Source organism: Schistocerca gregaria, unplaced genomic scaffold, assembly GCF_023897955.1.
Source record: "Schistocerca gregaria isolate iqSchGreg1 unplaced genomic scaffold, iqSchGreg1.2 ptg000407l, whole genome shotgun sequence".
In the NCBI taxonomy this organism is placed as follows: domain Eukaryota; kingdom Metazoa; phylum Arthropoda; class Insecta; order Orthoptera; family Acrididae; genus Schistocerca; species Schistocerca gregaria.
Window position 1 is genome coordinate 2,534,695 of NW_026061844.1, and position 72,089 is coordinate 2,606,783.

Here is a 72,089-nt window from a genome sequence, read left to right on the forward strand (position 1 = left end):
GCCAGGAATTTTATCTATCCCAACAAAGTACAGTTGGGAGTTGGGTTTCCAACCAGATATCTGGGATATCAGGCAACTATGGTCAAGACAGAATCCAAGTCTCCACATTATCAATGTGGCCTCAGATAGCACTAGCATCCCTCCCCCAAAGCATTCGTCTGTGGAGTTGGGTACGGGAAAACACAGAATGGATACTCAGTCAGCAGAGTAGGATTCCATTCACTGATGCATCCAGGAGTAACCTGACATCTGATGATTGTCAAAGAAAGGTGTGAAAGCAGCAGGAAAGTATGAGACTTCAGAAAGAAAGTTACCCGTTACTATGGCAGACTGAGTAACTTTTACTGTATGCTGCAATACAATTCAAAGTGATGCAGATACTACAGTCACTAAAACCTGTAAACAACAATTGTAACATCGCACAAACTATTCAGTTTCTTGAAAATATAAATGTGCGCCTCAGTCATGGAACCATTTGAGGACTGCTGTGTGAATTTCCTCTTTGATGGAAAATCTCTTTCCTGTCAGATATCCACCGAGCTTGCTGGAAAGACTGAATGGTCTTCATCAAATTGTTGGCACTGTTTCACTACGACTGGATGCTACATTGCATTGCACCATACACTGCAAGAATTTCATGGCGAATTTGTGTGCAATTTATATGTTTGGCTAACAAGAAACTTACTGTTCCTTGTACCTCAACTTTGGAGTGCCATTTCACTCCCACAATGTGATGAACCTGTTGTCCGTACTGCAGCAGAATTGTCTCTCAGGAAATCGGTAACATGCCCACTCTTCTGAAAGGGTGCCGTGCCTGTTGTGTAACTTAATTTCAGAAGTCCCTGTACCTCAAGCATGTCTCTTGAATGAATCAATAACCATCCAAGACCATTTCTTCAGCAATTCCTTTGGATCAGTGCTCATTGTGTAGAAGCAGAAGAAGATACACACATGAATGTGAGTCACGAGGCAACGGTTCAAATCTGTGTTCTGTAACTAGTGCCACATTCTTTAATAATTCTCCTGATACTGTGTTACTATCACATTTTTACTGTTAAATGTTTGTTTGCTGATGGGGTGGTAGGGTCAACCAATAACTCTCTGGAAATTTATACAGTGAGATAATCACAAGCCTATTTGGGGCCCACCCAAACAGAACCCTGCTTGCCCCAGTACAGCATATTCCATAGCAGTTACTCAGTAATGATTGTTTCACTCCCCTCAACCCTTATTGACAAACGGTGCATTTTCAAAATTATTTTTCTCCTACAATGTTCACAGTTCAGCCAATAAGATCAAAATCCCATGCACTATGACGTACAGTGTTCCATTACTGTGTCATTGGATGGTAGGCAAAAGCATGTCCAGAGCTTAGAGTAGTAATCGACTGTTTGTGTTAACAAGTCCCCAGCTCATGAAATCCATGTTTGACAAATGTGCACCCAGTCAATGAGACTGATCTCATCAAGATGGTCAACATTTGTCATGACCCAAAAATCAAAAGTAGCATAAAGAATTATGAGGGCATAGCAAGCATTTACCATGCACCCTGCCCCCCCACCAAGTGTTTTCTGGAAGTTGAGGAAGGCAATTGTAACCTGAGAGCTTTTATCGTCTGCTTTTCTGGGGTTCCCATTGCACAGCATTAGTTCATGCTGACTATGTACTGAACTTTGTTGCTGTCTTAATCCTCAACAAAATTTTATATGAGGAGCTTACATGCAAAAGCAAGCATGTCAGGAATTTAAAATAAATGAGACACAGAATGGAACAAAACAAACAGGATAGGCAGAACCTAGATAATCATACAATTTAAGTGAAATCAAACATTTGCCGAGATACAAGCCTAGGAAAATACATGTGTGTCCACATACACATTTTGTGTGAAGGATAACTAATCCATTACATCCAGTCGAGTGATTTCCATTCCAGTCACACTGTTTCTCTAATGCAGAGCAACTGTTTGTGCTTCTGTGTTCCCTCATAATATGTTGCATAGCACTAATAATTACTATTATTAAAAGGACACAGTTACTTATGCACTGACTCCACTTTTGATAGAATAGGAAAACTTCTAAGAAAAAGGCCAACAATTGTAACAAAAGAGGAATACAATGAGATCTACAATCAGTGACTCAGCTAAGAAACCTTGCTCGCCAATGTACATCTTGTAGGTCCTTAGATAGGGATTTCACATTAAATGTGTGAAATAAAATGCACTTCCATACACAAGTACAAAGCTATGGGAAACACTCATACTCATGTTGAGACAAATTCCCAACTAGATGTAAAAGAGCAGATGAACCACTACAAAACCCTTTCCTTGGACAAAAGCAAAAGTACTTTTCAGCCATCCAGTCTAAGATAATAGGAAAAAAAGATGTTGATGGTTTACAGTAAACTATTTTTTAAGAAGCCTGCCGAAATCACTAGTACCTAAGTTGGAACACAACCATCACCGATGATATTTCCATGTTGCCTGTGACTGTTAAGAAAATTATTCTGGTTTGCATGTAACACTTACGTCAAAGAATACTTCTAAAGATAGTTAATGCCACAGTTACGTCATTTCATTCTGGCATGGTGATCTGAAACATTTCAAATCATTGTGAAGTACAGTTTTTTCTATGGTATCACATACTACACTATAAAAATATGTGAAATGATATGGTATAACAAGCATTATACAGTAAGAGGTAAGTTATTTTGAAAGAAAGAAGAAGATTTTTGGTTTTGAAAATCGCTCATGGTTCATGTAATGAATATTTTCATTCTTGATTTGATTTACAGATATGAACTGCCTTTTGGCCTAAAAGTAAAAGGCATTCACACTGCAGTATGCTATTTTCCTTCTTATGTATGCCCAAAATAAGTTTCATGTTGACTGTGATAAATTGCATTTAGTAGATATGTTCATTTTTGGATGTCACCTTCTCATCATTTGCTTGGGCCTTTGCCCCGCTTCAACACGGGGTTGACCCTGTTACTATAGAGTTGGCAATGTTAGTGTCACAGAGAGTTGTTGCCAGATGCCCTTTGTGTCACCATCATGTACCCCCCAGAACAGAAGTAATGTACCCTAGCTCTCTGCGTCTAGTGTAAGCCATGAAATAGTGCGAATGTTTTTCAGATGTCTGTAAGTTGTGTAACTGAGGTGGTACATGGGGACCAGCCCCGTATTTACCATGTGGGATATGGAAAACTGCCTAAAAACCACATTCAGGCATGCCGTCCCTCGTTGTTAACCTGCTGGGCTGATTCAGTCCGGGGCCGGCGCACCTACCCAAGTCCAGGAAGCAGCACATCAGTGCTCGTGGGTAACCTGTTGTTTCCTTCTCAGAAATTCATCTATGGAATAGCACTTGTCAACTTTCATTATCAGCCAGCACCTTGTTAATTAAAGGGAGGTGGTCAAATATTTTTATGGCTGCATGATATGCTTCTTTCTGTGCTACAACAAGATTAAGTCCCACTGTTTTCCTCCTAGTATTGTATTTATGAATGCTAGTATTATTTTCAAATTGTGCTGATCCTTCAAAACAAACTTTGTAAGAGTGTATGTGTTGCGAGGCTACCTAATTTCTTTATCTATGTGAAGTTTGAGGATAGGCACTGTGTATTTGTGAGTGTGTGTAGTGGGAGGGAGCAGAGGCCCCCTTTCTAAATATGACATCAATGAAAGAAGGAAGTCAAATTTTCTAGTGCTGTCATTGACACTTATGGCAATCACATTTATAGCAAATGTTGCTGCACTCAGTTTTATAATTCTTGTTCTCATCACTATGTACCCCCAAGTAATTTTAACAATCAGCCTTCACATATTTCTTTTCTGTAATGCTTCATTATTAGTGATGATTTGTCTTTCCTTATTCAGTTTTGTACAAGATGCCTTTTCTTTGTAAATGGGGTGTTAGACCATTTATTGAGAACCAATGAATGACAGTTTCGAATATTTCATTTATTGCTCCGTGCTTTTGAGGTGAATTAAGAGATCTATTTTGCCTTTACTGATAAAGTTGCAGACAATTACCCTTCAGCAAATTCATGTTGAGACCTAGAGAAGACAATTCTGGTCTACAAAGAGTGTCACAATTAAGAAATGTTAACTGTGTTCTTTAATGCTTCAACAGATTGTTACCCATAATATAGGCGTGCATTTGCCTTGCAACCATTCCAGAAAATGGGAATGGTGTGTCCTTTTTAGTCACAATGCCTTGTTGCTCCAGTGACATACAATAAACTGCCACAAGAGGAGGGGCTCTCAGACTAGATACATTAATTATTTATTCCACAGACCCACAAAAGAGGGTATCCTCCTGGGTGTGGAACATGTCCATCAGTATTGGAATAGTACCTCAGAATCAAACTAAACAGGAGGTCCTGCCTGAGACCCAGGTATAGCTGTTTTCATTAAATGAAACTATATTGTTCCATTTCATTCAAAACTGAGGTGCTATTCCATGACAGTTTGACAACCTCTGTGGTGCTCTTTGTGTTTTGGGGGAATAAGTGGACTGAGGAGGGAGGCATGCTGGGGCAAACAGTGCAGAGCCACTGTGCCAGGGTGGTGTAGTGGTTCGTGCATCTGCCCAGTGAGCAGAGGATCTGGGTTCAAATTTTCATTCATCTCTTCAGTCTACATGTATACTGCATAGTTGGTTGAGACTTGTAAAGGTCCATGGAACCATAAAGTATCTTTTCGTTTTGATGGTCATTCATATCAATGTTATTTTCAGTTTCAAGTGACAACTGAAAGAACAAACTAATAGTCTTATCTCCCTTAATAATACCCTTTTCGGCGACGGAGAGAATACAGGCAAATGATTTAATAGTGATGCATCAGTCATCTAATCCGAGTTAGTTAGTAGGATACATGTTCTATGGATCATAATGATGAGGAATGTGTCATTTTACATTCATTTGCAAATTAATTTATGCATATGGTTACATTATGAACATTTCTAATGTTGAGAATATCATGATTTTGCCATGTATCAAAAAATATGAGGCGTACATAAAGTCCAGGAACACTTTCAATTATTTATTGCACAAGAATCAAACAGTGTGCAGCTATCATACATGTGTCATTTCAAAGAGACACTGAAAGTTTTTTTTTAATGTATACCACCACAGTGTAGTTTCGTAACTTGCGGATAGTCACAAACGTGGTGTGGAGTGAGCTTTCTGTGTGTTGGCGTCCAACAAAAAACTAGTGTGGTAAGGAGCCACCAACAAGGAAGGCCATTTACCACTGGCACAACAAATTTGTTAGGATGGGTTGCTTGTGCCCGGGAAAGAGAAGCAGACGTCCCATCTACATCTACATGACTACTCTGCAATTCACATTTAAGTGCTTGGCAGAGGGTTCATCGAACCACAATCATACTATCTCTCTACTATTCCACTCCCGAACAGCGAGCGGGAAAAACGAACACCTAAACCTTTCTGTTCGAGCTCTGATTTCTCTTATTTTGTTTTGATGATCATTCCTACCTATGTAGGTTGGGCTCAACAAAATATTTTCGCATTCAGAAGAGAAAGTTGGTGACTGAAATTTGGTAAAAAGGTCTCGCCGCGCCGAAAAACGTCTATGCTGTAATGACTTCCATCCCAACTCGTGTATCATATCTGCCACACTCTCTCCCCTACAACGCGATAATGCAAAACGAGCTGCCCTTTTTTGCACCCTCTCGATGTCCTCCGTCAATCCCACCTGGCAAGGATCCCACACCGCGCAGCAATATTCTAACAGAGGACGAACGAGTGTAGTGTAAGCTGCCTCTTTAGTGGACTTGTTGCATCTACTAAGTGTCCTGCCAATGAAACGCAACCTTTGGCTCGCCTTCCTGACAATATTATCTATGTGGTCCTTCCAACTGAAGTTGTTCGTAATTTTAACACCCAGGTACTTAGTTGAATTGTAGTATTTATCGAGTAATCGAATTCCAACGGATTTATTTTGGAACTCATGTGGATCGTCTCACACTTTTCGTTATTTAGCGTCAACTGCCACCTGACACACCATACAGCAATCTTTTCTAAATCGCTTTGCAACTGATACTGGTCTTCGGATGACCTTACTAGATGGTAAATTACAGCATCATCTGCGAACAGTCTAAGAGAACTGCTCAGATTGTCACCCAGGTCATTTATATAGATCAGGAACAGCAGAGGTCCCAGGACGCTTCCCTGGGGAACACCTGATATCACTTCAGTTTTACTCGATGATTTGCCGTCTATTACTATGAACTGCGACCTTCCTGACAGGAAATCACGAATCCAGTCGCACAACTGAGACGACACCCCATAGCTCCGCAGCTTGATTAGAAGTCGCTTATGAGGAACGGTGTCAAAAGCTTTCCGGAATCAACTTGAGATCCCCTGTCTGTAGCGGCCATTACTTCGTGCGAATACAGAGCTAGCTGTGTTGCACAAGAGCAATGTTTTCTGAAGCCATGCTGATTACGTGTCAATAGATCGTTCCCTTCGAGGTGATTCATAATGTTTGAACACAGTATATGCTCCAAAACCCTACTGCAACCGACGTCAATGATATAGGTCTGTAGTTAAATGGATTACTCCTACTAACCTTCTTGAACACTGGTGCGACCTGCGCAATTTTCCAATCTGTAGGTACAGATCTATCGGTGAGCGAGCGGTTTTATATGAGTGCTAAGTAGGGAGCTATAGTATCAGTGTAATCTGAAAGGAACCTAATCAGTATACAATCTGGACCTGAAGACTTGACCGTATCAAGCGATTTGAGTTGCTTCGCAACCCCTAAGGTATCTACTTCTAAGAAACTCATTCTAGCAGATGTTCGTGTTTCAAATTTGGAATATTCCATTTGTCTTCCCTGGCGAAGGAATTTCGGAAAACTGCGTTCAATAACTCCGCTTTAGCGGCACAGTCGTCGATAACAGTACCATTGGCACTGCGCAGCGAAGGTATGACTGCGTCTTGCCGCTTGTGTACTTTACATACGACCAGAATTTCTTCGGATTTTCTACCAAAGTGTGAGTGATGTGAATGAGGAGTGCATACGAGAGACATCTATAAGGAGTCCGAGAAAATCTGTGCGTCATGCATCCCATGATCTCAAAATAGCTCCAATGACATAGTGGAAAGTCCTGCTACAGAAGGTGTCAATGAAATCATTCAAACTGGAGCTAGTGCAGGAACTCAATGATGATGACAAAGACAAGCATTTTGAGTTTTGTTCAGAGTTGCAAAAACTGAATGAGGATGGTAATGGCTTTGATTACATGATATTTACCAGGGAAGCCATTTTTCACACTAATGGGAAAGTGAACAGGCATAATTGTCATATCTGGGGGTACAAAGCATCCACACGAATGCATTGAATTTGAGCATGAGTCCCCAGAAGTGAATGTTTTTTTTTTGTGCCTTGTCATACCAAAAACAGCACAGGCAATTCTTCTTCACTGAGAGCACTGTTACTGGATATTCCTACTTTGATATCTTGCAGCAATGGCTGATACCTCAAATGCAACTGGACCCTTCATTCATCTTTCAGCAGGATGGAGCTCCAACCCATTTTCATCGTGAAGTTTGTGGGTGTGTGAACACAGAGCTGCTGCATCGATGGATCGGCCTTGCTACAGAAGAGGACAGGTGTTTCACTAAATGGTTCCCCAATCACCACATCTCACTCCGTGTGACTTTTTTTCTGTGGGGACACATTACAGATCTGGTGTGTGTACTGCCTCTACCACATGATGTAGCAGTGCCCTGTTTGTTTGGAAGATTTTTACAGGTTTGCTTCAAATTGCAATATGTATGATATCTGTGCAATAATTACTTGAAAGTGTTCCTGGACTTTATGTACACCCTATATAAAGGTATGATAGGAGTGGCAGGCTTGTTAACATGGTGCTGAAATGTACAATGGTAGCTAACGAAAAGCTCTGTTTGATGTGTTGCAGACACTACTGGCTATAACAACTCCCACATTTAGGTATTTAAATATTATTCTAATGTTCTCGTAAGATAAGGCATAGTATTCACTATACTATTGTTAAAAACAGCATTGTTTATTAAACATGTTATCTTCTATATGAACCTTAAAAATTATTTAGATTTGTTTCAGCTATTGCCACATGATTTACAGTCACTTCAACTTAAAAAAATATACGAAAAAGGAGACAAACATTTTTTTCAAGGCACTTTCTTGATCCTAAATTACCACAGCATTACATTTAAATGTTTAGCAGCCAATACCATTTTTCACAGCACCTGACATTTCTTGTAACTGTACCCAAGATGTAGTCTGGAATGTCTGAAACACCATTATCATTAGTTACCTTTATAATTCAGTCAATATATGTATTATATTTTCTTTAGCAACAGTCCTTCTCACACAGGCAAGCAAAGCCACAAACATTTCATCCTGGTTACTGTAAATGCACTCCAAGAACTAGCACCTCTACTTTGTGCAGTACTCTGTTTCACCCATAGCAGTTCAATATACCAGACTGTACACAAAATGTTCACCACATCTTGTACTTTTTCTGTAAAATGTTTGTGTTTCTGACCCTGCACAATTTGTCAGATACTCCCGGCAGTACACACTGTTGAGTATTAATCAAATCCCAGGGTAGCTTGCTTGGAATCATTTCAGTTAAGACACTAATCCCATGTTCCCTGTGATCTTAACTGTCTTGGGGTGATTTCCATGCTTCAATGTAGCAAGCTGTACAATGATAACTGTAACTGAATGCAGAAAATTAAGAATTGGAAATATAACAATAATAGACACAGTGTAATCCAATGAGCAATTCTACGTTCACTTACTCATTTATATTTCAGCTTTCTATTCAATTGGAGGCTTTTTCCCCCATCATTTGTAATGAATAACCATGTCTCTGAGCTGGCAATTATAATACCAACACTTCTAGGGATACGAGTTGTGACATTTCACACCTTCCAAAAGCACATGAAAATATTCTGAATTCAAATTTTGAAGATGGAACATTTTGGTGCTACATAGGCACTGTAATATAATACACAGATGGAACACGATTCAACAGCAGAAACATATTACAAAATTAGATACTGTTATAAAGAGAAGATCCCTGATTTTGTTGTAGCAACTCAATATCATTCCTGTGTTTAGTCACTTCTCTGCCAATTCAGTTACAGTTACCTTGACAGAGAGAACACTTAAAATAGCAGAATGTCTGTGCTAGTAGTAAGTGGCATGCATTCTAATCTCTTACAAAGGTTGAATTGCAATCACACAATTCAATTTCTGAGGTTTAGAAGCAGTTTATGTTGGGATCACTATAAAACCACTTACATGCTACTTTGGCCCTCGAGATGTGCCAATGACTCGGATGGCTTGCTGTCAGATGCATTTTGATCTTTTTGGGTGTACAAGGGCTGTGGTCCAGATGATCACACACATTGTCTGCGAATTTTAGATGCTAAAGTGAAGAAAAGTTTTCAGACGCAGCTATTGATTTGCGTTAAAACAGGGATTTAACTTTGAGTATTGCACCATAAACCTGTTTTGATAGTAAAACATGCAAAAACTAAGCTCATTCTTCACCCAGAGAGGTGCTGGTGAGTCTCCACAACACTGGTGGCCTTTACCTAAGAGGGTTCCATTTAAATAGGTCTCATTTCTTTTGCTGCCTTTGTACACTGTGTGTACCTAGAAGTGAGTTTCTATACTTGTTCAAGTTCATGCTGTATTGCATCCTAATAAGATGGAAGGAGGAGGTCGGAATTGAAAAAAGTGCTGTAATTGTAGCTCTGCATCACAAAGGCTATAGGAACAAAATTTGGCCTAACCAAGCTTACAGTAGTGTATACATTGCTCTGGTGCCAGCTCAAGTGTTTGACAATCTGGAAGACCCTGAGTAACACCGTAAAGCAAAGATTAGTTCCTATGTGTACAGAGTAAATGTGAGGACTCCTCCTGCACCTAAAATTAATAATAAAGTAAACAATATGTGAGAAGCTCCAACCTTTGTCTCAACAGAGCAATGCCATTTGTGTGACCATGACTTAAATGGATGGATAGAGAGAAGTTGAACTGATTGCAATGGGCACAGCAATGTAAAAACTGGAGAGCGCAGCAATGGTCCAAGGATTAATCGAGTTTTAAATTTGTAAGCCGTCACTGAATGTTTACTCATTGACATTGTGGAGAACATATGAAGTCAGTACTGATCAACAATTCAGTTCAATCTGCCAAGAGGCATACTAGTTGTGGGTTGATCTGCAGCAAGACAATGATCTCAAACAGACTTCTAAATTGTGCCAATAGTAAGTCAATAGAGGAAAGAAATTTGGGAAACTGAAGAGTATGGTCTGGTGAAGTCAGCCACCTCACTTAAATCCCATCGAATACTTACGGGATGAACTTGAGGGAGGGAGATTAGTGTTTAATGTCCCACTGAAAACAAGGTTATTAGAGACGGAGCACAAGCTTGGATTAGGGAAGTCGACTCTGCCCTTTCACAAGAACCATCACGGCATTTGCCTGAAGCGATTTAGTGATATAACAGAAAACCTAAATCAAGATGGCTGGACATGGGTTTGAACCGTTGTCCTCCTGAATGTGAGTCCAGTGTGCTAACCACTGCTCCACCTCACCCACTGGGATGAACACGGCAGGGCGATCAGAGAACTGAGGTCATCTAATGTTGAAAATCTGTGGATTACAGATGCATGGGACTGTAATCTCTGCAAAAATATTATCTCCATAATGCCAACAGTCTGCGCAGCTGTTCTTAGCACGAAGGGTACTTAATGACAGAGAGAGAGAAAATATTTGTATTGTTAGCCTATTTAGTTTGAAGAGTGTAGTTGTCTATTAAAATAAAGTGCACAGCTTTTTTCATAGGTGATCGAATAATTTTGACCTGCAGTATATACTTAGTAACAACAATAAACAGAAAATAAGCAAATATTGAGATCCTTGTCAAGGAAGGTGATTTATTTACTAAACTAGAAAGGTTACAATGAAATGCATACCATTTACTCTGCTGAAAGAAGAAACTGCAACACCCTCAAGGAAATGGTCATTTTTGTCACACGATGTGACATCGCTGTAATTTAGGTCAAATGAAACACGTGTCACAGTGAAGGGTGTCCTGTCACATCACTACAATGCATACCACTCTCTGATGGCAATGCAGGTGTATATTCTGACACATAAAGGTGCCAAATGCCATCCTGTGATACATTGCCCCATAGCATCTTGGGCTGTTTGTTGGCACAATCTTTCATGAACTCACGATATATAGTGAAGTTTTGCTAAAGTTAAAAAGTGATTTTTACTGCTGAGTGTATATTTTTTGTTTTTTTCAAAGTACGACAACAATTACTGCAAAATGGCCGATACACAGCTCAGTGGAGACAACATGGCGTGTAGAGACATTGTCAATAATAGATCAACTCTATGCATTGTTTGAATAACATTACATACAAGCTAAACATTGTAGAGATGAGTTTAAAAAAAAATCTTATTACTTTTTGCTATTGATACGGTCATGTCTCATAGAATGGATAACATAAACAGTTTGCCTACTGCAAGTTCCGTATCCTATGAAGCAGCATAGAATTAAATTACACTTGCTCAAACAAGTGAAACAGTAAATGAAATACAGAACCTAAATAATCTAGCCGTAGGAACCGACAGTAACATAGAGTTGCAAGATATGGAAAGTGAGTCACAAGCAGTAAATTCTCACGATTTACCGGGGGCAGATAATGTTCAAACAGTAAATTTCTCACAATTTATCAGTGCAGTCATGCAACAATTTCAGCAGATGAATACAAGTTTACAGAACAATGAGAAACTGTTTACGGAAAAATTTCAGGAAATAAAGAAAAAACTTGACAGTAATGATGCTAAATTAACCAAAATTGGTACTGACTTGAACAAAAGGATCACTCAAATGGCCACCTAGTTTTCAAAACTAACAGTTTTAGCAAAACATAATGAAATCAATGTCAAACCTTTAAGTAGCACATGATGACAAAAGTAGGAAAGTGACATCACGAGGTGTGTCGCACAAGTAGAGGCAGATTTAGAAACCATGGCCAAGACAATCGAATTAGAGACAGACAGATGTTTTGCTAAAATGAATGAAAATAAACAAACTAATTAATTTCACATCACTTTGGCAAATTGTGCTTGGATGGGGATGAATAGGTGATTATCTGGACAACACAACACCCAGTCCCTGAGTGGAGAAAATCTCTTATCCAGCTGGGGATCAAATGCGGGCCCTTAAGATCGACAGTATGTCACACTCACCACTCAGCTAACGTGGGTGGACAATGATTTAATAGAAACAAGCAGACTGCAAACTGACTTATTCAACAACCGTGGACACTGGAGCCAATAATCAGTGTGTATTTATATGTCCAAAAGTAATAAATAAAGTATTGTATGTAAAAAAGTTAAATTGCATCATAGTGTTCTCAGTAACTATTCCTTCTCTTTGCTCCCCTTTCATTTTGCAGCCCGTCTATCCCCCCCCCCCCCCACACACACACACTCACATCTCCACCATCTTCCCCCTCCCCATATATGCCTATCATGTACAATGCAGTTAGCTTTCAGCTCATATTGACTCCAAATGACGTTTTTATTTTCCCAGTAAATTGTGTCTTGCTGATTACCGCATCTTCCATTGTTAAGCTCTCAGGTTTTCAAATCTCATCCAGCGCAGGCACCAAGGATCAGTCTTTCCTTCTCATCCTGTCTGGTAAGTCTCCTCTGACCTATGGCTTTGGGCAACTTTTCCGTAACTCTCAATCTTCTGCTAGAAGGAAGAGCCATTGGCTCTGAAAGCTTCCACATTTCTATATCCTTTACATATAGTTTCTGCTGCCACCAGTGTGGTGAGTAGATCATCTTATTTATCCAATTATACTGCAGCCATCTTCATGATAGTGCTGGCAACAAGGCTGTGGATGAGGTCGTGTTTGGTATGAGAGTCAGCTACCATCTGACATCGGTTTACGAGTACTCAACAAAAAGCTTGTGAGAATTCAATTCCATACAGCTGGAACCAAAAGAAAATTGGTAGTTCATACCAGCACAAGACCATAAATGAAAAAGTTGTTATTAATAATCTGTGTCCCTGATACTCTGTCTACAAGTATGTTAAGTAAGTTTCAATATACCATTTCACACTTAGTCTGCTATTAACACTATTTTACTCAACTCCAGTTGCTTGTGACAAATGGACTGATGCATCAAACAGGCTACAGTATATTTTATTACATGATACATTATTATCTTTTTCGCAGTTTTGGGAAAATGGTGCACACTGACACTTAAGTAAAATGCTAATCCGTCTGCATGCATAGAACTTTATTGCAGGTTTCCTAATACAAACTACTCTATCAATAATGTATTGGACTGAGTGTAATGGAGCAGCTTGTCTTTTATTGTTAGCCAAAATTAGCAGCAATGGCTTTGTGTACATGGTAGCTCCAAATTGTGACAAGCTTTGAGAGCACTTGCCTGCTAAAGGCAAAGGGTCTCAGTTTTAATCTGCCAGGAAGTTTCACATCAGCACACACTCCACTGCAGAGTGAAAATTTCATTCTGTAAACATCCCCCACGCTGTGACAAGCCATGTCTTTGCTATATCCTTTCTTCCAGGAGTGCTAGTTCTGCAGCATTGCAGGACAGCTTCTGTGAAGTTTGGATGGTAGGAGATGAGGTACTGGAGGAAGTAAAGCTGTGAGGATGGGTCATGAGTCATGCTTAGGTGGCTCAGTTGGTAGAGCACTTTCCCACAGAAGGCAAAGGTACTGAGATAGAGTCTCAGTACAGCACACAGTTTTAAATCTGTGTACACTTTGCTGCAGAGAGAAAATTTCATTCTGGAAGCTTTGAGAGGTTGTGTGTTTGGGTGGGAAGGAGTGTTTTACGACTGTGGAACATGTATTGTGATTAGTTGGTTTATGAGCACAGAATAGAACTACTGAAACTAATAAGTTATTGGAGGTAATTTGTCACACTTTTTGTGGATTTTAGAAGCAGAGTGTTCACGACTTTGCAATACAAATATTCCGAATGAATCTCTGAGATTGTATTTACAAGATGACTTGAAGTTCCCTCGATCCCATTCAGTAGCAGCAGACCTCTTCTGTGGCTGTGTGTTGGTTGGCCAAATATTTGACAAGTCTCCTTACACATCAGTGTAGCAACTGTGAGGAGAGAAACCTCAAATTGCCAAATTTTTCTATATGTGCTTAATTTTACTAGCTGTGCTGTGGATCTTCCAAGCTCTGACTGGGAAAAATGCTCCTCAGAGAGCACAACTCCCCTTCCCTGGGCTATGTTTTACTCTGGCAACCATTGCTTCCATTTCTGCTATACCCCTTGGAAAAAGTCATGCCTCACTATTCGTATCTCTCTCCCGTGTCAGTGAGGCAGATTCCTTTTAGCTCTCTGTCACTCTGAAAAACATCAAGATGAACCACTGTCCAAAGGTCTTAAATCCCTAAACAAAATTTTTGTAAGAGTTATGTGTTTGGTGGCATTTAAAAGGCCTAGCTGGGAGTTCACCTGTAAGACAGCAATCTCTGGCACACACCCCAAAGCCAGATTTTCTGCATTTGGCAGTCAATTGCATCTTTCACAAACATTACTCCTCACTCCAACACGTAAAATATTTGTGTGAGTGAACAATGCAGAATGTCTTGACTCTTGTCCATCCGCACGGTGGTGCCATTAGGGATCACAAAGACACTTACTGGGCCAGGCTGCCACAGTGAAAGTTTCCCCTCACCGCCGCTTTCCAGACGAGCTCAGCCAGATCCCCTTATTCCCAGCTAATGTACAAATCTGTTTTAAATTACTCTCTAAACTGACTATCACTCAGACATTTAATATCAATACCGTGCTTCATTCGTAATTAATTGCACGGCTCAAGGTGGACCTCTACTATGAACTCACAAGAACTTGTGTATGTTGTATGACAGTGTTGAAAACTTGTCCTGTAACGATTATAATAGCTTCATAGTTAGGTCTACATCATTTTATGGCCACAGAAAGAAAGTTCCTGTTTCAATTGACATTTTAGCTTGGAATGTGAAATATTTTAAAATGTTGTGTAAATGCCCCATTCCATCACACGAGTCAGTTTAGGTGGTTGTTGGTCACAGTTTGGAAGAGTCCATTCAGGATAGCAGACAGCTGGTCACACGTCGTACCATGCACGAATAGAGTGTAAGGAGATTTGCTAGCTGATTTTCAAGGGAATGAAATATATGGTGGGAACCTGGTATCAGGATGACATACAAATGTACTAGCAAATGGTTTAAGTTAAGTGATTAATAGCATACTGTTATTGGAAGCAAACACAAAATTTTGACCACGATATTCTTACTCCTCACATCAAGCTATGATGAAGTGGGCAAAGTTCTGTTGAAAGATGTAGCCAATTTTCACAAAGCCTGTAAATGTTGGTAAGTGAAGTATTCATTTGTTAGCGAGCAATTTAGTCAAATACGTTAGGACTGTAATAAAAAACTATGGTTGTGGGATTAGACATGTCTGTTATCGAGCTTGGCAGCAAAATTCTGAGCCCTGTAAGAAACCACGTGTGATTTTAACCGATGCACATCTCGATGAAACATTGTGAGTGAAGCTCTCTGTACTGTGCTGTGTGGGCAAGGTTCAATAAGGGTGCACGCAGCCCTTGTAAGGCCAACTGAGGAGCTACTCAACTGAGAAGTAGCATTGCCATTGCCTAAAAACTGACAACGGCCGGGACAGAGGTGTGGTGACCCCATTCCCCTCCAGTGAATTTGGTTAGCTGAGGATGACACAGTTGTCAGTCAGTACCATCACTGTTGAGACGTCCGATGCCTCTTCGCATAGATTTTTTTTTTTTTTTTTTTTTTTTTTTAAGGTTCAAGTCATGGCTGAAATGTACTGATTGTTATTTACATTTTTTTTTTTTTATGGAAGAGTACAATACATGATTATTAAGCTGTTGTTATAAAAGTGTGCTTGTAGCCCATCATATGTACAAAGACTCTCTAAAAGACTGACAGTATGCATAGGTTCCTAATATATCTAAACTTCAGCCAATGCTCAGTATTAGTGTATTATTCAGCTTTTCCGTAAATTCACAATGGGGCACTGACTGGCTTGTAAATAAAGTTCAAAATTTCATAACGACAAAAATAAATATAAATCAACCCAGAGCACAATCTTTTTTAAATCTCGTCTTCACAAGAAACAAATAAAGCTGAGTTACACACTGGTTCCAGATGTGGCTTAAATTCCATGAGTTTACACCTCTTAAATACAAGAAGTCTCACATTTTTGTAACTTTAAAGTGGAAATTCAGGCAGTGTGTAGCACAGTCAGTCGTCATTTCTCTTGAACGACTAACTACACTGCTAGGTTAGGCATGTGGAGGCTGGCTGTCCAGCCACGCCCACTCGTCTGTGTGTCACTCCTCCGACGGCATCTGAGCGAGCTCACCGGAGGAGGGGTTCACAAGTGTTGGACACATTAGGGAAATATTGTTCACAGCAAGAAAGATAGCCAATATGCACTCAGTAGGTCTGTCAGGGAGCCTCATCCGAGATGGGGCATCTTTGCCTGTGGCTATTGAGCTTGCAGGGTGCAGTCATCTCCGAGGAGTGGCATCAGTTCTGACAGTGCCTTTTGCGAGGGTTCCGAAGTCATCCTCAGTTCATTCAGATGACTGGTGGAGGCTGCTGGCCTCTCATATGGAGTGCAAGAACAGCTCACGATTTGCAGCACAGTTTCCAGAGTTGACTGGGGTCCTAAGGTCTGGAGCCGAGTGGACAATCTCGGCCAGAGGCTTTGTTGAGTCTGACAGTCTTGGCTGGACCACCATTATTGGGTGGATAATTGTAGGACTCTCCTAGACAGGTCAGGGTACACTACACAAAGGAAGCAGCTACTCAGTTAGGTAAGTACTTGCGGGGTGCACATGGTGGTTTTTAGGCTACATGGTAGTCTGAGATACTCTGATGAACACAAAGCAGTTGACATACAGATAACAAAATCAGACAGCATTCAGAGTGAAGACACTTTGACAAATTTTATCAGTTAACTGTTGTAGTTTTTGCAACAAAATTCCCAAACTTATTTATTTATGGCTTATTTACCCTGACTAGATTAGATGCTTCAGGCGCTAACTTACATATGACCAGGAACAATATTACACAGAAACTAAATAATAATAACACTAACATTAATAATGATGCTAAAATAATGTATTATAATAATACGTTAAGACACAACAATCTCAATGCAAATAATTTGGATTATTAATGAAAAGTACACCCCCCCCCCCCCACCCCAAGAAACATGGACCTTGCCATTGGTGGGGAGGCTTGCGTGCCTCAGCGATACACATAGCCGTACTGTAGGAGCAACCACAACGGAGGGGTATCTGTTGAGAGGCCCGACAAACGTGTGGTTCCTGAAGAGGGGCAGCAGCCTTTTCAGTAGTTGCAGGAGCAACAGTCTGGATGATTGACTGATCTGGCCTTGAAACACTAATCAAAATGGCCCTGCTGTGCTAGTACTGCGAACGGTTGAAAGCAAGGGGAAACTACAGCCATAATTTTTCCTGAGGGCATGCAGCTTTACTGTATGGTTAAATGATGGTGTCTTCTTGGGTAAAATAGTCCCCCATTATAATCTCCAGGAGGGGCCTACTCGAGGATGTCGTTATCAGGAGAAAGAAAACTGGCATTCTATGGATCGCAGCGTGTAATGTCGGATCCCTTAATCGGGCAGGTATGTAAGAAAATTTAAAAAGAGAAATGGATAGGTTAAAGTTAGATATAGTGAGAAGTAGTAAAGTTCGGTGGCAAGAGGAACAAGACTTTTGGTGAGTTGAATACAGGGTTATCAACACAAAATCAAATAGGGGTAATGCAGGAGTAGGTTTAATAATAAATAGGAATGCGGGTAAGCTACTACAAACAGCATAGTGAACGCTACTACAGTAGTACAAGTTTATATGCCAACTAGCTCTGCACATGATGAAGAAATTGATAAAATGTATGATGAGGTAAAAGAAATTATTCAGGTGGTGAAGGGAGACGAAAATTTAATAGTCATGGGTGAATGGAATTCGGTAGGGAGGAAAGGAAACATTGTAAGACATTTCCAGGGGCAGATGTGGACTCTGTCCACAATCTATTGGTTAGGACCTGTAGATTATAACTGCAAAAAGGTGGGAATTTAAGGAGATGGGATCTGGATAAACTGAAAGAACCAGAGGTTGTACAGAGTTTCAGGGAGAGCATAAGGGAACAATTGACACCAATGGCGGAAGGAAGTACAGTAGAAGGAGAATGGGTAGCATTGAGGGATGAAATAGTAAAGGCAGCAGAAGATCAAATATGTAAAAAGAAGAGGGCTAGTAGAAACTGTTGGGTAACAGAAGAAATACTGAATTTAATTGATGAAAGGAAAAAATATAAAAATGCAGGCAAAAAGTAATATAAACGTCTCAAAAATGTGATTGACAGGAAATGCAAGATGGCTAGAGGACAAATGTAAGGCTGTAAGGGCTGATCTCACTAGGGGTAAGATAGATACTGCCTACAGGAAAATTTGAGAGACCTTTGAAGAAAAGAGAACCACTTGTATGAACATCAAGAGCTCAGATGGAAACCCAGTTCTAAGCAAAGAAGGGAAAGCAGAAAGGTGGAAGGAGTATATAGAGGGTCTATACAAGGCCGATGTACTTGAGAACAATATTATGGAAATGGAAGAGAATGTAGATGAAAATGAAATGGGAGATATGATACTGTGTGAAGAGTTTGACAGAGCACTGAAAGACCTGAGTCGAACCAAGGCCCCAGGAGTAGACAACATACCATTAGAACTACTGACGGCCTTGGGAGAGCCAGTCCTGCCAAAACTCTACCATCTGGTGAGCAAAATGTATGAGACAGGCGAAATACCCTCAGACCTCAAGAAGAGTATAATAATTCCAATCCCAAAGAGAGCAAGCGTTGACAGATGAGAAAATTACCAAACTATCAGTTTAATAAGTCACTGCTGCAAAATACTAATGTGAATTCTTTACAGACAAATGGAAAAACTAGTTGAAGCCGACCTTGGGGAATGTCAGTTTGGATTCCGTAGAAATATTGGAACACGTGAGGCAATACTGACAGTCTGTGGAGATTTCAATTTGAATTTTCAGTTGTCCACTATCTGTAACTCATATGCAAATAATTTATTAAATTTGTTTGGTCTTTATATTACAACCACTGAAATAACAAGGCTTCATTATAAAGGTACTGGTACATGTATTGACAATATATTTGTATCAAATGAGTTAGTGCATCTGAAGTCAGACATAATTAAGACCTGGGTATCTGGCCACTGACTCAGTGCACATGGCAGGAAAGAGTGTATGTGTGGTCAATTATGATAATCTAAATATGTTTAAGTCTAATATTGATAAAAGTTATTGGTTGCAAGTTTATCGAGAACATGCAATAGGTAGAAAGGTGGAAGAACTCATATGTACTCTTTCTGTATATGCTAAGATGTCGTTTCCCATTAAGGTACCAAATAATAAGAAGGCACTAAGAGTAAATAAGGTCAAGGGTGAAAAGGTGTTGGAGATCAAGAGGGAGTGTGATCAATATTATGCCTGTACAGAAGTACAGGTTCTCAAGTATTTAAAGACATGCTCACAGTGAAAAAGGAAAGATTAAGACAGGCCTTAAAGGAAGCTAGGTGTATGAAAAAATGAAGATATAATACTAACATCAGAAAATAATATCATTAACAGTCAATGCAACAGGAAAATGACTTCACAGGCTGAAGGCAGCAATCTGAATGCTGCACAGTTAAATACATCCTTCACTGAGAAGGTGATTGGCACTTACAATATAGTCACTGACCATAAATACTGCCTGAGAAATACCACAAAACCTGAAAGTACATTTAGCTTTAAATTGGTCAAGGCACAGGATGTTACCTATATACTGAGGAAAATGAAGAACAGTTTTAGTAATGACGTTTGTGGTTTAAGTTCAGCCATGTTAAATGTGATTCAGTTCAGCTGCCAGAATTGATAACACATGTAGTAAATACATGTATTTTGGAGGCTCAGTTCCCCAGGGCAGTAAAGTCACTCGAAAACACAAAAAAGGCAGCCTCCAAACATGTGATAATTTTAGGCCTGTTTCAATTGTGCCAGTCTTGTCTAAAGTGATAGAAGCTATATTAAACAGTAAAATACTTTGAAGGAAACTATATCTTCAGTGATAGACAATTTGGCTTCAGATCAGGGTTAGGATCTGTTAAATCTGCCTTATCACTTTTAACACAGTGTGTGAAGCAACTAGAAAGCAAGCTCATGGTTCAGAATAAACTCTGTGATTTATGAAAAGCTTTTGACACTGTGTCTCATGAAATCTTATTGAACAAAGTGCAATTCTATGGCTTTACACGAAGTGCTCGGGAATTGATAAGATTTTATCTAAGTAATAGAGTGCAGAAGGTGGTTTTTAATGGTACAGAATCAGATTACTTACTTGTGGGCATGTTCTGTACTTGGCCCAATTCTATTTATTATTTATATATATGACTTATCATGTAACATAGTTGGGCCATCAGCTAGGAGTTACTTATTTGCAGATGATCTTGCAGGCTGTGTAACAGCACAGAAGGTCAAATATTAAGCAGACCAGTGCACTGTCAAAGTTGAAAACTGGTGTAAAGCTAATTCCCTTTGTGTCAAAAAAATAAATAAAATAAAAAATAAAATCAAGACCTGTATGTATTGTGGAATAATAACACTGAACTTGAGCAGAGCTCAAATGATGTTGATTTCCTAGGAATCTCAATTGATTCAAAAAGGTGGGAAGCAGCATTAGCAAAGGAATATTTTCTCCAAGGAAGCTGTGTCTTTGTCTAAATGTGCCAGTACTTAAAGCAAAAGAAACCACAGTCACATTTACTGTGGGGACATCAAAGCAAGGCAGCTAATGTCTTCAAACTACAAAATAAGACAATAAGACTGATATGTAGCTTGGCACCCAGAGCTCACTGTAGACCAAGCTTTAAAAAATTACAGATTATGACCCTGCTGTCAATATTTATACCAAGGAAAACTATCCGAAGTATCAACAGTATGACATGCGGCATAATTATAACACAAGAAACAAGCAAGACCTAGTTTCTTTCTGATGTAACTATAAGAAAACACAAAAGTGCTCTTTATACAAGCCCATAAAATTTTTTTATGCCATGCCCCAACATATCAGAGATCTTCCAATAAAAAAAAAAAGTAAAAGAATTTCTTCTTGAACTCAACATTTATGGAACGGATGAATTTTCAAGGGAAGCAAAGAATATGGTATGACTACACTTTGTGATCAGTTTTTACATGCTTCTATATATGAGTAAGTCTGTAATTGGCTAAATTTACTATGCAATATCAATTTGTACCAGAAGTTTCTCTGTTTTGTAATGCCTCTGAGGTCTCTACAACAATAAAAATCAATCAATTGTAGACTTCCTTGAGAGTTTCATTTGCTTTCTCTTAGAGGAGTTCTCTTGTTTTCTCACTGACTATAATATTGCTGTCATCAGTGAAAAGAATTTTTTCACCATGAGTAACACTACTGGGAAAGTCATTGATGTACATCAGGAATACTATTGGTCCTAATATGATACCTTGCGGAAACCCCATATTAATGTATTTTTCGCCGGCCGTGGTGGCCGAGCAGTTCAGTCCAGAACCGCACGACTGCTACGGTCGCAGGTTGAAATCCTGCCTCGGGCATGGATGTGTGTAATATGCTTACATTTGTTCGGGTAAGTGTTTTACTAAATGTTAAGCTCTATTTGAAGTATGTGTTATCACTATTCTTTGTACCTTGTCTGCTAGGTATGATCAAAACCAGTCCTTAGGAACCACTCTTATTCCTAATGCTTCTAATTTATTTAATTGAATCTGTGGTTGACTGCATCAAAGGGCTTAGAAAGATCATAAAGGAACCCTCTGACAGACTCTTCTTTATTAAGAGCATCAAGTACAACTTTTGTGCGTTCTACGACAGCTGACTCCGTATTTTTGCCACATCAGAAACAAAACTGTGATTCACTTAAAAGATTGTATTTATTCAGGTAATTCATTAATCTGTTTTTCATAATTGCTTCTATTATTTTTGAGAATGGTGACAGCTGGTAATTTTCTGCATTACCTTTCTTAAACAAAGGCACAACTCTTGCCTGTTTTAACTGCTGTGGAAATGTCCCTGGTGTACAGGATTCATTTATTATGTGTGTTAAGGGACCTTGTATAACCTCTGTGCATTGTTTTAGTACACACATTGGTACTTCATATAGGCCTGCTGACTTTTTAGTTTTTCAACAGTTTTACTGGCTTCATTATCTGTGATTTGAAGTAACATCATTGTATTTAGTGCAACATTTTTTACAGGGGTTATATTTGTTTTGGGGAATTCTTGTCGTAACTTCCCTGCCATACTTGAAAAATGCTCATTTACATAGTTTGATAAGTGTTGTGGCTTATTTATAACCTTATCAGTATGTTGTTCTGTCTGTCTTTCTTTGCCTCTCCCTGTTCCCGTTTTTATAACATCCCAGACTGCTTTGCTTTTATTCCCTGCATTATATAATACTGTGTCATTAAACGACTTTTTAGCAGCTATCAGCACCTTCCTATGGATCATTGTGACTCTTTTTCCATGGAAGTGAGGTATTTAATTGTTTGGGAGGACTTCTTAGTACCTGCTGTTATCCATCTACTTTTGTGTGACGTTGATACAGACATGCATACTTTTGGAAATGCCTTTTCAAAGTTCAATTTAAATAATGTGGATTCTTATTCACATTGGTTTCCCTATACACTTCATCCCAGCGTTTTTTTTTTTTTTTTTTTTTTTTTTTTTGCTAGTTCCTTTGAAAAATCCTTTATTTTCATTTCCAATGGATGTCATTTGTAGGCTTGTAGTTTATGGGATGATTTCATGTCTCATATTACTGTTGTTGTTTGACAGAGATGGTCTGATAATCCGAGATCTTTTACAGCTACATCACATTTTTCCCTGTCCATATTTGTGGCAACATGGTCAATTACTGATGAAGTCATTGTAGCAACCCTTGTTGCACTATTGACCAATAGGGAGAGGCCAAAACTTTGAAGCATATTTATGAAGGTGCTGCTGGATTCATTTATGATATTCATATTGATTTTAATGTCCCTATACAGAATTGTGCTGAGCTTTGTGCTTGAGACTTTATATAGAAATTTTGTTAATTTATTGAAAAACAGTGTCCACACTATCTCTGGGAGATCCATACAAACACAAAATTATTAATATCTTGGTGATATCAAGCCCTGTTAATTCAAACTGCTGGAGACACTCTTTAGGCAGGGGAACCTGTTGTCTGGATTTATCCTAAAAAAGACCTACTTCTCATACTGATGACAACAGGTATTTAACCATGTGTGGCCCGAGATCCACCCCCTATACTTTCACAAATCAGCTGTACCAATCTTCCTTTGCCAGTCCTGTTTAGGTATAGGCCACACCCAGTGAAACCCCATCTGTCGATAGTCCCGACGGGCACGTGAGCAAAGTTGGCTTCCCTCAGAGCAATCCCTAACCCCAAATTGATTCGCCTCACATCTCCATCAAGGTGTGGCCAATCGTGACACCGGAACAGCTCAACAAAGTGTACGTTGGTGCCACAAGTCAGGGAAGCTATCTTGCCCAGGTCACCACCTATGTCATGTGCCCTATCCCTGTGCAAACTGTTTCCTGCCCCACCCACTATCACTACATGGTCTTCTTTTGTAAAGACCTTAAGTCCTCTATCACATGACTTAGCCCTGCATTTGGCTGGAACATACTGGTGGCCTGGTATGTTGCCCCTAAACATTCCTGTAACTCGGGGCCTACAACTCACCCATGCCTAATACCTAGCAGCAGCACTTTCTTCTTCCTAACATTTTGTATATTTCTAAGCTTCTTGGCCTCAGTTGAAGTGTGCTGCACATTTCTTGCTCCGTGTTCTACCAGAGGCTCTGGCAGTGGTAGACACACAGTTTTATCTTCAACCCCAAAAACATCAGATCATGTTCTCTTTCTTCCTACCCTCCTACAAGCTGCCAGTCCACAACCTCCCTATCTCTCTTGATCCTTATCAGTTCCTTCCTTGCTTCCTTCAACTGTGCCCCAAGGGCACAGATTTTCCTTTCCTGTACCCCAACCAAAATGTTCCTACTGCATACTCTGCAGTTCCAGGAGAGAGCCTCTTCTGTTCTCCCAAGATTCTCCCCCCCACCTCTCCCTCTCCCAGTGAAAATATTTCCTACAAGGTTAGCAACAAATCCCTCTACTCACAATGCTATAACAGGTTCCACATTTCCCACTCATGATCAGTTTCAAAAGAATTATTAAGTTTTAAATTTGTCCAGAACACGAGATTGGCTATATGTATGCAAAAATGACATGGAAGTCTTTCATGCCATTGTTGTTGTTTTTGTACTGATTTAGAGATACAATGACAGGAGAGTGAATTAGTAATTACTTTGCTTTTAGAGAATTTACTGTAGTGTTTGGTCAGGTTTTAAATTTATGCCTAGATGACCTCTAACTAGTGAACAATATGAAATGTGTTAGTTAAATACAATTTGGAAAACTTTTAATTATACTTTTATTGTAACAATAGGCACTGATGAAACTAGTACCTGCCTTTCTTAAACGAATTTTCCGCTATCAAGAAAATTTGAATAGACTTTTTTGTGTTTTGGAACGCAAAATTTCGCATTATGTCACAATTATCGTGAATTCAGATTACACAAAGTTTTTTTTCAAGAATAATCTCTATGGGGACGCAAATATTCAGTTTTGTGACAAGAATGGACACTACAGCAAATATACAAAACAAAGGAAATTTAAATTTGACACTATTTCCTCTCAAATAAGTTCTTTTAGTGGACGAAGAAAACACCTGTGATCTCACTCGCTGGACATCTTGTCTTCCTGTCTGTTTACTTAAAAGGCCTGTCACTGGGCGTGAAGGGTAAGCTTTTGGTTTAAAAAAGGTAGCTGGAGATTCCACACAGCACACCAGGTATGAGATTAATTATGTAATATGCACTATACTGAAATGCCTTGTGAGACGTCTATAAATTCAAATATGCTCAATGTTACTTTCCTGTTTCAATACACAATGCCTGCATTCTGATTTAGTGTTTACTTATTTGCTTACAGGACCTGTCATTGGGTGTGAGGGATAAGCTTTTGGCATACCATGGCAGCAAGAGCATCCAAACAGCACACCATATATGCAACTGATTGTGTGTAAGCACAATACTGAAATGCCTTGTGAGTCATCCCTATATTCATATGCCCAATGTTGCTTTCCTCTTCCGATACACAATGCCTTACAGGACTGTCAGTAAATGAGTGTGTTGGAGGCCAGCTCTGTCCATCACTGTGGCTGTCGGATAGAGAGACCAACAGCTATGCAGGGGCTCCAGGTGCAATTCCTGGCCAATTTGAGAATTTATCCTCTCAGAGGTTGGGTGTTGTGTTGTGCTTATCACCATTTTACCATTTCTTTAGATGCAAAAATAAGCAGTATCAACTGATGTAGACTTGCAGTATGCAGCCGATTTCTCCTGCATAAGAAATCCCGGCCAGAAATGCCATACTGTCATTTCATTTCACGCTAGGTATGAAACTGATTCTCTGATATGCACATTATTGAATTGTGAGTCATCTCTTAATTTGTATATGCTCAGTCGGTTTAATATTAATTTGCAGGGCTCTAGAGTAAGCAGTGTGTAGTTGTGTGCACTATGGTGAGTTGTCGTGTCACCTAGCATGGCAATACAACATGCGACTGCAACAGTGCCAACAGCACTGGGTAGTGTTGTCTACTTCACTGCATGAGAAATAGAGCTGTCACGATGGCCAGTCTGGCCTCAGTACTACATGTTTGCATGTTGGCCAGGGGATACTTGGAGCAAGTCCAGTAATACTCACATATGAAGATTCGTTTTTCTTTAACATCACAGAATCATGTTTCTATATCTGCTCCATCCCCATTCCCCAGTGGAAGGGGGTCACAATTATTTTGTGCACATGAGGCTGCTAGTAATTGGATCCTTTCTACTTTTCAAAATTGCATTAACTTTCCCGTGCTCATCCATCCCTGTCCTCAATCCTTTCCGTTGCTTACATTGGCCTGGCTATCTTTTTTTTGTTGATACCCCTTACAGTATTATTCCTCTTGCTTTACAATTCCCTTTTTGGAAATTTTGGTCCCTCTTTGGGGATTGAACTACTCTAAATTTTGTCTCCATGGTGTGAGCAAGCTGTGGAACAACACCATACATGAAGTCTTTGGCATGTGGGCTTACCACCTCTTCCATTTTTTACCGGAAGCCATTGTCCTTTTTGTGCTGTACAGTTACACAGTAGTCATTTCGTGTGCTTGGGGTGTTATGTACTCTTTTGATGGAGTCCTCTGAAAACAGGGATGACAGTTCTGATACACGAGCTGCTACCTCCCTGTGTATGCCTAGGAGTAGTGGCTTGTCATTCTGAAGCATTGGAACTCCCAGCAACAGCCCCTATGACATTGGCCCTTGGTGTGGCTGAGTAGTGCACAAGGGGAGAGCCCCTGATTGGTTTTGGTGCTATTAGGGTCTACACTTTGTATCAAACGTATCAGACTTAAAAAACTGGCCGTCTTTGGCTGACCTTTAGTCAGGATCGACTTTTCATGATACCCCTTTTCAACTTACAACTATCCCCTCATGGGAGGAGGGTCAGACTCGCTTGCTTGGGGTCAAATCCTTTCCCCATTACCTGGTCTGCATCAAGACTGACAAGGACACCTTCCCACCATGAACCCATTATTTTGGTAGAAACTATCAAAGACAAGTTTGGCAAACCATTACTCCTCACTAGCCTTTGAATATGCTTCAGGGTGTCTTTTTCATAGAGACCTCATCTTCCAAACTGGTGAAGCGTGGGCCAGTCTGGAGTGGCAAGGCATTCATTTTGTTCATCATATTCAGAAAGGCACTAAGGACAACCACACTGATAATGACCACTTTATTCTGGTCTTTGAAGGGGATACCCCCAAGACAAGGTCAAGGTTATGGCTCATCACTGTGCACTGTGATGTATGTCCTGCCACTGCTAAAATGTTTTTGGTGTTTATGATTTGTACACATGTATTAATCCTGTATGCAATGAATGAGGATGCCCAGGTGTGCCTTTGTTCTACTGACCACGTGTATTAATTGTCACAACTGTCGCTGGATTGTAAGAAGGAAAGAATATATTGGGGTATACGATCAGCTTTGCCTTGTGTCTACAAAAATCTACTATTGACTCTGTTACATCCTTTCCCCCACCTTATCCCAGTGATGCCTCACTCTTCTCTCCCTCTCCCCTGAACTTACATCTTCCTCCCCTCCAACTGTTGCTCCTTTCATCCACCAGAGAAGTGCCTCTTCTCTGGTGTCTGCTGCCATTAGGGCCTCCTCTCAGTCCAAGAGTCTGCTGGTACACATTGGCCATGGAACCGTCAGCTCTAGCATCCCCAAGGTTGCCTGGTCTCTCTTTATAGAACTAGCAGAAGCCTCTCTCCCCCCTTACCTCTCTGGCATCTAGCGTGTGTCCTCCTCTACTTATGAAAGAGAAGAAGGAAGTCCTGGGATGAGGACACTCCATTGCTGAGGAGGATGGCATTCCATAGGGTTCAGTGTTAAGTATCCTTTTCCTCATCACTATTAAAGGACTTGTGACCTCCGTGAAACTGTTGGTCACCCCTGCTCTGCATGTGGATGACTTCTGTGTCTGAGTTATTTAACACTTGGTGGCTTTTGTGAAGTGACAGTTCCAGGGTGCCATGTGGTATGCTTCTGCATGGACCTTCTCACACAGTTTTCAGTTTTCCCCTCTTAAATTGTGGGTGGTGCATTTCTGTCACCATATTGTGTACGATACCTACTGGAGCTCTATCTCGAGACCCAATTTCTGATTGTGGTCCACCACTTCCATTTCTTGGGTCGTCTTATGACATTTACTTGTGTGTGTGTGGGGGGGGGGGGGGGGGAGGGGGGGCATGGTAGCCAAATTTAGGGCTCAGTTGCTCCTTCCATACTGATCCTCTTGGAGCAGGTCCACCATTGTGGTATCTGTCTGATCATCAGTACCTTTTGCACTAGCCGTATTGTTTCCTGGTTGAAGCTGGGGTTGTCCCCCACTCACTGCCCTTTTGGTTCAACAGTCTAAGCTTCTTGTTTCCTATGCCATCACCATCTTCTCTTTCCCCACACATTCCTTATATTTTATACTTTAGCAGCAGGAAATTGCTCACCATTCAGGTGAGTTTAACAGTTGGGCTCCAGCTTGCAGTCCTTTGCCATGATTTTTATCTTCCCTCTTTGTCCTGTTCCCCATTCTCTCCAAAAACCTCCTCCCCCTTGGTTAGTTCCTTGATCCCAGATTCAGAGGGGTCTGTGTTTCATTGTTTGTTCTGCCAGCTTTTATGGGAGTTTCAGGCTGCTGTTGTGTTTTAATGGAATGGCTCTAGGCTCTAAATCTGCGAATTACAAGGAATGTGCCTTCTGCTGGCAAGTAACACCATCTCTTACCTGCCCCATGTAGCATGTGTACTGCATAGCTAATGGCCATTTACCAGGTTCTTTAGTATGTTTAACAGTCCTCTCCCACCCACGTTATGTGCAGACTTGATAACTGCCCTTGAGGCTATCAGACAGTGGTTTTCCCTCCCTCTTCTTGGTCTATGACATCTAAGACCACCTTACCAATCTTGACCATGCTGGTTGTTCAGTTGACTTTCTTTGGGTTCCCACTCATGTGGGTATCCCAGGTAATGAACTGCTGATCCTGTGGCTGGAGGGTGTGCCCCTTTTGTGTGACCTCTCTGGTGCTGGGTTTGCAGCCTCATGTCCAATTCCTTTTAGCTCAGCCTTGAGCTGACTCTTGGAGGCCAACCCCCTGCCTAATAAACTTATTGCGATAAGGGGACTCTTGCCACATGGCCCACTGGGGATCTACCATCCTCTGCGAACTTCGTATTGGTCATACAAGGTTGAATCTAAGCCTCTTACTCCATAATGATCTGTAACCCCCACATTTTATGAGACTCCCCTACCATTTGGCCTTTTGCACTAAACACACTCTTCCATTCTCCATTATCACAGATGGTAGCATACAACCTTACATAGTTACATCTGTCCTTGGTTTTCATCATAAAAGTGGTTTGTTCCATGGATTTAAGTACCTGAATTGTCTTCCACAATTGGAGGCCGTCAGTTTGGAAGGCCTGCATCATTGCTTTCATGCTGGTCAGGTTTTCCTCTCCATTTTGTGCTGTTTCATCACCCCCCCCCCCCCTCCGCCGCCACGGTGTTTTCCCCATTGTGTCGCAGTCATGGTATGAAGTGCGAACTGGGGTGGGTTAGCAGTGATTCCAGCACCATGTCACACATAGCACCATTGGGGTGTCTTATGATCTCCCCCTTCCTCCCTCCAGTTCATTACTCTTCCTGCCACCCCAGTGTTCCATCTTCATTTGCCTGTTTTGCTTCGCCATCAAATAGATTGTGCTGTTGGTTTGCTGCTCCCACAGTCTCTGCCACTTTGGATCTTGGGACAAATGATGTCACTGTTTCGTTCCTCTCCTCATTCAGACAATCAATCAACATCTGCAGCCAGCAGGCAAGCAGTGAGACTTGGTATCTGCTCTCTTAGCATCTGTGTCAGGGTGTTACTAGCATTAATGACAAGTTTGAAATTATTACTTGTTTCCAAATAAAGACAGCCACTTTTGTGCCCTGGTAAATTAGAACTACAAAATTATATGCTTAAATTTAGGAAATAATGGCCCGCTAAAAACAGAAAATTCTGGAATATGAGTTATTTGGTTACAGATAACTTTTCAAAAAGGGGGATTTTTTTTTAAAAGTAAAATTATACAGCAAATTGGAACCTGAAAGGCTTTCAGTTGGGTTATATTGCTAATTCATAATTACTCATTCCTAATTCCAACTGCATGTGTTTGTACTGATACTGAAATTATTATTTATTCACCAAATTTATTTTTTGGTAAATGAGTTACATTATCAGGAAAATTGATTGTGAACAATCAGATGTTAGTGTATTCTTTGCTAGAATATGAAAATATTTAATCTGTTTAACAGTTGCACTAGTGTTACCCATCTAGCTAGATCAAAAATAAATATATATTACAAGTTGACGATTGCAACTCACTCTGTTGTCACGTTGGGACAGTTGTCAAATGTGTGGCCATCACCAGCAGTGTGCTGAGCCTCAGTCACAGTCATCACTGCCCAGCACGGCTTGGGAGGGGGCTGACCCAGTGATGCCAGCATTCTAGGCTGCTGGCACAAGCCGCAGCAGTTTCTGGTGGTCCCACGTGTCAGCAGAACTGCCGCACCAGAGGCCAGTGAAGAAGGAAGGAATATCGACATCTGACATTCTGTCAACAGTGAGGCCGTCAGAGACAGAGCATAAACTCTGACTGTTTCAAGGATGGGGGAGAAAATTGGCCTTGGCCTTGGCCTTTCAAAGGAACCATCCCAGGATTTGCCTTGATTGATCTAGGGAAATAATGGAAAACCTAAAACTGGATGGCAGGACACGGAATAAAGCCATCATGTTCCTGAATGTGAGATCAACACACTAGCTAATGTGGTGTAAACCTTCATCCAGAAGTGTTAACAGTTTCTTCTGTATCAGGAACTGCCATGAGTATGCAGCTTGAGGAATTTGTTTTCTTTGCTCAAAACAGTCTCCTCTGTACTGCAAGTTTTCTCTTGTGACTCCTTTGTGGGCTATTGAAAGAGACGCCACTACTGGCATGAACAGCACCTACACTAGCCTTCAGTGAAGTTACCATTTTGTTGGCCAGCTAAACTTCAGTAACTGAAATACCAGAAACAATTTCTGCCAGTACCTCTGTGTCACAGGAACAAACTGGCTTCAGAATTTTCCTCTCCAACATTCATAAGTAGTACATCTGGTAATTCAGAAATTTCAAACGGTTTTTCTTCTATACTCTCTACTTCATAAACATTATGTATATGCTTGCACGTATTTAACTTAATGCTGTAATCAATACATGCATAGTAATATCTATGAATTCTTACTTTACAGTCAGTGCACACTAATTTGGAGTTACAGTGGATAATATTTTCTTCCACAAGGTAAACTTCAAGTGATTTTGTGGCTGGTACTTTCCAACCTCTGCCTACCTTTCTAGTTGAGTCCTTATTCATCAAAATACTGGATTCGTGCTGATGGTGGATGTTCTCATTTTACTTGTTACTTTTTCTTTCACAATGACAATGAGCCCGTCAAACAGATTTGCTGTTACAAGCAACGTGAATGCAAGTACACCTTTATCCAAATGTTTCACCTGCTTTGCATTACCATGTAGAGTAAGTGGTGGTAATATGCACCCCCCCCCCCCCCCCTTAATATCTTAATAATATTTAGCTGAACTCTAGTGATGTATTAACATACCATTATTGGTTAATACTTAGATGCAACCTACTAAGTATTGGCAACAGTTTCAAATAGATTAAAAGTATGGTATTATTGCATTTTTAAGCTGTCTACACTAGTTTACAAGGTGTATGTGACTGTAATGTGGACCCCAGGGTCCATATTATAAGCAGACCGTAAAATGTTTTTATTTCTGTTTTCAGATGCCTAGGACTAATCTGGCACCTAAATGAACCCGTAAAAGGCAGGTGTGGGATAAAAACAAAATGCGAGAGGCAGTGTATGCTGTTGTAGTAAAAATCATGGGAGTTAAAAAAGCAAACATTGCGCTGTCCCAAAAACAACTCTGTGCCAGTATGTGTATGAGGCTAATACCTGACAGACGTTGAAACTAAAAAGTTTGGAAGAAAACCAGCTGCCCTAGAAAGAGAACTAGTGGTTTACATACACTATATGGAGGCCAAATTCTATGCTTTTACTAGTATGGATGTTAGAAAAATGGCCTACCAACTTGCAGTTGGGAATGGAATTGCAACAAACTTCAGAAATGAAATTGCTGGAAGGCCTTGTCTTGACCATTTTCTTTGATGTCATCAAGATAAGCTTTCAATTAGAAAGCCAACTGGAACATCATATGCTCGAGCAAAACGCTTTTCGCATGAGAGAGTTAACTCATTCTACGACTTGCTATAAGCTGAATTCTGGAAACATAAATATCCAGAAGATCGTGTATGGAACGTTGAGAAAACAGGCCTTAGTGTAGTTCAGACTGATACTGCAAGCAGAGGTAAACGCCAAATTTGTTCTGTGACAGCTGCTGAGTGTGGGTCTCTAGTAATGGTCATCTGTTTGCTGAGTGCAGGAGGTTCTTATTTTGCCCTGATGTTCGTATTCCCAAGAACGGATGAGGGGAAAGACCATTGTTTCAACTGATTTGCTGTACAAAAAAGAGTTAGAAGCCATTATTAAAGAAAAAAGAGGAAAAGAACTTTGCCAAAGAACCCCTAGTGAGATAAGCTTCTACATCCTTCATTTGTCCTCTAGCCATGCCTGCTTAGCCATTTTGCGCTTCCTGTCGATTTCATTTTTGAGACGTCTGTGTACCTTGTTGGCTGCTTCATTTATTGCATTTTTATATTTTCTCCTTTCATCAATTAAATTCAATATCTCTTCTGTTATCCAAGGATTTCTAATAGCCCTCATCTTTTTACCTATTTGATCCTCTGCTGCCTTCACTACTTCATCCTTCTACTGTATTTCCTTCCCTTGCCAAAGAAACACACTATATCATAGGATCCAACAAGTTTGCTTTCATGGAGCATCCACTGCCAAATATTCTCGCTGTAGTGAGTCTTAAGTGCATCCATAAATGTACGATCTAGCAGTTGCAGGACTAGAACAATTAGCCTCAGTAACTTCGTCATTCTTGGGAGGCAGTTCATAGTTACAATTCGCTGAAACCTGCCAGCTTGATCACCCAATCTGTTGGAGTCGTCTTTTTTACCTGGTGTGCTAGGTGAAGGCAACTCAAATCGTTCAGCTCCAGATACGATAACCTCTTTATCTGACGGCATCTCAAGTCCGATGTCAGTTTTGTCTTCCTGCATCGGTGAATACGGACTGGTCCGTGGGCCATACTCCAGTAGCTTTCAAACCTTTAATAGCAAATAGCATTGTTGCACTTTTGATGAAAAAAGCGTTGAAATTTGAAAGACCACCGCAGCCTGCACATCCCTCGGTCCATACGCGGAGTCGTTGGAGGGGAGAGGCGACAGGTATATATACCACACCGCCCGGCGGCATAGGACGTCTGTCAACAGGAGTAATCTGATGATGATGGCACGCTACGCCGTGACTGGAACACGATAGTGGGAAAAGGAAGAGAAGGAAACGTAGTAGGTGAATATGGATTGGGGTTAAGAAATGAAAGAGGAAGCTGCCTGGTAGAATTTTGCACACAGCACAACTTCATTGTAGCTAACACTTGGTTTCAGAATCATGAAAGGAGGTTGTATACATGGAAGAACCCTGGAGATACCTTTTAGTATCAGATAGATTATATAATGGTAAGGCAGAGATTAAGGAACCAGGTTTTAAATTGTAAGACATTTCCAGGGGCAAATGTGGACTCTGACCGCAATCTATTGGTTATGACCTGTAGAAACTGCAAAAAGGTGGGAATTTAAGGAGATGGGACCTGGATAAACTGAAAGAACCAGTGGTTGTACAGAGCTTCAAGGAGACCATAAGGGAACAAATGACAGGAATGGGGGAAAGAAATACAGTAGAAGAAGAATGGGTAGCTTTCAGAGATGAAATAGTGAAGGCAGCAGAGGATCAAGTAGGTAAAAAGACGAGGGCTAGTAGAAATCCTTGGGTAACAGAAGAGATATTGAATCTAACTGAGGAAAGGAGAAAATATGAAAATACAGTAAGTGAAGCAGGCAAAAAGGAATACAAACGTCTCAAAAATGAAATCGACAGGAAGTGCAAAATGGCTAAGCAGGGATGGATAGAGGACAAATGTAAGGATGTAGAGTCTTGTCTCACCAGGGGTAAGATAGATACTGCCTACAGCTGCATGCCCGAGAGACCTTCAAGCACATTCATATTATATTAATATCCAGAAAAACTTGAATTTCAACACAGTCTAACATGTGTTGGACTGTGACGATACGGTAACAACTTTGATACAGCTTCCAGTTTGCGGAACTGGCGGCTGTTTAGGGGAGGCCCTTTGGGCCGGACTTGTTCTGGGTGAAATCCTGGCGCTAAGGGCACGTGTCGGTTATGCCATCGGCACCCGGACTGTTCATTCGAACGTAGAGCTTTGAGAATGCCGAGTTTATATCGTCATAGCATGGAAAACGCACGCTGGGGAGTCTTTCCAAACGTGCAGCGCAATATCAAGCAAGACAGATATTCTGAAAGTGTGTTCGAACATTGACCAAAGAGATGGAAGAACGCCTTGTACGCCATATGCACGCCATCTTTCTTCAGTACAGACTCGCCATACACCATACTGGCTTTCAGTTGGTGTTGGTTTCAATGTATAGTCTGTCTGTAAACTCAAGAGCGAGCAGCGCTTTTGGTGGGGGAAGCGGCCTTTTCCGGTAGAACCCTGCCACTGGCCTACAGGGGCACCCAAAATCAGTTGCCTATTACCTGTCTAGCGGCGTAGATCGGCGTGCAGTGGTGTACAATACGTCGTTTCTGTTCGTGAGATCCTTGTTGCCAGCATCAGTCACTGACATACTTCGGTATCTGGAAGTGCTGGATAACAGCGTTGCATTTCAAGAAAATTGCAGAAGACGAAGAGGAGCTATTTGCGGAGTACATTTCCCCACCATGTTCTAGTTCTGGGTGGAGATTTTAATTTGCCAGATACACCAGGTGACCAAGAAGTCAGTATAAATTTGAAAACTGAATAAATCACGGAATAATGTAGATAGGGAGGTACAAATTGACACACATGCTTGGAATGACATGGGATTTGATTAGAAAAAGAAAAAAATACAAAAGCTCAAAAAATGTCCGACAGGTGGCGATTCATCAGATCAGAATAGCATGACAAAGCAAAAATTATGTTCTTTACAGGAAATGCTCAATATGTCCACCATCATTCCTCAACAGTAATTGTAATCGAGGAATAATGTTGTGAAAAGCACTGTAAAGCATGTCCGGAGTATGTGGTGAGGCATTGGCGTTGGATGTTGTCTTTCAGCATCCCTAGAGATGTCGCTCGATCACGATACACTTGCGACTTCAGGTAACCCCAAAGCCAATAATAGCACGGACTGAGGTCTGGGGACCTAGGAGGCCAAGCGTGACGAAAGTGGCGGCTGATCACACGATCATCACCAAACGGCGCTCATAAGAGATCTGTCAGACATTTTGTGAATTTGTTTTTTCTAATAAATCCCCATGTCATTCCAAGCATGTGTCTCAATTTTTACCTGTCTATCTACATTATTCCATGGTTTATCACATTTTCCAATTTATACTTACTTTTTGATCACCCGTTAGACTGGGAGACTCAAACGTTTATAACGGGTGGCAGGGACAAAGAATCCAGTGAAATTTTCTTAAAGTCCTTTATCTGAAAAACTACCTTGAGCAGTTAAACAGAGAACCGACTCGTGGCGATAACATATTGGACCTTCTGGCGACAAACAGACCCGAAACAGTTAACGCAGAACACGGAATCAGCGATCATAAAGCGGTTACTGCATCACTGATTTCAGCCGTAAGTAGAAATATTAAAGAAGGTAGGAAGATTTTTCTGTTTAGCAAAAGTGACAAAAAGCAGATTACAGAGTACCTGACGGCTCAACACAAAAGTTTTGTCTCAAGTACAGATAGTGTTGAGGATCAGTGGACAAAGTTCAAAACCATCGTACAATATGCGTTAGATGAGTATGTGCCAAGCAAGATCGTAAGAAATGGAAAAGAGCCACCGTGGTACAACAACCGAGTTTGAAAACTGCTGCGGAAGCAAAGGGAACTTCTCAGCAAACATGAACATAGCCAAAGCCTTGCAGACAAACAAAAATTACGCGAAGCGAAATGTAATGTGAGGAGGGCTATGCGAGAGGCTTTCAATGAATTCGAAAGTAAAGTTCTATGTACTGATTGGCAGAAAACCGTAAGAAATTTTGGTCTTATGTCAAAGCAGTAGGTGGAGCAAAACGAAATGTTCAGACACTCTGTGACCAAAATGGTACTGAAACAGACTGAAGGCCGAACTACTAAATGGCTAATTCACAGAGGAAGACTGCACCGTAGTTCCTTCTCTACACTGTCGCACATATGACAAAATAGTAGATGTCGCAAGAGACGGCAGAGGGATAGAGAAACAATTAAAATCGCTCAAAAGAGGAAAGGCCGCTGGACCTTATGGGATACCAGTTCGATTTTACACAGAGTACGCGAAGGAACTTGCCCCCCTTCTTGCAGCGGTGTAGCGTTCCGAACGATTGGAAAAGGGCACAGGTCATCCACGTTTTCAAGAAGGGACTTCAAACAAATGTGCAGAACTATAGACCTATATCTCTAACGTCAATCAGTTGTAGAATTTTGGAACACGTATTATGTTCGAGTATAATGACTTTTCTGGAGACTAGAAATCTACTCTGTAGGAATCAGCACGGGTTTCGGAAAAGACGGTCGGGTGATACCCAGCTCTCGCTATTCGTCCATGAGACTCAGAAGGGCATAGACACGGGTTCACAGGTAGATGCCGTGTTTCTTGACTTCCGCAAGGCTTTCGATACAGTTCCCCACAATCGTTTAATGAACAAAGTAAGAGCATACGGACTATCAGACCAATTGTGTGATTGGATTGAAGAGTTCCTACATGACAGAACGCAGAATGTCATTCTCAATGGAGAGAAGTCTTCCGAAGTAAGAGTGATTTCAGGTGTGCCGCAGGGGAGTGTCATAGGACTGTTGCTATTCACAATATACATAAATGACCTTGTGGATATCATCGGAAGATCACTGAGGCTTTTTGCGGATGACGCTGTAGTCTATCCAGAGGTTGTAACAATGGAAAATTGTACCGAAATGCAGGAGGATCTGCAACGAATTAACGCATGGTGCAGGGAATGGCAATTGAATCTCAATGTGGACAAGTGTAATGTGCTGCGAATACATAGAAAGATAGATCCCTTATCATTTAGCTACAATATAGCAGGTCAGCAACTGGGAGAACGCATTAGGAGTGATTTAAAATGGAATGATCATATGAAGTTGATCGTCGGTAAAGCAGATGCCAGACTGAGATTCATTGGAAGAATCCTAAAGAAATGCAATCCGACAACAAAGGAAGTAGGTTGCAGTATCCTTGTTCGCCCACTGCTTCAATACTGCTCAGCAGTGTGGGATCCGCACCAGATAGGGTTGATAGAAGAGATAGAGAAGACCCAACGGAGAGCCGCGCGCTTCGTTACAGGACGATTTAGTAATCGCGAAAGCGTTACAGAGATGACAGATAAACTCGAAGACTCTGCAGGAGAGACGTTCCGTAGCTCTGTATGGGCTTCTGTTGAAGTTTCTAGAACATACCTTCACCGAGGAGTCAAGCAGTATATTGCTCCCTCCTACGTATGTCTCGCGAAGAGACATGAGGATAAAATCAGAGAGATTAGAGGCCACACAGAGGCATACCGACAATCCTTCTTTCCACGAACAATACGAGACTGGAATAGAAGGGACAACTGATAGAGATACTCAAGGTACCCTCCGCCACACACCGTCAGGTGGCTTGCGGAGTACGGATGTAGATGTAGATGTAACGAGCGTTCGATCGTCTGTTATGTTACAGCGTGTGTTAAGGAGGTGACACGAAAAGAACTGTTACCCGTTCCAAGAAAAGGGCTCCAATTTATGCAAACATCTGCCACGCCTAAGGAACGAACGCAAAAATGAACCGCGTGGTTTACAGGGATCGCCACGAAGGAAAACTAGTAATTTTGGGAGGAAACCCGTCGTCATAGACAATTTCATAAAATCGATCCTTCCACAAACGATGGAGGACTTTTACATCAATCTAAAAATAGTGCCGACATTACGGAAACTACAAATTGCCGTGAAACAAAAAAAATCCAATTTTACTCGTAACAGGCTAGCCAAAAGGAATATTTAACTTTTTTTAAAATTCCATACTCTTTATTCTTAAAACAAAATGTAAGAAAGATTCTCTAATCTGTTTTTACACAAAACAAATAATCGTTGATGCTACCAAAACACATGTATCCTTTTTGACAGCTGACAATAGAGCAAATAGCCAATGCGTATAACATTGTCCACATACTTTTCACGTACGTTTACGAAGGCAGTGACAAAAAATGTAGTGCAAATCGGACTAGTACAACACAAGAAATTGTAAATTTCTTGTTACTTTTTAAACACTCATTGTGTTGCAAGATCTGTTAAGTTTCAACGCAATCCTTCAAAGAAAACTTCTATCCTTTACTAGAAACACAAAGTGACAATAATTCTTAAATTCTACAGATTCATTGCGCTTTATGGGGTAGAAGTAGAGGAACGTACATTCACATGAACAGGCATTCGGTTCCATGTTTGTAGTAAAATCCCGACTTACGTTCATATGTTAATATTATTTACTCTATAGCGTTATGTTTCGGAAGAAGCTATCGTCTTTTGTATTCTTTACGGTACTAAAACACTCGTCTAAAAATTAACGCTGCCGGGCCGTGTATGCAGACGGCGTCGCCGCCGACTTAAAGCGCGCGCCGCGGCAGGGCGGTACTGCGTCGTGAGACAGCCTATGGAGGCGCCCCGTGACGTGGCTGGGTAGCCAGAGTGGGGACAGACTGTAAACGGGTACAGTGAGGATCCATAAGAAACGCATTGTCGTTGATACAATCTGTAATATTTCAGTGTCAGTTAATAACGTATCTACCATTAAAACTTTCAGTAGGTCAGATTCAATGTATGGCCATTCGACAGTCACAGTCGGTAGAGCGAAATGATGAGGTAGCTGGTAATGTGATTCTTGTTTGCGCCTCAGTGGATCCGAATATTTTTATTACTAGTCTTCGCTTTTTCTGTTAGGATCTGATACTTTCTTTTCAGTGCAATAAAAGTATATTCTCTAATATTCGATGTTACATATGTACGTTCCATCTGAGGATGGAGTTTGTTCGAATGGTTTAATCTACAAGACAGATTGCACTACATGCAGTAAGATACAACAAGAAAGTGTAAAATAAGTTTTTTTTATTTCACATGTTGTGAAGATTCTGCTGCTGAATAGGAACAAATATAAAGTAAGACTTTGAATCGCGCTATTTGTTACGGAGCTTCTCTTTCTGCCTTATAACATGTCCGTGGACACTATACGCAGAACAACGTGACTCTCACGTGGACAAGAGAGGAAAGGCGCGTTTTAATAGCGCTAGCTTAAGAATTTTACGCCCATGCATTTTGTAAAGTGGGTGATAGAGAGAAACGTGTGACGAGGGCCTCCCGACCGCTCGCCTGGTGCAGGTCTTTCGACTTGACGCCACTTCGGTGACATGCGCGTAGTTGGAGATGAAATGATGACGATTAGGACAACACGACACCCAGTCCCTGAGCAGAGAAAATCTCCAACCCAGCCAGGAATCGAACCCGTCTGTCACGCTGACCACTCAGCTACCGGACAACCGGGTGATGTGTGACCCAGATGCTGCCGCTGCGGTCGCGTGTACCACGTTGACAGGCACATGCTGTATGCACAAGTCAGAGCGTTCGGCAGCACTTTCAACTTGGCACGCTCAAGACTGACGTTCACAACACCGTCCGTGTAGTGACGGCATTACACTTTCCTAAAACAGTGCACGGAGATCGGCGCAAATACTGTTGAGTGGTACTTAAGATAGGGAAATAAATTAGTGAAATCAAAGTGAAGTAGAAATTTAAAATTAATGAGAAACTTCGTTTAGCTTAGAAGAGTTACACTCTGGCAAACAATGGGCAGAGCAGAAGAGGCAATGACCGCGAAGTCAGCACATTCAGGAGAAGCTATCGTCCTCCCCCACGTAAGCAGAAGCTGTCGATTCAGCCGTCAGGGCATCGCCCGTCCGGCTCACGTGTTTCTCAATTGTCACACGTGATCAAAGGCCCTCGCCTACATTCCGAGAGCCAATGACCGACGTTAAGAAGATTCTTCGCGAAGCTTTTCGACGTGACAGAAGAGGCAACGACAGTGATGTTGTTCACCTCCAGTGAAGTGAATAAGTACGCGAGACGCAGTGGGCCCGACAGGAGTAGCTTTCAGTTCAGTTCCGGTACAGTCGGTGCTCAAGACCGTCATGCAGGAAGATACTACATCGTACACAGAAGCACCGAGTCCGCCGCTGTAATGGAATAGCAAGCAGCAGCCTCGGCGCCAGAAGACAGAAGGTATTTGAGGCCAGATTTTTATGTACCCGAGTGACTCGTGAGGACGGGAAGGAGACAGCGCACATCAGCAGTCACATCCGAGTCGTCACCGTCCGATTCACGACTTCTTCCTCAATAATTAAACGGACTACCTCGCGATGCCCGTCTCCAGTCAACTGGGCGAAACGGCGACACGAGATACACACCGCCGTGCGTAATCAGACGCCGCCGCTCACGCAAGCAGAAGGCTTCGCAAACGACACAGTTGCCAGTATCCCAGCCAGAAACCCTTGTACAAAACTTTCAATAAAAGTTATCTTATGTAAAACTGCTGTTTCATTCTACCTCATACCTGAGCCAAGGATGAACCCACCCTGCAAAAATGTTGTTAAGAGAGAAAAAGTAATTTATTTAGTGTTTTTCACCCTGACATAATGCTTTAGAATCAAATGCCCTTTGCAGTAGTGCTCATCCTGACAGATGACCATCGCAAACAGAGAAAACCCAGTTACAGTACGGAGTAGAGAGGAGCGGAGAGTATTCGTTGTGAAGGGGTGCCGTCGAGAAAAGATACGATGTGTCAGGGGACGAAAAGCAGTTCGCTATAAAATTAACGAAGAATGCCAACAAGTTAGGAATTACTACAATAATAGTGATTGCGATATTTCTCTCGGCAGTTTAAACCGAGTAGGTGAGCGAGTAAGGTAACCAGGAAAATAACAATAGCTACAGTTGTATGCTATAGCATACAATGTAAAGAATTTCAGGCAAATAGTTTCAGATCAAGTAATGCTACAGTTAACGGTAACAGTCGAAGACACTAGCAGGAAGATAATTACGGAGTTACAGTTACAAGAACAATAGGTAAAGGCACAGAAACAGAGATAGTTGGAGAGTAGATGCAATTTCAAGATAGCATTCAGAGAAGGAGAGATGTTGCAAAAGATTAGTATTAAATTAAGGTGAGAGGTGCTAGGTTTTCGCTTTGGCTCGCATAGTTTCTCTTAATGCTGTTCAGTTCTGACACGTTTCTAAATGCATTCTTTTCAGGGGGGGGGGGGGGGGCGGCGGTCTTAATTATGCTGCCGCCCAGAGTACATACATTCTGAAGGCCGAAATGGGGTGTGGCGCTGTTTTAAATCCTTAGATGGTCCTTTGTACACTCCTGGAAATGGAAAAAAAACACATTGACACCGGTGTGTCAGACCCACCATACTTGCTCCGGACACAGCGAGAGGGCTGCACAAGCAATGATGACACGCACGGCACAGTGGACACACCAGGAACCGCGGTGTTGGCCATCGAATGGCGCTCGCTGCGCAGCATTTGTGCACCGCCGCCTTCAGTGTCAGTCAGTTTGCCGTGGGATACGGAGCTCCATCGCAGTCTTTAACACTGGTAGCATGCCGCGATAGCGTGGACGTGAACCGTATGTGCAGTTGACGGACTTTGAGCGAGGGCGTGTAGTGGGCATGTGGGAGGCTGGGTGGACGTACCGCCAAATTGCTCAACACGTGGGGCGTGAGTTCTCCACAGTACATCGATGTTGTCGCCAGTGGTCGGCGGAAGGAGCACGTGCCCGTCGACCTGGGACCGGACCGCAGCGACGCACGGATGCACTCCAAGACCGTAGGATCCTACGTAGTGCCGTAGGGGACCGCACCGCCACTTCCCAGCAAATTAGGGACACTGTTGCTCCTGGGGTATCGGCGAGGACCATTCGCAACCGTCTCCATGAAGCTGGGCTACGGTCCCGCACACCGTTAGGCCGTCTTCCGCTCACGCCCCAACATCGTGCAGCCCGCCTCCAGTGGTGTCGCGACAGGCGTGAATGGAGGGACGAATGGAGACGTGTCGTCTTCAGCGATGAGAGTCGCTTCTGCCTTGGTGCCAATGATGGTCGTATGCGTGTTTGGCGCCGTGCAGGTGAGCGCCATAATCAGGTCTGCATACGACCGAGGCACACAGGGCCAACACCCAGCATCATGGTGTGGGGAGCGATCTCCTACACTCGCCGTACACCTCTGGTGATCGTCGAGGGGACACTGACTAGTGCATGGTACATCCAAACCGTCATCGAACCCATCGTTCTACCATTCCTAGACCGGCAAGGGAACTTGCTGTTCCAACAGGACAATGCACGTCCGCATGTATCCCGTGCCACCCAACGTGCTCTAGAAGGTGTAAATCAAGTACCCTGGCCAGCAAGATCTCTGGATCTGTCCCCCATTGAGCATGTTTGGGACTGGATGAAGCGTCGTCTCACGCAGTCTGCACGTCCAGCTGGTCCAACTGAGGCGCCAGGTGGAAATGGCATGGCAAGCCGTTCCACAGGACTACATCCAGCATCTCTACGATCGTCTCCATGGGAGAATAGCAGCCTGCATTGCTGCGAAAGGTGGATATACACTGTACTAGTGCCGACATTGTGCATGCTCTGGTGCCTGTGGTTCTGTCAGTGTGATCATGTGATGTATCTGAGCCCAGGAATGTGTCAATAAAGTTTCCCCTTCCTGGGACAATGAATTCACGGTGTTCTTATTTCAATTTATAGGAGTGTAAGATCTTGTCTTATAGTAAGCCCTGCCCTTGCTAACTATTTTTTCTCGTGGCTGAAGATCTGCGTCCTTTTTCGGTGTGAGACAAATTTGACAATTATTGGATGAGATTTCGAAGCACCTTATAATCCACGTACCACCCAGTGTCTACCTTACCTATGTCAATGCCTAATATTTCTCGTGCAACCTGTATAAGGAGGTCATCTGTGTCTTCCGGCTCATCTTCGCCGCCGGCTATTTTGCCTTTTCATGTAGACTGAAGCGAGGAGAAAGGAAACGGAAGGAACTATTAAGGTAAGCTGCACTGAGACCTTGCGCGGAATCAGCGGCAATGAGAAAAAATGTATGCAACCCTGGAACTCGAACCCGGGATCCGCTGCTACCTGATTCATTGCTCGTAGAGGCGAATCAGTTATATGAAAGCGTGCTGTCCGTTTATTCAAACATGTCACAAAGAACAGACATCGCATATTCCTAATATTTCGCCTTTACTGCCCTCTCTGAAATTCGTCACACACAAATTATTCTCGGGACCGAGAGCTGTCTGAAACTCCAAGTATAAAGCTCTGAAATGTTTAGCGATTCGTGGAACGTGTAACGAAAAGACATGTTAAACGCCACTGATGGGGAAGCGTTTACCGAGGGTGACAAAAATGTTGTTTCTACTCAAGTCGGATTTCAGTGTGGCTGTGAAGTTATCTGGTAACGCACAACAGGTTTAGGTGAAAAGAAGGTAACTGTTGGATGTTATTAACGGCCTCCCGATTCCGTCGAGACAGAGTTATTCAAAGAAAGTCTACGCCCAGTAGTGCGGAAGTACCCAAATCGTGCAGTATTAGTTCCGAGCATAGACAAGGACACCGATGGATTCATTACAAGGTTTCCACATAAGTAGCCTTGCAGAGTACTGTTGAACATGTTTTTTCGAAAACTGTCTTGAGCACCTAGTTCGAGAGAGCACATACAATGGAAATACACACATAAAAAAAAAATTGCGTGACCCCGGTTACCAGAACTCGGGAAGATAAACTTTGGCTGTGGATATCGTATCAGATACACAGTCCCTTTGACTTTTTAAAGATGTCACTAAGCCCGACCACATATGTGAGCAACCGTGTATGAGCAGCGCCTATTAGACAGACGGGGTCCGACAGCCGATCCGTTCCAGTCATTCCACCACGAAGGAGGTACACGGCTCGTGTTGTCTGTAGTTCAACCGTGCCTACACCGTCAATACAGCGGTCCGCATTGTTCGTTTGTGCCAGGAAGGGCTCTCAACAAGTGAAGTGTCAAGGCGAGTCGGAGTAAACGAAAGCGATGTCGATGACATGTCTCGCTCAGGATGCCCGGGGGCGACTACGGCAATCGATGACCGCTGCCTGCGGATTATGGCTCGGAGGTACCCCGACAGCAAAGCCAACATGTTGAATAATGCCTTTCGTGCAGCCACAGGACGTCGTGTTAAGACTCAAACAGTGCACAGTAACCTGCACGATGCACGTCTTCACTCCCGACGTCCGTGGCGAGATCCATCTTCGCAACTACGACACAGTGCAGCGCGGTACCGATGGGCCCAACAACATGCCGGATGGACCTCTCAGCATTGGCATCACGTTCTCTGCACCGATGAGTCTCATATATACCTTCAACCAGACAATCGTCGGAGACGTGCTTGGAGGCAACCCGGTCAGGCTGAAAGCTTTAAATACACTGTCGAGCGAGTGCAGCAACATAGAGGTTCCCTGCTGTTTTGGGGTGCCATTATGTGGGACCGATGTACTCTCTCGTGGTCATGGAAGGCGCCGCAACGGCTGTACAATACGTGAATGCCATCCTCCGACCGCTTTTTTAATTTCGTTTTTAGTGCAACGAGATCGGCAGTATACAGTATATTGCCAAGGCATTCGTCTTCATGGACGACAATTCGCGGCCCCATCGTGCACATCTTGTGGCTGACTTCCTTCAGGATAACGACATCGCCCGACTAGTGTGGCCAGCATATTCTCCAGACATGTGCCGGCCGGAGTGGCAGAGCGGTTCTAGGCGCTACAGTCTGGAGCAGGGCGACAGCTACGGTCTCAGGTTCGAATGCTGCCATGGGCATGGATGTGTGTGATGTCCTTAGGCTAGTTAGGTTTAATTAGTTCTAAGTTCTAGGCGACTCATGACCTCGTAAGTCAATGTTCATAGTGCTCAGAGCCATTTGAACCATTTTTCTCCAGACATGTACCCTATCGAACATACCTGGGACAGAATGAAGAGGGCTGTTTATGGCCGACGTGACCCTCCAACCACACTGAGTGATCTACGCCGAATCAGCTTTAGGAATGGGACAATCTGCCTTGATGAACTTGTGGATAGTATTCCACGACGAATACAGGCGTGCATTAATTCAAGAGGACGTGGTAGTGGGTATTACAGGTTCCGGTGTGTACACCAATCTGGGCAACCGACTCTGAAGGTCTCGCTATACGGTGGTACAACATGCCATGTGCCATTTTTATGAGCAATAAAAAGGGCGGAAACGATGTTTATATCGATCTCTGTACAAAAAATTGGAATAGTTTCCAGAACCAATGGAAGTGATGCTAAACTTTTTTTATGTAAGTATTTTAGAGCATGTAGCTACAAAGATGCCTGGACTCACCGAGGGTGTCACTACAGAGACAGGCGTTAGTGATAATGACGTCGCCGTAGCGACGATGGTTACTTAAGTTATTAAATCAATCAAGAAAGCTAGGAGAGTAGTTGAGCAGAAAAGCGGTTGTTAGAATCTCAAACAGTGAATGGACATTATTTAGTTCCAGTATGATGGGTGTAGAGTAATTATAAGCCAAGTTTAAACATATTCTAAATCGTGCTGTGGAAAACTATGTGCCTAGTAAGCGAATGAAGGATGGAGAAGATACATTGCGGAAAATGATGATGAAGCAGAGACTGTTGCACTCTCAGTTCAACAGAGAGCACGCTAACAACAATTCAAGGTTAGTAGAGATTCGTGCTTCTGTGGAAAGATCGATGCTCGAGCATAAAGCTGCCACCGTCATACCTCAACAAATTATCTTGAAGAGATCGCGAGACTATTCTGGTCCTGCGTAAAACCGCTGAGTGGGGAGCGAAGCTTCAGCCTGGTGTGCTAGTAGAAAACAACAAAAGGAATGCTCAAGTTTTAAATTTCATGTTTTAGGAATATTTCACGCAGCAGAATCGTAGATACACGCAGTCGTTAAACTCTCGTGTCGACAGCACGGTAATGGACATTCCTAGCCTAGAGAAGCAGCTGGAACATTTGGTAGCAAATAAGTCGCCAGGTCCTTTCCGAATACCGATTCGGTTTCACAAACAGTACTCTACGGCATTGGCCCCTTACTTAGATTACATTTATCGTGAATCTCTCGCATAACGCAAAGTCCCAAATGACTGGATAAAAGTGACTCCTATGTACACTACTGGCCATTAAGATTGCTAAACTACGAAGATGACCTGCTACATGCGCGAAATATAACCGACAGGAAGAAGATGCTGTGATAAGCAAATAATTAGCTTTCCAGAGCATTCACACAACACTGGCGCCGCTGGCGACAACTACAACGTGCTGGCATGAGGAAAGTTTTCAACCGATTTCTCATACACAAACAGCAGTTGACCGGCGTTGTCTGGTGAAACGTTGTTGTCATGCCTCGTGTAAGGAGGAGAAATGCGTGCCATCACGTTTCCGACTTTGATAAATGTCGGATTCTAGCCTATCGCGATTGCGGTTTATCGGAGCGCGACATTGCTGCTCGCATTGGTCGAGATCCAATGACTGTTAGCAGAATATGGAATGCCGTGCAGGATGCCAACGACCTCGTATCACTAGCAGTCTAGGTGACAGGCATCTTATCCGCATGGCTGTAACGGACCGTGCAGCCACGTCTCGATCCCTGAGTCAACAGGTGGGGACGTTTCCAAAACAACAACCATCTGCACGAACAGTTTGACGACGTTTGCAGCAGCATGGACTATGAGCTCTGTTACTCTTGACGCTGCATCACAGACAAGAGCGCCTGCGATGGTGTACTCAACGACGAACCTGGGTGCACGAATGGCAAAACGCTATTTTTTCGGATGAATGCAGGTTCTGTTTACAACATCACGAAAGTGTGTATTCGTCATCGCCATACTGCTGTATCACCCCGCGTGACGGTATGGGGAGCCATTGGTTACACGTCTCGGTCACCTCTTGTCCGCATTGGTGGCACTTTGAACAGTGGACGTTACATTGCAGATGTGCTACGACCCGTGGCTCTACCCTTCATTTCAGCAGGATAATGCAAGACCACATGTTACTGGCCTTTCTGGATACAGAAAATTTTCGACTGATGCCCTGGCCAGCACATTCTCCAGATCTCTCACCAACTGAAAAGGCCTGGTCAATGGTAGCCGAGCAACGGGCTCGTCACAATACTCCAGTCACTACTTTTGATGAGCTGTGGTATCGTGTTGAAGCTGCATGGGCAGCTGTACCTGTACACGCCATCCAAGCTCTGTTTGACTCAATGCCCAGGCGTATCAAGGCCGTTATTACGGTCAGGGGTGGTTGTTCTGGGTACTGATTTCTCTGGATCTATGGACCCAAATTGCGTGAAAATGTAACGACATGTCAGTTCTAGTATAATATATTTGTCCAATGAATACCCGTTTATCATCTGTAGCTATTTTAATGGCCAGTAGTGTATAAGAACAGTAATAGGACGGACCTGCAAAATTACAGTCCAATATCGTTAACATCCATTTGCTGCAGAATTCTTGAACATACAGCGACGGAAAAAATCGCAACACCACAAGCAGTTGTGAGAGATAAACGAAAGTTGGTAGGCGTGTTTCTACAATTGAAAAATAGTGTCGATTTAAATTTCGCGCCAGTCGCATAAGAATGGTGTTAGTAGGGGCACTGTGAGGGTGCAGATCAGGTCTGCTGTAAATACACGCCGTGGCGGTTGTGAGCGTTAGTTACCTTCTAGATTGGACGTGGTGGTTTGATCTTAGCCAAGAATGCCTTTGAGGAGACAGAGACGCCATTACGATCATCTTAATGAGTTTGAACGAGGTCGTGTAATAGGGCCACGAGAAGCTGGATGTTCCTCCAGCGATTTCGCAGGAGACTTGGCAGAAATGTAGCACTGTATACTGGCAGCGGTGACCGCGAGAATGTACGGTCGCAAAAAGCTCGAGCTCCGACCGGTCACGTGGCGCTACCAAGAGGGAAGGCAGTCGTGTCTGGCGTACGTCTCTGGCACATCACATTTCTTCTGCAGTAGCAATTCGAACAGCAGTCGACGACATAACGAAATAAAAATCGATTACTTCAGGGACAGCCCCGAGCCAAGGCGCCCAGTAGCATGCATTTCACTGACCCCCAAACCACCGGCATTTGCGACACAAAACTGACATCGCAAACCATTACAACACAATGCGTGCCCGTTTCAATGCTTGCATTCAACATTCTGATCGTTACATCTGTTATTAACTTACCAGCATGTCACTTTTGCAACGGCTTATTTCGCGCTTACGTTGCCCTGTGATGCTGCAATGTTAATTACTTAAATATCCTACATAGACAGACGTATTCCCGAAATTTCATTACTCTACATGACTTTTTGTTCGTTTGTTGCTATGATTTTTTTTTTATCGCCAGTTCATTTGTCCAGTCGCGGAAGCCGTCAGGCTCTGATGCCACCCTGCAACACACCTCTGCCAGGCAGGCTGCATAGAGCATAACCCCTGTAAATCAGTAACTGCACAGTCCAGCGAGCTAAGAAAGTTGCAGCTCGGTCCGCAGAGGTCCTTCGTGTACACGAGACACTAGAACAGGTGGTGCACGCATCCGCGACAGGGTCACTGCTGCTATGGACCTTCTGCTGCATCCACCGTGTCACGTGCGGCCACTCGAATGTGAGTGTGAGTGTGCCTCCCGGGCAGTCCCGTCGTAGCCGACAATTGGTGCCCACCGCTACGAACCCAGTATCGCCTCCGACTGCACGCCGCCTTCGCTTCCTGTCCACAGTGTTAACTATACAGACGGCGCTTCTATGAAATCGGCAAAAAATCTCATACACCATTTAAAGAGTATTATGTCTTTGAAGAAAACTACACTGTCAAAAATTCCCTTTAACTAACAGCTAAAATTAAAAACTTTTCCATTCCTGATGATGGTAATTTCATATCCCTTAACGTAGTTAATTTACTTGCTAACATTCACATTTTTGAGACTATTAAAATTACTGATGAGAATCTTCTCCAACACAAAAACCTAATGTACAAGAAATTAAATCCTACAACTATTTCCAGTTTAACGCTGAAATATATTTTACGACCGTAAGCCTATGCCGTGCCCATTTGTATAACAAGTACGCTTGCCAACAATATTGTTAAACATCACAAAAGGCAGTACTTTAAGAAATTGGTGTCACCTGAGCAATTTTTCAGTCTTTAGGTACGGATCTTTCTGTGAGTGGTTGTATATAATTACTAAACATGGAGCTATTGTATCAGCACACTCAGAGGAACTTGACTGGTATACAATCTGGAACGGAAACCTTGCCTTTAATAAGTGATTTAAGGTGCTTTGCTACACCGAGGATATATGCTTCTCATTTTGGCACTTTCTGTTGACTGGGCTTCGGGAATGCTTACTTCGTATTCTTTGCTGAAGGAGTTTCGGAAAACCACGTTTCTTAACTCTACTTTAGTGACACTGTCATCAGTGACTCCACCGTTACTTTCGCGCAGTGAAGGTACTGATTGCGTCTTGACACTGGTGTACTCTATGCATGAACAGAATCTCTGGGTTTTTCGCCAGATTTCGAAACAGAGTTTTGTTGCGGAAATTATCAAGAGCATCTCGCACTGTAGTAACCGCTATATTTAGAACTTCTGCAAAACATTGCCAGTCTTGCGGATTTGGGATTCTTTTAGATTTGGCATGCTTTTTCGTTACTTCTGCAACAGCGATTTCACCCGTTTTGTCCATGGGGGATCAGTACCATCACTTATTAATTGATGTGGTATATATATCTCTCAATTGCAATCGATACTATTTCTCTGAAATCATTCCACATCTTTTCTACGCTTACATGATCAGATCGGAAGGAGTGGAGGCTGTTTCCTTAAAAATCGTTAAGAGCATTGTCAGCTTTTTTTAAACAGATGTACTTTAAGTTTCTTTTTGATGGTTGTAGGTGTTACAGTATTCAGTGTACAGGCAACTGACTTGTGGTCGCTAATCCCTGTATTCGTCATGATACTACCTATTCATCCAGGAATATTTGCTGCTATGAGGTCAAGTACGCTTTCGTAACCATTTATGCTTCGAGTGGGCTCACGAACTAATAGTTCAAAATACTTTTTTTAGAAAGCATTCAGTACTATTTCAGGTGACGTTTTAAGCCTGCCGCCGGCTTTAAACGTGTAAATTTTCCAGCATATCGAGGATACATTGAAATCACCACCGACTATAATTGTGTGAGTGGGGTACCATTTGAAATGAGACTCACGTTTTCTTTGAACTGTTCAGCAACTATATCCTCTCACTCGGGGGTCGGTAAAACGATCCAGTTTAGTCCGATTGACAAGTACAGCCTCTACCCAACTATTTCAGTTTCACTACAAGGTAAACTACTTCTGACAGCAATAAATACTCCAGCACCAACTATGTTTAATCTATCCCTTCTGAACGTTGTTAGGTCGTTTGAAAAAATTTCGGCTTAACATATTTCCGGCTTTAGCCAGGTTTCCGTACCTATAACTGTTTGAGCTTTAGTGCTTTCTATTAGGGCCTGGAGCTCAGGTTCTTTCCCAACACAGCTACGATAATTTACAACACCAATCGTTTCTACAACCACCTTACTGTGTGTTACCTGCCCCCTTTTAGACAGACGCCATTTCTATGTTTTCCTGAGACCCTCTAACCTAAAAATGCACCCCAGCCGCCCCCACTACCCGTGTAGTGGACTCCTGACCTATTAAGCGGAATCCAGAAACCCACTACCCTATGGCACAAGTCAAGGACTCTGAGGCCTACACAGTAAGATAACCACCCGAGCCTATGGTTCATACCTTTCATTTGGCTCTGCACCGAAGGACCACAGTCAGTTCTGTCGATGATGGTGCAGATTGTGAGCTCCGCCTTAAACTCGCTTAACCATATCCGCTAAACAAAACCAATCCAAAGCGACACACGCCATTGGCACCGACTGGGGCCACCACATGCTGTTGGCTGCGCCCTGTACTCTTCATGGCATCCGGAACACTCTTTACAAATCAGGAATGACTCCCCCACCTTGTGCACACTGCCGTCCTTCCCCTCCTTGGCAGCCATGTTATTAAGGGGGCCCAATTACTCGCCTATTATTGGAGTTCCGAACTACCAGCAAACTCACCTTCTGTGAACGCCCAGAAATTGCGTTCCAAGAAGCTTCCTCTGGAGGCCCTACGATCGGCCCCTCGCAAAGTCGTTCGCTGCCTGTCAGGCTTTGGAATGATCTCTCAGTCGACCACAGGTGAGGGATCAACCTCAGCGCTGTAGACCAACATAAATTTAGGCTAATGGCACCAGTGCTGCTCAGAAATCTGCAGTCTGAGAAGACAATTCACAAATGCAAGGGGAAAAGACACAACAATGCTGTAAGTGAATATCAGAGACTTATCTATTATAAAGAACGTTCCTAGATGTAGAAAGCGACCGAAATTGGTAATTCTACTTACGATGTTTTAAAAGAATTAACTGATATCGTAAAATAAACCAAGTCTGCTTTTCTTCATGGTTACGTGGCGTTACGTATATATCTGTTTTGTATTTTTATTCGTCCATGCCTTTCGTTTAAGCACTCACTCAAGCTAAACAGGTCTCTGCTGCCAAGTCATTATCACTTGTCATCGATGAAGGGTGAAAAACAAAGGAAAGGGTATTCACTTTCTTTTTCCTGATGGCGGATTTAAGGAGTGGCGATGCATAGCAAAAGCGCATTCTTACGCAACTTTGGTAAAAATAAACGTACGTTTATACCGTAACAGCGTTGCGTACGTGGATTACGACTCTAGAATCATATTGATATACTAAGAAGGACAACCAAATCAGCATCCGCTGAAAAGTGGATAGTAGCACGAGGAGATTTATTTTTACTTTCCAGACATTAATGCAGACTCTAGAAAATTCGAAGCCCAAGGGCCAGTTACAATCGAGTCTGCACAATTCGAAGGATGTAAGAAAAAGTTAGAACAATTAATTCTATTTAACTCTCCTTTATTCCAGATGGAATCAGGAAAAATCTAAATAAAATTTCGACTTTTTTTCTATTGTATTCCCAGTTTTCTTACATGTTATGTCCTTTTGTATTTGAAACGGAAGGCACGCACAAATCTTCAAAAATACATAAATTCAGCTTCATTCATTTTTTCAATACTGAACAAACTGTTACGAATGGATGCATTTTGTGAACTAAATTTCTTATAAACCACCTTATGTCTTTGGATTTAGCGTGTCACTTCTTATTTGTATCTGTGACTTCGGTTCCCAGACTAACCGTTAATGATTTAGCGTTCCGTTAAGCTATAACCTCCGACAAATACCCTTGCTACCCTGCACTGAGTAAGCCAATTCCATAAGCTTTCAGCAAGAGGCGGGAACTCGCCTCGCCGGTCTGCTTGCTCCCGCCTTTTAACAATTATCAGCAACATTATCTTTCTGCTCGATGATCGTTTGCAGCATGGATAGTGGAATCCCGAAACAATTCGTCACCTACTACTTCTCGAAGCATTCCACAGCGTCGAAACTCGTTTCTGCTTTACGAAAGTCGAAAACTTCCTGGAAGGTATTCTGACGTGAAAACGTCTAGTTTCTCCTTGGTCGGAGTTTCTTATATGACAAAATGGCGTCAGATTTGAATCACTATTAATTACGAGACCGACAGTGCGCAAACAAAGGTTAAGTCCACGTGGTTGTCGCTTATTGCCTGTGTTGGCATATGCGGGTCATTGTTAGGAATCATCTTTGTGTAAAGTTGTAAACTGGTGTAGCTGTAAGCTAGGATTCTCATTCGTGAGTCATTGCGATGAACAGCTTAGGGAGCGCCGCTAGGAGTAACAGAAAATAAAAATATTCGCCGGAATATAAACGAAAATCTATATTGAGTTTAAACCTACGACACAAAGGGAGAGTTCGTCTCAGGACTTGTAAATATGCTCTAAATTACAGAAAACGCGAGAAAAGCCTAAAAAGGGCAGCGCTGAGAGAAGGCGACAGCTCCCTCAGAGTCGGAAAAAAAGGAAGAAATTGCGCAACGCGATAACGTACTCAAAGGCTATATCGTACCCCAGCCACTGAAAAGTCCAAAATTGTGAGTGTGACCACTGTAATAAAGATATTGATAACTTAATTTCATATTAATATGAAACACATGTTACGATTTTATCCCGACGTTTTCACGAAAAATCTACGGCGCAGACCTGAACTGCACACACAGAAATTTATTTGCAACGGATTAATAATATGCTGTGGTATTTCGTGCACTGTTAAAACAACTGATGAAACAGACAGAATTATCTGGTGTAAGCTAGGCGTTGACTTTTAATTATAGAATGTCTGCGGGTCGTTTTGATATGACAGTCGCCTCGATTAGTGAAGAAGTTGCTTCGGTTTTCTCGAGGCATTTGGGAACAGGTTGAAACAAACGATTAACAACCGTCGACTGCATACAGTCGCAAAGGCTGATTTCAAATGTCTTTGGTAACTGTAAAGCTACTTCACCTGGGTAGGGGGGACAGCTACTAGTCGGAGGTAAACACTTCCCCCTCACAGCGTTCTAATGTTGCCGGCTACACTATGCCACTCAGCGTCCGATGTAAACACAGCCGACAACAGGAAGTGCTCTAAGACCACTAGCTGGACTATGGAGCAGGAAACGGCCGGGGTCCCCGGTGGTCTAGTGGTAAGGGGGTCTGGAACGTTCCAGCGCCTCGGCTGGGGCTATTCGCCCCAGCCGGGCCGGGGTTCAATCCCCGGCCGGCGCTGGAATTTTCAGACTTCCGAACACTAGCCTCCACCTCTGCCCTGGCATGTGGCGCATGCCGGGCACCCCCGTGGGGTCCGTGCTTCGGATCCCACGTGGAGATCACTCCCACAATATAAAATATACCTCATTATGCTGCTGCAATCACTTATTTTAAATTTTAATACGCACACTTTCTTCACCAGACCGCATCTGCATATATTTTCCAGGTACTTTCTACATATTATATCTCACTGTCAAAAGAAACAGCATAGTATCATGAACATTTGTAGGATTACAACAATGAAATAATATCCTTACTAAAAAAAACTAATACGTTTTATTTTCGTTTTTGTTCTAAATGCTGCTAAGATAACTACAAGAAATTGGAAGCTGTTTTGGTATTTAATAATCAGTAATTAGAAAAATAAATTTGGCTATAATACTGATACATATATTAGATATTTACTTAGTACATTCTCAGTGCAGGAACAGGATAAATTCTTTCAATGTCAAAAGAAATGCAAAATATTATATCAATTTTTTTTAATTATTCAAGAGTCAAAATGAGATTATGATATGACACAGGTCACTAATGAGGTACTCTCTTTCTTTGTATGAAAGAGGATAATTATCCTGGTTTTATGTGAGCTGAATGTTAAATTAAACAGATAACATTTAACATTTAAAATACGAATTTCTTGACGATTTTTCTGACAGGTCTACATGTTTCATATTATATTTCTGACGGTAGTTAGCTGACATCCTCTCAGGCTCAGCTTTATATGAAAGTATCTTGCAGGTCAGAAAATAAATTTTATTACTACCTCTACAGATTCAGTTGGTCTATTGTTGTTGTACTATTGTTGCATTGCGAGAGAGAGACTGCTACTATAGCTGTTTTCTTTTGCTATTAAATTCCGTGCCATATCTCCATTCTAAATGCTAAAAGGCGTGGATAAAACTTTTAGCAATACTATTTCCTTTTCACCACATCGCTGCTAGGTGTCGCTACTGGTCCCTCACACAGTCAGTTGTCTGTAGCGCAGGGCTTGGCTACCAGTGGGCTCTAGCGGACCTGGCGACGACTCACTCTGCCGGGATTTGCTGCTTCATTCCTGAACGAGTACGCCGGCTGAAATACCCGCTAAATCCTCACACTAAACGAGAAGCGTAATAGCACCAATACCAAATAAGGCAACTCGTGGTCAGTGCGAATATTTTCAAACCACCACTATGATAACTCCTAGCTGAAAATACTGATACAAACTATTTGCAGAGGAATGGAGCACCTTACAGAAGCTGATTTAGAGGAAAATCAATTTGGAGGGAACAGCACCTATATTTATAACATCTTTCGATACAGAAAAAACTTTTGACGATGTTGACCAGAATATACAGTTTGAATTTAAGATGCAACCAGGAATAAAATATAGCGAGCGAAGCATTACTTAGAACTCCACCAGAAACGAGACAGCAGCTGTACGAGTTGAAGGACATGAAAGAAAGGAAATACGTGACAAGTGAGTGAGACAGGATTCCAGTCCATTCCCTGATGTTATTCATTCTTTATACAGGGTGTTTCACAAATCATGCTTAACACTACTCAGGGCTGTTCAGGGGACGTAACTGATGAAGTTTTACATAGGAATCTACTTCTGAAAACGTCATCCAGCGACGCTACAGAGCGTCAAAGTTATAGATACCGGTGCCTACAAAAATAGAGGGATCCCACGAAGATGTTACAACCTTTCTAAGATGATGCAGATGGAAAAATGCATAAATTTGAGATTATGTCCTCGTACCGGAAAATTATAACAGAGAACCTTTCTGTTACCTCAGTATGTACCGTTATCGTTGTTGCTAAGATGTAGGACAGGAAACTTTCAGGTGTGGTGGTACGGAACGAGAGAAGAAAACAATGTGCAGTACACATAGGCTGTTAAATGCATACATCAGGAACCATGAGCACTTGTTCATCTTCGCTAGCGTTCTTTGTAGGAACTATATCGCTTCTGTCCGATATTTTGAGAATGATACAATTATTTTTTCCTAAAACCTAGCAGCTGAATAGTGCTTGAAACGATATAAATGGTACTTATGATTTATGGTATGGAGACAGAAACGGTAGTTCACTTTAATGATAACAATATACAGCAAAATTCAGTAATGTTTCTGCAAAATGCCATAACACCCAAATCCTGAAATATAATGGATATTTCGAATGTGGTACGACACCAGCTGTACGGTTTACTGGACAGATACAGAGTTTTCCGAAATTCTAGCACTTTTAGAGAGAACTAAGCGACCACATTTTTAATTTGAACCCCCGTACGGAAACGTATACTTTCCGTGCTACAGCCGTTTGAATACATGTTTGCTAGGTGGGTATGCAACAGGGTAGCCATCGTGGGATGGCGGAAGGGGTGGGGGAAGATGCTTACTTCGGATGTCATTCACCGTCAGCCCTGCCACTCTGACAAGGTTCGTGCGTCACTCAAGTGTCTCTCAGTATTAGAGAAATATTGCGGAGTGCACTTTTGCCGAATACACCGATATGATCCTACTGTATGGCGAAGTTCGTCGCCTTTATCAAGCTCGTTCTCAGCAGCGTCCAACTTCACGGCATACGCTTTTCGCCACAACTGCGCAACGACTTTGAGATAATGGTGCGTTCACCGTCAGCAGGGGTGACTGCAGTGCTACAAAGAGACGCAGCGCACCTAAGTTTCAAAAGGCCGTATTGTAAAGAAGAGTGTTTCTGAAAACTTATCAAGTTTCCTTTCAGTGAGTGGAATTGTGGAACTATCGATGTACTGGGTCACAGCTAATGACTTACTTGTACAAGTGGTCGCGTTACTAACATGTTTTCCGACGGCTGTAGCGAGGAAACGGTGCGTTACAGGAGATGGGTTCCAATTCAGAATACGAGTATTGTGTACTCATTCCCCATCTACACTAGGAGTTTGTAACGGAAATTTCGGAACATCGTGCATGTTTCCGGTATATTGTACAGTTGTTGTTCCACCATAATAGAAATTTCGAATACATTTCATAATTTCTGAGAGCTCACAAGGCGCGACTACCGTGTCCGCAGTATAAAACCCAGGGGGCCTCTTGCGTACGGGGGCTCTGACGCCCACGAGAACAACTGTAGGTAGAGAGCGCAACACAGCTTCTTTGATGGACATTTCACTCTAATGCTGCCAGATGTCTCTATTTTTAGAGGTATCTTGAACAGCCTCGCACCAGCTTTAAGCTCAAAGCCGAATGTCCCAAATTCTGGCCACTGCTAACATTCTGAAATACACTATCCGATCAAAAGTATCCAGACATCTGGTAGTGGACTTCAATATGCGGTATGACCACCTTTTGCCATTACGAGGGGTTAACCTCTGCTGGGAACGCTTTCAGTGTAGACGATATTTTATGCATCACACATGTTGAGAGTTTCATCTGTGTGTACGTACGTGACAGTACACTGGCCAACAAGATCTCCACCTCTCTCCCCAATTTTGGAGCTATATGGGATTCTCCTTGCAACCAGGTCGAGATTTTGACGATGTAACAAATCAATTGAACTGAATATGGTACGACATCCGTCAGGAGGACATCCACCAACTTTATCAATGAAAATCAAGTCGAATAGCTGCTTCCTTAAGGGCCAGAGGTGGACCAACGCGTTATGACTTTCTCCTGAATGAGTCACCCAATTTAACAGCAATTGTTATCATTTGTTTGCCTTTACACGTACATCACATCTAACAATTTCCTTCACTCTGGGATAATTTATTGGTGGTACTGTTTAGAGTGTAAATATGCAGGGTGTATCAAAAAGGATCAACCGATTTTTTTAAAAAAAGTAACTATTATGTTATTCGACATATGTACGTGAATAGCGTACTGCTGGAAAGAGCAAACCCTACGGCTTTACATGGTTACCGCTTGGCAGCAGCACTGTCCGACCATTTCAGTCCTAGTAAAAATGGTGTCGCGGCGACAGGAAGCGTTTTGTGTTCTGCACTTTGCGCAGTGTGGGCAGTAATAAGTGTTCGACGTGACTTTCGTACAAGGTACGATGATGATCCTCCTACAGCACAGAGCATTAGATGATAGCATCAACGATTAAGAGAAAGAGAAGGTTTGCGGAAAGGCGAATCGCCGGGCCGTCCCCGAATGCCTGACACAGACGTCAAACGCATCCGCCACAGTTTCACGAGGGGTTCGCAGAAATCCGTTCGCCGTGCAGCTCGAGAGCTCAGCACGTCCCCGATGTCCGTCTGGCGTCTCTGCGTCGACGTTTATGCATCAAACAATATTAAATTCAGCTAATGCGAGCTGTTCGTGAGGGCGATAACATCGTGTGAAGTTCCATAATTTCACTCTTGTCAAGGTGGAGGATGGCCGTTTTCTCCCACAGTCAGTGTTTAGTGACGAGGCAACACTCCATTTACACAGAGAAGTGAACTGTCATAATGTGACAATATGAGGTACGGGACAACCACATGAAGGTGTACAACATAAAATAGACTCTCCTAAATTTAATGTATTTTGTACAGTTTAGAGGGAAAATGTGTATGATTCATATTTCTTTGCCGGAAACACTGTTACAGTAAGCATATATCTCGATATGCCTGAAAACTTTCTCTTCCCACATGAACGACTTCATTTTCCAATGCGATGGGGCACCGCGACAGTGGCATCTGGAAGTGTGGGAATTTCTAAATCAAACGATTGCTGAACGATGGATCGTTCACACTGGACTAAATCACTCACCCCTAGACTACTAGACTCCAAGGTCACCGCACCCGACTATATGTGATTATATATGTATGGTTTTGTAAGAGACTCTTTATGTACCTACATTACCAACAGCAATAAATGAACTGAGACATCGCATAACAGCACCTGTGGAAACTGTAACTCCAGACATGCTTGCTGCAGTGTTGGTACAATTTGAACACCGCATTGACATGTTCCGTGCATCTCAACGATGCATATTGAACACCAATGAAAAGGATGAAAATAACTTTTTTAGTTTTCGTACATCAAAGGACAAAATTCATTGTATTCATTGTATATGTTTCTTAGTTCCAGAAATATAGACGGCCCAGGTCGGATGATTGTTTTTGATACACCACGTATAGATAATGCACTTCAAAACCTCACAATAATTAGGCCACTACCAAGATGGGAGACAACAAGTAGTCACACATGCGTCTTTGCATGTGTTGGATAAAAAGTGGTAGCACAATGCCATAACATGACGGATGTGAGTCATTCGGTACGCACACTTTCTGTTGCTGACAGATGGTGGGCTGAAGTAGTAACGTCATCAGCACAAGTCGTGTTTGAGTCAGTTGCAGTGTGTACTCTCTCTGAGTTGGAGAGGCTAGCTCGAGTGCCTAAATAGTATGTTTGGGAAACACGAAAAAGGTGCTTGGGTGCAGACTGGAAGGGCACGTGGTCGGAGCGCGCAACAATCTTTCCTTCCAGCGCTGCATTCTACCAACTTACACGACGCCAAACGACGAGCCCTGTGCAGGAGCACCGCATACGTGGCAGCGGGACATACTGGGACATCCACCGTATTCATCCGGTAGAGTCCCCCCAATTATGGCCTGATCACCCAAATGAACGAAGTATTTCGTGGCACGTCTTACAGCAAATGATAAGGCACCATATGGCGGTCCTAGCGAGACATCATCACAGATGGATGCACTGACAGTGTATGACATCTTTCATGTGGGTGTGGAAAGTGATCGAGACGCGAGACGGAAATGTGATCAAGTGTATTTTAGTCAAAGAAGACTGACATGAATTATAGCCAAACTGCCACTACTTTTCATTCACCTCCATGTATATTACCATACCCGTTTATTTTTACTCATAAAAATTTGTCAGTAATCTTGTATGAAATGTTTTCACAATTTTGGTTTGTTTTCTAGATGTATAGCAATTCGGTAAGAAAAATGGAAGAGTTTGATTTTTACTTACAATACTGCTCTGGCTGCACATTTTTCTGGGATCGGAACTGATGCCCTTAGCGTGAATGTACTTTGGCTTACACCACAGCACATTTACGTGACGCAAAATACGACGAAATACTCTGCCAATACAGTTCGATTACCGTCTCGTAACTGTTGGACCTGGTGGTCTACCGGCACAGCGCGTGCCTGCAAATCGAGAATCTCGGGATCGAATCCCAGGTGAACAAATAAATTTTTCTGTCTGCTTTTAATACAGCCTTCACCTCTCAATGATATGAGGAGTCGGTAGAAACAACATGTGGTGCGGATTCCACGTTAAACTGCCGATTCCCTTTCCCCGGTTGGACAACTGGAGTACGTTAATGATAAGCATGTCTTCAAAGTGCCGTCCAATTGAAAGACTTAAACGAGGGCACTGAAATACGCGAAATTTATTAGTATTATTACACTGTCCAGTCGCAGTAATCTGACCACGTGTTAAAATACCGAATAAACACCTTCTGCAGCACGAGACGCACAGGAATAGAGTCAATGATGTAACGACAGTCATAAGAAGCCATTCCGACACCAGTACTTGTCATGCTGCGATAGAATTCTATCGATTGAGGATCCGTGGCACAAACTACTCGATCGAGGTGACCTTTCAGATTCTCGATTGGGTTTAAAGGCGGAAAATTTGGTGGTGAGGGCAGTACGGTAAATTCATCCTAGAGCTTTCAGAACCACGCACATACACTGCGAGCTATGTTACACGTGCATCTAGGGGTGGATATGGTCCCCAAGGATAGGTGCGTACTAGGGTTGATCCATTGTGCCTTTCAGAACAACGAGATCACCCAGGGAGTGCCACTAAAACATTGCCCACACCATAACACTCCCTCAGGGTTGCAGGGCGTTTGCTTTCAATCTGTCCGATGGAGCACAAAATGTGATGAATATGGAGAGGCCACCTGTAGCACTCAGTGGACTTTCAGTTGTGGTACCGGCGTGCAAATGCAAGCTTTCAACGCCAATGAAGATCAGTCAGCGTGGGTGCAGGGACCAGGTGCCCACTGCGGAAGCCCATAAGTTGTTGAGGAAACATTGGTGGCAGCCCTCGGTTCGCCTGGGCTGTCAGCTGCACAAAAGTTGCACGTCTTCTCGCCAGCACACACATCTGCAGCTATCGTTCACCTGTGTCGCCTACTGCCCGTAGTCCAACACACTTGCCTTGGAGCCGGATTAGAATACCGAGATTTTGCCACTCACGGTTTACTTTACATACAGTGGCATGTGAAAAGATTACAGATTTTGCCGTTTCGGAAATGCTTCCACCCTTGGGAAGAAAGCCAACGATTATGCCCTGTTGGACGTCACATAAATCGCCCCTTTTATGCATTATGACAACGACTTCACTGTTTCCAGCCTCCTCCCCCCACCCCCATTCATCACCTACTAATGCTATCTCCTGGAGTCTATGGGTTATTACACGTTGACCTCGAAAATAGGAGTTGGTCATATTAATATGACTGGATCTATTATTATTATTATTGAAACTTCCTGGCAGATTGAAAATGGGTGCCGCACCGAGACTCGAACTCGGGACCCTTGCCTTTCGCGGGCAAGTGCTCTACCAACTGAGCCACTCCAGCACGACTCACGCCCTGTCCTCACAGCTTTACCAGTGCCTCGTCTCCTACCTTCCAAACTTTACAGAAGCTCTCCTGCGAACCTATTATTGTTATTATTTCGTTGTTGTTCAGTTGCCTACAGTAATTTACTTGCTACAGTAAAATTTTCTTTGCCTTTGCTGGAGTTGTCTTTCAAGTTTGCAGGGTCCGGCGCTACTGGACTGCGATATTACTGTTATTTCAAAATGTGCCGTTTGTTACTTTTAAAACTAACAAGGAGAGCCCCCAGCGGTGGGATCGACTTTTTGAATCCAAATAAGCCGTAGTGCAACTTAAGATCCCTGCATCCAGGTGGCCCTCGGATTGAAAGTAACTGACGGAAAAGATTTCAAAATTTTGCCTGCTGCTACATAGCGTGAAGGAAGTCGTATTCCACAGTCTGGTTACGTGTCATAATGGTTACGATAGAAGCTTAACCATGCCTCGTCAGGTGCAGTAAATTTTTTTAAAATCTTTATCGAAATGACTTTGATGTTTATTTGTACTCTATTTATTGGTTTAAATGTAATTTCTTTCGTTCTATTCTTTTGTCACATCGTTTTAGTCACCGTATGAACTTTTCCATTAGTTTAATTTTTCTTTATGTCATTCTTCTTCCAATCGGAATTTTTGTGAATGTGTAATTTATTATACCTATCTGTTGACTATTGAATTACTTCAAAACTCCGATAAATTAATTAAAAAACAAAAGACGAAATAATCTATTTATATTGACTGTGCATTAATGTGAAAAACGTTTTTCTTTGGGAGACGTGCCTTTTTTGCATGGTAATCGACATACAAATATTTAAAACATAACATAAAATCTTTGTGCACTATGGAAATTATAGTGTAGATGAGGACATAAATGAGAGAATGTTTTCTAAGTAAAATAAAATTCAAGCAAAGTGAGAAATCGATGTAATGTACACAATAACGTAGACGAAAATACAGGGTAATAAAAACAGGAGACATTAAATCGGAATTGATACATGAAGATAATTAAAAGTTCACAAACAAATATTTCCAGTGGAGAAGGGATGATAAGAAGAAAAACTAGACCAAATGAAGAAGTTCATATCACTATTGAATCACGTGACCCAGGAGTGGAACTAAAAAAATATATATATATATTTACATCAGTTGAAGGAATATGATTATCAATGTCACTTCGATAAAGACCTAAAATAGATTTATTTCTCTGGTGAGATTCGAACCCACAACCTCATGCATGTGAAGCTAGTATCCTTTCAATTATCCTCATAACCAACTTATGTCATTCGGCTTTCTTCATACTATCGAGTCTCACACAAAATTCCGAATTTCTTTTCTCGTCACTTCCTCGCTAACGTCGACTCACCAGGATGAATGGCTGCAGTGTGCGATACTTGGGTGCTTAACCTACATAACCGTATAGATGGTTCAAAAAGTCGATCCTACCGCTGGAGATATCTCCTTGTAAGGCATGACGAAAGAGGGCCGCCGTTTCATTATATACCCTAATATGGTGGTGGATACACATTTAGTAGTGTAGCAATACTAACACAATCGGTCTGAAACCTGCACGATCTAAGCAACAAGGAACGACTTCATACTTAGTCCAAAGGAAAATCTCCAGAATTACTAGAAAACTTATGGCCAATGCATCGAGTCCCCTGCAGTCATTTAGTCCGCGGCGACTGCTGAGAACCTTCAGAGCAGTCATTAGGATTCGCACTCGACTACTTCGATGTTACATGTTCGGTGTCCTACTCTATGGAGCTGAGTCATGGACTGTATTAGGCATTTGAAATGCGATCGTATCGAAAAATATTAAGGATACCATCGACCGAGGGGTAAAATACAGGGAGCGAAAGGATATTTACAATTTCTACAGAAACCAGATGGCAATTATTAGATTCGAGGGGCATGAAAGGGAAGCAGTGGTTGGAAAAGGAGTGAGACAGGGTTGTAGCCTCTCCCGATGTTATTCAATCTGTATATTGAGCAAGCAGTGAAGGAAACAAAAGAAAAATTTGGAGTAGGTATTAAAATTCATGGAGAAGAAGTAAAAACTTTGAGGTTCGCCGATGAAATAGTAATTCTGTCAGAGACGGCAAAGGACTTGGAAGAGCAGTTGAACGGAATGGACAGTGTCTTGAAAAGAGGATATAAGATGAACATCAAATAAAGCAAAACGAGGATAATGGAATGTAGTCAAATTAAATCGGGTGATGCTGAGGGGATTAGATTAGGAAATGAGACACTTAAAGTAGTAAAGGAGTTTTGCTATTTAGGAAGTAAAATAACTGATGATGGTCGAAGTGGAGAGGATATAAAATGTAGACTGACAATGGCAAGGAAAGCGTTTCTGAAGAAGAGAAATTTGTTAATATCGAATATAGATTTATGTATCAGAAAGTCGTTTCTCCGAGTATTTGTTTGGAGTGTAGCCATGTATGAAAGTGAAACATGGACGATAACTAGTTTGGACAAGAAGAGAATAGAAGCTTTCGAAATGTAATGCTACAGAAGAATGCTGAAGATTAGATGGGTAGATCACGTAACTAATGAGGAGGTATTGAATAGGATTGGAGAGAAGAGAAGTTTGTGGCACAACTTGACTAGAAGAAGGGATCGGTTGGTAGGACATGTTTTGAGGCATCAAGGGATCACAAATTTAGCACTGGAGGGCAGCGTGCAGGGTAAAAATCGTAGAGGGAGACCAAGAGATGAATACACTAAGCAGATTCAGAAGGATGTAGGTTGCAGTAGGTACTGGGAGATGAAGCAGCTTTCACAGGATAGAGTAGCATGGAGAGCTGCATCACACCAGTCTCAGGACTGAAGACAACAACAACACCATCGAAAGATGTAGTCAAAAATATGGCGGTACGAAAATTCAGAAATTCTCAACAGCATCCACATAGCAAAACTCGATTGTTTTGGTAGCGCAATTCCGCAACAATAAATAAAACTTGTTGAAATTAATAATTCAATGAAACATTAATGGCCGGCCATTGTGGACGAGCTGTTCTAGGCGCTTCAGTCTCGAACCGCGCTACCGCTACGGTCGCAGGTTCGAATCCAGACTCGGGCGTGTGTGTGTGTGTGTGTGTGTGTGTGTGTGTGTGTGTGTGTGTGATGTCCTTAGGTTAGTTAGATCTACTTAAACCTAAGTTCTAAGGGACTGATGACCTCAGATGTTAAGTCCCATTTCTTTGAAAGATTAATGGCATACGTGACCCACGACGCACAGGATTATCCAGGCTAAATAACTCAGACCAGCAGTTTGGGTTCAGCACTGAATCAATGGTCTGAAAAACCATGGACGGACAACAGATCATGCTATCGATCGACAGTGTTACTGGAAGACGAGGCACTTAAGTGAGGAAGAATGACAAGGCAGAGAATGTTTAAAAATTAGATAAATGCTCACCATTAAATCTAATAGTCCACTCATATAATCGCGCTAGCTGCCATTAAAATTAATCTGCAATTGGCATACAGTTAAAATTTTTTGAACCTAGTGCTGTTAAAAGCATTCATGTTAACACTTATTTTGATCCATGTACGTATTTTTTGAGACATCCATTGTACGAGGACGTACAGAAAAGTAATGTTGACATGTTTTGAGTGAAAAGTCACAAAGATTTTTAAATAAAACAAACTTCATGAACATTCTGCATCGGTATTCTTCACGTCAATAAATTTAGTTTTCAACACACTCACCCTCGGAACCAGCATAATTTCCCCAACTAGATACTATTTTGTTGACACCGTCACAGTATATTGTTTGACTATGTTAACAGAGCCACAACCTTACCTCTGCTTGCACCGCTTGAAATAATTGAAGTGCTCGAAGGTTTTCTTAGTTTTGCACATAGACGAAAATCGAGACTGTGTGTAGGATGATCGACGGCAGTGAACCAAGGACGTCGGCTTGCTGCAGATGCCGCAGCGATCGTGTGTAGTTTGGCACTGCCGTGCTCAAGGAGAGAGTGCTCCACATGCGGACGAAGTCTTCGAATTCGTGCTTTTAGTGTTGTGAGCTCTTTCTCACCCCCAACATAGTCACGTCACACACCGCTATGTAACGCGGTACGAAGCAGAGGGCTGCAGATATCCATAGTAAAGATGTAGAATGTTACTGACTTCAAATAAAACAGACCGAGTCATTATCTTCTCAGCACGCCGTCGTGTTATAAGCACAAAAATCAAAAAAATTGTTTCCGAGCAAAGTATGCTGTATTTTTAAGTGAAGATCTTTGTAACGTACATCTGTGGTAAACGTTATGCTTGTGATATATGGTGACAATTCGTATTTATATTTACAATGGAAAGAGATTGACCAGTGGCCAACAGACAACTAAAACGCAAGTTGCTAGATGGATATTAACTGCAATAGCGCCCACGCTGCCACGGTAAGTAGGTGTTTTGGTTTCGCGATACATGTCGCCGTTTAACTGCCGCTCGTGGCGATACATTAAAGAGTGCTCTGTCTTATTGTCAAAGAGCCAGTACCCAGATTCAATCTAAAGAAATAAAGACGCGAATTCTGTGCGCCACATTTTCAGATGTCCCTCAAACGGTTCCAAAACTAGTTAACTCGAATTAAAAAAAAATCAAAAAGTGAGTTGTGTCAGTTTTCCACATTTATGTTCAGTATACACATTCACAGGCACTTGAACAGTGGTTCCCAGCCTTTCTTAGGCCGTTGCTCCTGAGTGCCATCAGACATTTGCCAGTACCCCCCTGTCCTACCCCCCCCCCCGTCCCTGAGGTCTGTGGCCTTCCCTCCCCCTCCCCCACATTATCACTAACTTTGGCACATAAATAAACTGTACAGTGAACAACTTTTCTAGGAACACTTTTATTTTTAAAATCATGAGAGGTGGAGGGTATTGCGTAGGGGGGAAGGCGATATTTGACTGAATGGCGAAGGAATTCGTGATGCCTTTCAAGGGCTAGGCACAATTACTTCTCAGATAAGAAAGCAGATGCATTTCAAGGGCTAGCCACAATTACTTCTCAGATAAGAAAGCTAACTATCCAAAATAAGGATAAACACTTGTTCCAAACGCTTCTCTTGCTCAACCTCTCTACAGTACGGTACTTGCTTGATCTGCACGTTGCAACCTCAATTAAAATCAACCGAGCAAAAATGTGTGCACTTACTGTTCATAAATCACTTGATTGTTACGCTCCTTGCTTCTGAAATATAAGACTTCAGGCTTTTAAATCTTGGTATCCGAACACAACATGTGAAGCTATTATCCTTTCCATTACACCTCACAACCAACTAACGTCACTCAGCTTTCTTAATGCTACGGAGTGTCACACAAAATTCAGAATTTCTTTTCTCGTCAGTTACTCGCAAACGTGGAGCCACCATTTTGAGTGGCTGCAGTGTCTTAACCTACATAACCGTACAGATGGTTTCAGACCAAGTGTTACTTGCAGAGCAGTAGGATAACGAGCTATCGGCCTGGCAATTGAGTTTGAGTTTGGCCGAAGCAACTTTAGGCACGAAGGGGATAATGATGTGTCCCTCCGAGAATAATTTCGCGTGGGCTGTAAGCGGCGCACAGCTCAGCGTTTACATAGTTTGCCAATTACATCTCACACAGGGAATATTATTATTAAGCCCAGTTTCCACAGCAGCGAATGGAAGCGAACTCAAGCGTACGAACATTTGCAGACCACTTGCCTGTATTCATTACCTTTCGTCTAAGAGGTCTGTTTAAAAAATTCCGGAACTTTGTCCACAAAAATTTTCTACGCATACCTTCACATATTTGTATATGATCACCCCCACGACTGATAAACCGTTTCCACTTCTGGGAGCAGACTTGGTTCGCCTTTCACTGGACCGTGCGTCTATCGTTACAAATCTTCGTCCTCTCAACTTGGTTTTCAACTTTGAAAATAAATGTCTGCAAGGGCCAAGCTGACCTGACAAGCTATTTTATATGTTGATCGTTCAGAACATTTCCCTACACATTGTGAAGATTGAACCTTCATGTCAACGTCATAACTGCAGACCCACGTCTCATCACCAGTTATAATTTTCTTAAGGAACATCTCGTTCTCATTTGGGTGATCCTAAGGCTCTTCTCAGATTGGGAGGTGGAGGTCTTTCTGCTCTTAACTCGTGAGCCGTGGCACGAACTTGGCGGCAACACGATACATTCCAAGATGCTGTATTAGGATTTCACGATCCAACTGCAATGTTACATTCTTCTGCAATCTCTCGGACAGTCAGTCTTCGTTCAGCACGCACAGCATCGTTGACGTTCCTGACACAAGCGTTGCTGGCAGAAGTCGGAGGACGAGCGTCGTCTTTAGCTTCCGCCCGGCCGTTTTTAAACCGTGTGAACCATCCGTAACACCGAGTGCGGCTTAAGCACTCATCACCGTAGGCTTCCTGCATCATTTGGCGTGTCTCTGTAGAGGTGTTCTTGAGTTTAGCTCTTATGTTCCTATGGGACCAATTGCTGATGTCATCAGTCCCTAGGCTTGCACCACTTACACACACCCACGCCCGAGGGAGGACTCTAACCTCCGACAGAGGGGAGCCACACGAACCGTGGCAAGGCCCCTACACTGCGCAGCTACCCCGAGCGGCGGTTTTCTTGAGTTTCACGCAAAATTTATTGCAGGCGCATTGCTCCTCTAACTATACCCTCTCGAAGTTCGCCAACTGTGCGACACAACGTTCTAGTCAATACAGCACTGAACAATAAGCTAACAGACATACAACAGTGAAACTTCCCGCAGTTACACATTAAGCACACGCGCGTGCAGGGATGTCAACTGCATTTCGCCCCAACACGCCATTGGCGCGAAATTACGAACGTTCTCAATTTTTTTTTAACACACCTCGTATATTCAAAATTTACGGTATGTTCTAGAAATTTGGCAAGTAAGCTTTCTCGGGATAGCTTATGTGTATCTTCAGGCATCTCCCAATTTCTTCAGCATCTCTGTTACATTCTCCTGTGAACCAAACAAACCTGTGCTGACTTTATTGTGAACAGTTCAATATCCCCTGGGACAGGTCCCACACCATGGAGCAATATTAGAGTATGGGTCGCACCAATAGTTCAAAAAAGATCATCTTTGTGCACTGATTATATTGCTCTTTAATCCTAACAATAAATTACAGTTCGCCACCACCTTTATCTTTGACTGACACGATGTGATGGTTCCATTTCTTACTTCGTTATCACCAATGTTAAGACTCTCGCTTTTCCCGTTTATGCTTCATCTCATCACTATTGTCTTTGGTTTACTCTGACCCCTAATTCTACACTTATTATATTGTATATTTCATTCATCAGATCCTGTAGTAATTCACTTTCACTGACAACGATAATATTATCAGCAAACATTGTCACTGGTATCCTTTCAACCCGTATTTCAGTGCGAATCTTGAACCTCTCTCTTATTTTCCTCATTGCTTCTTTGATGCAAACATTGAACAGTATAGGCGAATAACTATATCAAAGTCTTACTCTCTTTTTAATCCTTGCACTTCGTTCTTGGTCTTGCACTCTTATTTCCTCTTGGGTCTTGTACTAATATATACCCGTCTCTGCCTAGAGCTATTTTCTTCACAACTTCGATCTTGCACCATTTTACATTGTCGAACGCTTATCCAGGTGTAGAAATCGTATGAACGCGTCTTCAGTTTTATTCAGTCCTGCTTCCAGTCCGTATCCTTACAATGTGTTACACCGAGGTATTTGTGTGAGCTGACCGATTGAAAATGAGAGTTATTGATGCTGTAGTCATAGGATACTATGATTTTTCGTTTTGTGAACTGCACAATTTTAGGTTTTCGAACATCTAAAGCAAGCTGCAAAAACATCCGGAATTCTGTTTGAGTCTACGTACAAAAATGCATTGTTAGGAAAACAAAGTAAACCAAGGAGGGACAAAATATCAGTAACGAACAACGTAGAATCTCTGTGGCTAATCTGGATTAAACTGCTCCATCATCTTCAGCAACAACCAGGGCACAATCCAAGGAGGGATCTACACCTACATGGATATTGTGCAAATCATATGTAAGTGCCAGGCATAGGGTTTATCGAATCACCTTCACAATTGTCTGTTATTCCAACTTCATGTTTTGAACTGCCCAAGGTGTGGCGAAGACTAAAACGAGTCTGTCACGGAAGACTGTATTGAGTGTGATGTCTGCTCCCAACAGTGGCATGAAGAATGCACAGTTTACGAAGGTCATGGTGCATTTTCTTGTTATTGGTGTTAGTGCGTACTCTTGCCAGATGATGCAGCTACGAGCAGTGTCATATATATGACATTTAAGGTTTGGGTTAAACGTTACTCAGCTGTATCTGATAAATGTTGTTCCTAAATAAATGAGCAGTGGTTTGCTACTTGTTTGTTTTAACTTTCTCATCAACTAGAAATGACCGACTAAATACTAAGCGCATACTCCTTCGTGAGTTTCCCCTGCAAAGCAAATTAATGAAGTCGAATAGTCCGTAGGAAGAATTTTTGTAGTTTCATGACTTTAGGATGGCATGACTGTGATGAGCTAAGAGCGGCTGACAAAAAATAATTGTTTTATTTATAACCTTAATGTTGCAATTGAGAATGGCGTGTCCGGTTGAAGTTTCCACATTAACTGAGCAACGTTCAACGATGCGTTTTCCCTTTCAGAAGACGGAAAACGGCCGAAATATTTTCTCTAACGTTTTTTCAGTATGGTCGAAGCTGTGCGAACGACGGAAATTTTTGATAAATACGTAGGACAGTTCAAAAACAATCTAACTTCAGTGACTAATAAAAAACACCGTGGCCGGCCAATTGAACTGTCTCCTCCTTCGCTTAAAGCCGGCTCTGACGACATTACTCCTGATGGCCGACGTGTTGCAGTAGAACTGAATAGCAAAATAGCTGCAACAGGTAGTGGCACAGTCCATAACGTCGTCATTCACATGCTCAAGTACAGCGAAACAAGTCCAACGTGGGTCCCGAGAGAATTCACACAACACAAGGAAACAAAGAGTGCTATGAACGTGAAGGTGAACATTTTTCGAACGAGATTTTAACGTGTGATTAAACTTTCGTTCAAAATGGGGAACCCGACTCGAAAAGACAAGGAGTGAAATGGAAGCACACTAGTTCACCTGTCCGAAAGGAATTCAAACTCGAGCTTCAGCGAGGAAAGTGATGCTGGCCATCATTTGGATGCCAAAGTAGTTGTATTTTGGTGATTATTTGGAACATCAGCGTACAGGATGCAGCGCTGACCACTCACAAATAGTGATGAGCAAAGTAAAGCCGAAAACGAGAGGAAAGGGTCGCCAATGTCAAAGAAAAGACGTGATACTATTACACAACAACGCTCGCCCAAACATAGCGCAGCTGATCCAAGAAACCACTGGAAGGGAAAAGAAACAGTAATGGGTTGGGAGACTCTGCGTCATTATCGCTACAGTCCAGATTTGACTTTCGTGAATTTTCATTTTCATATTGCTGATATTATGGAGAATGGAAGCTGTCTGCATTGTACTTGACTGGTAAGAAAAACTTCAAAAGTCACCCTACTTGGAGAGCATTTATTGCTACCTGTTTGACCCGCTCAAGGACGCATCGCTTGGAAAGGATGCGGCGACAGCGAAGAAGTTAAAACAATTTCAGTTTTACTTACTTCATTCGCATTTATCGCCTTTCTCTTGCCCAGCAGTATTTCGCAAAGGACTGGCAAAAGCGCAAGTTGCAGCCGTATATAACGAGATCAATATACATTTGCCTTCTGAATATTACACCTGTAATGGGTCCAACCTAAGGCAGTTTAAAAAGTCGCAGGTGACACTCGTGTACAAGAAGAGTAAAAGAAAGGATGTGCAAAATTACAGACATCGATTTTCTGCAGAATCCTAGAACGTATTCTGAATATGATTACAATAAATTTCCTAGACACCGAAAAGCTTACGTCCAGAAATCAGCACGGTTTTAGAAAGCTCGTGTGAAACGCAGCTTGCCCTTTTCGCACATTATATACTGCGAACCACGGATGAAGGGTCCCAAGCACATTGCACTCTCCTATATTTGAGAAAAGCCTTTGGCACGGTGCTCCACTGCACACTGTTAACCAAGGGCCTCGTATGAGCATACGGATTCGGTTCCCAGATATGAGAGCGGCTTAAAGTCTACAACAGATACCAGTACGTTCTCGACAGCGAGCGTTGATCAGACACAAGGGTATCGTCAGGAGTGTCCCAGGAAGTGTAACAGACAGCTGTTATACTGTATAGACATAAATGAGGTGACAGGCAGAGTGAACAGTAGTCTGCGGCTGTTGATGATGCTGTCGTGTACGGGAGAGTGTCGTCATTGAGTCACTGTAGGGGGATACGATTAACGGGAAGCGCGGACAACTGAGAAACG